Below are 70,053 nucleotides of genomic sequence, written 5' to 3'. Positions count from 1 at the left end.
AGACTCAGGTTCTGTTCCCCCTAAGCACCAGGCTGTAGAGTCAGTCTCACTCTTTTTCTGACCCCAATGACTCTTTAGATAGAAGAGAGGGTGTGCGAGAGAGAGCACATGAGCGTGACTGCATAGTATAGTGGTTAGAGCACTCGCCCGGGCGGTGGAAGACCCAAGATTCAGTTCTGCTCCAATGACACTTTAATTATTATGTAATTATAATTCAACCACACCCCTGTGGTTGCTTTGTGTGAACTCACTTGAGAGGCCCAATCTGGTCAGCAGCTTCTGAACCTGCGTACCGGATCAGGCCCCACACGTGAATAAGGCAGGCAAACCGCTATCTTCCCCAATCTGTGAATCACTTTGAGCTCTAAGCAGGAGAGAGGCATCCGGACACTTGGCGCTGGGCGCTGCGTGAGTTTAGGCATCATAGGGTTTGCTGGGGGAGTTCATCGCAGTGATGCTGAAACCAGGACTTGGGCACCTAAAATAGGAACTTTATTACCCCATCTTTAAAGTGGGAATGATGACACTTTATAAAATGCTTTGAGATCTGTGGATGAGACGTGCCATATAAGAGCTCTGTAGCTTGTAAGCTTGTCTCTCACCAACAGACGTTGGTCCAAGAAAGGATGTTACCTCACCCATCTTGCCTCTCGTATGTAAGAGCTAGGTGGTGGTGTTATCTACAGAGGAAGAGGGATTGTCTGTGCGGGAAAGTTTTACAAGTTAAACTGGTTTAATTGTACTAGAATACTTAAACTTGTACTGTGACACTCGTGTAAGTCCCATGGGGACCTCTGATTCTGGTGTATGAGTGCTTCCCTTTGGTTAACTTAACCCCCTTCCAAAGCAATATAAACTAACCCCAAACAAGGCCCTCTCACATCAACACCTGGAGCGCTTTGCTTGCATAATACTAATACCTCCCTCTTACTTAGTGCTTTTAACCCAGTCTCAAAGCACTTTACAAAGGAAGTCAGTATCATTATCCCCTATTTCTTTCCCAAAGTGACCCAGCAGGGCAGAGCCGGGAATAGAACTCAGGTGTCCTGAGTCCCAATGTCTCTCCACTAGGCTGCACAGCCATCTGTACCAGCAAAGCGCTCCTAGCATGGCTGCAGCGTATTCCAGCCAAACTGTGCTGGCCTATATCAGACGAGCGTCCACCCGGAGAGTTAGACCAGTAAAACTCTAGCACTTCAAACTCCCACCTGAGCTCATAGCAGTGTAACTAAGCTAAGTGTTGGTACTGGTACTAGCCACCCCCTACCCAGCAGGCCTTTCAGATCCCTCCCCTTTCTAGGCCTTGCTCACCCCTTCCCACAACCACTCTTGCTCTTCCAATGCTCCTGTCCGTGCTTCGTGTCAGCTGAGGGCAGGGGTGGCCCCGTAAGGAGGAGAAGCACTTAGGGTGGTAGGCGGAGAGTGGGGCTGCTTGGGCTAGAGACAGCTGTGCTATTTAGATTCATGGAGTTTAAAGCCAGAAGTGACCCCAGATCATCTAGTCTGATATCACAAGGCACCGACAACCACCCAGCAGTTGATGTTCCTTGTCTCGCTCTCTGTGTTTCAGGTTTTGCATGAAGCACGTCCCCACAGCCCTGCTCAAAGCAGCATCTCGTGACCTTTCCACTCCCCCAGGCTGCTCCACGTGGCACTGATGCATAGCCAGCCCTCTGGTGAGCCCTGAGCGCTCCCCCCGCCTTTGGCACGGAGATACGTACCCTCCCCTTGCCCACTCTGCCCAGAACGAAGCAGCCATGGCTGAGGCCGTCCATTACATCCACCTGCAGAACTTCAGCAAGTCCTTGCTGGAGACGCTGAACGGGCAGCGCCTGGGCGGGCACTTCTGCGACGTGACCGTGCACATCCACGAGGCCACCCTGCGGGCCCACCGGTGCGTGCTGGCCGCCGGCAGCCCCTTCTTCCACGACAAGCTGCTGCTGGGCTACTCGGAGATCGAGGTGCCCGCCGTGGTGCCCAGCCAGGTGGTGCAGCAGCTGGTGGAGTTCATGTACAGCGGCTCCCTGGTGGTGGCCCAGTCCGAGGCCTTGCAGATCCTGACGGCCGCCTCCATCCTCCAGATCAAGACGGTCATCGATGAGTGCACCCAGATCATCTCCCAGAGCCGCAGCCCCAAGCCGCCCGCCGCTGCCCCCTCTGTGCCCCTCGCCGTCCCCAGGCCGCTGACCGTTAAGCCCCAGGAACAAACCAAGGAGAGCCCAGGCACTGTCGGTCTCCCAGCCTCCCGGCCCGGCGAGATGGAGCCCCCCAGCACCGCCCAGCTGGAGGCCCCCAAGCTGCTGTGTGCCTCGGAGGTGCGCTACAAGCTCCGTGACCTGCTCTCCTCCCAGCAGAGGCAGCTGGGGGAGGCCAGGGAGAGGGCAGCGTCCGAGGGGGAACTGGCAGCCGCCGGCAGTGACGGGGAGGGACCCTATGGCGGGCTGCACCCAGCTGAGGCTCAGCCCAGCTGCCACAGCCGCAAGCAGCGCCAGCCGGTGCGGCTCCAGCTTTCCGATGCCTTGCCTGTCATCATCAAGGACGAGGAGGAGGAGGAGGAAGACGAGGAGGAGGAGGAGGGCGAGGGAAAGCTAAGCTGCTTTGGGGAATGTGGTGGGGGAGCCTTCCCCAGCTGCAGCGAGGCCAAAGACACCGGGGGCGGGAGCGGCAGTGGTGGGGCAGGCAGGAAGGACGGCGTCCAGCTAGACTACCCTGCCGTGGAGGGGCAGGATTTCTTCAGCGGGCAGGACGTCTTCTCTGAGTCCTTCATTCCAGCCTGGCAGAGCGAGGAGGGCAGCCAGGGGGCGGCCCGGGAGGGCGAGAAGTTCCGCACCGATTGCAGCCTGGAGGCCTCCAACATGAGGACGCTGGCTGGAGACTTCAAGCCAGCCCCGGCCAGCTTCCCGGCCCAGGCGCCCGAGCCCCGCGGCCTGGCGTTCGTCTCCTCCCTGGGCATCCAGCGGGAGCTGAAAGCCGAGGTGAGCGCCGCCGGACCCGGCACCACCACCACCACCAGCATCTTCCAGTTCCACCTGCCGCAGCCCGGCGTGGCCCAGAGCTTCTACAGCGTCCAGCAGGAGGCCGGCGCCGCCAACATGGTACAGCTCAGCCCCGGCGCCATGGTGACGGGCTCCCTGCACGGCGAGCAGGCCCAGCGCCCGGGGCCTTCCCGCTGCTCCGAGCCCTCCTACCAGTGCAGCCACTGCCAGAAGACCTTCAGCTCCCGCAAGAACTACACCAAGCACATGTTCATCCACTCAGGTGAGGGGGCGGGTGGGCATGGGGCGCTGGGGGCAGATACCCTTTGCTCCCGCCCCGGCTGGTATAAGCTGCAGGGTGAATTCTCTCACTGTGATTGACTGGAAGATCCTCAGCAGGGGTGGCACCGGAGGCTCAGACAATGAACAGCCTCCTGTTCTCCCGCTCTGGGTGGTGCTGGGGCACTCATGGAGAGTGACTGTGACGACCGCGTGGTTGACATCCCCAGGGTCGAACCAGGGGGCTCCTAAGCTGGGGTCATGTGGTGCAGTGTAGGAGAGCGTTCAGTCACTGTGTGCGCGGAAGAAGCAGAGGGCTTTTGCTATCTGATCTGGATCGCCCTGGTGACTCTCCACCACTCCGTCCCATTTGGATGAGGGTTTCTGCCCCAGGTTCTCACCTCTGGCCAGGGCTCTGCGCTGTCCCCTCCTGGAGAGTCTGCCCCAGCAGTGAGACGATCCCCACCTCCATCCCCTATGGCTGAGAGCCAGTCTGCCCTTGGCCAGAGCACACTGGCCACCTCTCCTTCACCCCAGCTGGGGTCACACACAGCTGTTTAGAAAGGGGCTCTCCCCTCCCTTCTCCAGGACAGCAGGCCTTTGGGATTGGGGTGCCCAGTGTGAGTGAAGGGTCTCCCCAGAGCTGTAGAGAGAGGGACCCATCTGCTCCCAGGGAGGAAATCCACCTATATACAGAGGCCAGTTTCCAATGGATGGTCCGTTTCTTCCCCAGAAGCTGTCAGCTAGGAAGCTGGGATTTGAGGGGTGGGAGGCAGTGTGTCAGGACTGGGGATGAGCCCTAGGAAGCCAGGACGGAGGCGGGGGGATCAAGGCTGGGGTGAGATGTGAGGGCTGGGACTCTGCCCTAGAAATCTGGGACCAAGGGGTGTCAGGTCCAGTGTTGCACCCTAGAAAGCCGGAATCGGGGTGTCGGGGCTGGGGCTGAGCCAGGGGTGTCTGGGAAGCTGATCCGCTGCAGATGACGGGGTCTGGACTCACTGACCCCTTAGCTCCCTTCCAGTCCTACGTCCTCCTGTGCTGCTGTCTTGCAGGCGAGAAGCCCCACCAGTGCAGCATCTGCTGGCGCTCCTTCTCGCTGCGGGACTACCTGCTGAAGCACATGGTGACGCACACGGGCGTGCGAGCCTTCCAGTGCTCCATCTGCTGCAAGCGCTTCACCCAGAAAAGCTCCCTCAACGTCCACATGCGCACGCACCGCCCCGAGCGCTTCCAGTGCTGTATCTGCAACAAGTACTTCTCCCACCGCACCCTGCTTGAGCGCCACGTGGCCACCCACACCGCTTGGAAAGCCGGCGAGCCCGACGTGGCCGGGGGCGCCTGGAAGGAGAAGCCTGACCCGGGAGAGGGCGCCAGCGTCGCCGCCTGGAAAGGGGACCCAGCCACCGAGGGCGCCATGGTGGCGTGGAAAGGGGACCCGGGCGGGGAAGGCACCATGGTGGCATGGAAAGGGGACCCAGGCGGGGAAGGCACCATCACGGCCTGGAAGGGGGACTCTGGTGCAGAGGGGGCTCTCCCCACCCAGCCTGCGTGGAAAGGGGACCCTGCTGGAGATGGCACCATGCCAGCCCACACAGCCTAAGAGAGGGGCCCGGCTGGAGTGGGCACAGGTAAAGAGGGGACCAAAGTGAGCCCATCTCAGCCCAGCCAGCCTGGAAAGGGTCCCAGGCCTAGCACAACCCGTGTGCCCTGGAAAGAGAAGTCGTAGAGTAACCCACTCAGCTCAGAGAGGCATCTGGGGTACCAGTTACTTTCCTGATGCCCCCCACCCCAGCCGGTACGACGTGCACTCAGGACCGACTGGCTTGGGCAAGTCCCGTTTTGATCTCCAAGGTGAGTTCTGTCTGTGGGCTCAACTCCCTTCTGAGCCTCCCAATGGGCCATGCCCTGTGAACGCTCCCTCTTCCCAGTCACAGCAGTTGGGAGCGGTACCGTCACCTCCAGCAGGCCATCTCTGAGCCAGGTGACATCCTGGGTAGAAACCAACGGAAATCCTAGCAGTGACCAAAGAGTCTGTTCGGCTCCCTGGGGAAGGGACAGAAAGGAACTGCACAGCTGTGGAGCCCCTAAACCTTCCTTTGTGAGCAGCTGTTCCTCCATCTTCAGGCGTTCAGAGGTGGATCAGAGTTCTAGCTACTCCCTGCCTACAGAATCCCTCACTTGCCATCGGCGTTCTCCAGCAGCCCTTGTCATTGCAAAGAGGAACTTCCCGACGTCTGCCTGAGTCTGCGGACAGCCTGAAACAGGCCCTGGGAGAGGCGCATACTACCCCTTTGGTCATTAACCCTGAAACCTAACAATGACCGTTTAAATGTTGGCATCACTAACTGCTGCTCTCCCAGTAGTTTTAGCAGCAACAACCAGCTAACGTACTTGTCCCACAATGCCGAACAATTCCCCAGTTCTCAAATCTCCCCGCTCACTCCCCCATCGCCCCCTGAGAACGTGTATAAGATAGGGTTTGAAGAGCAGTGGGGCACAGAAAATTTAAGAGCAGAGTAACTAGAGTTCAATATAAAATAAATAACACACTGACAAGGCACTGATTGCGCTGATGAAGGGGTTGCCGGCAGCCGGTGAACCCTTCCTTCCGTCTAAAAATATTGCACCCATAAGTCACACCTGAGAACACTTAAATGGAAGGAGATTAGAGAGCAGAAGTTGGTGACATTTTTTAACCGAACCTTTTTTCAATGTCAAATGCAGATTTGGCAATGCCAAACAGTTTCATAAATTCGTGTCGATTTTGCCAAATGGTTTTGAGGGGAAAAAAATTAAAAATAACATTCTGAAGAAATCAAAATGTTTCGTTTGGACTTTTCTGGGGGGAAAGTCCTTTTGGTTTTTCAATTTGAAACTCCTTGAATTTTATTTTTTAAAAATAAAAATGCTCAAAACAAAACCTATCCCTTTTTTTGGTTCAAAATGACTTGTTTCAAAATTTCCTTTTATTTTAAAAAAGGTCGCATGTTTAAAAATGCTCATAATCAAGCCAAAATATTTAGATATTTTGTTTCAAAATGACTTTGTGTTTAGAAATGTCCTTTAATTTTACTTTTTCAAAGTAAATAAAGGTTTAAAATACTCAAAATCAAAATGTTTCAACCCCAAATGAATTTTTTTTACTTTGATTTGCTGAAAATTTTCCTTTTCAGTCCAACCTGAAATGATTTTTTTTTCCCAATTTTTAAAATCGCCAAGGAACCAAAAGACCTGTTCTTAGTCCCACAAGATTAAAGAGTCACTTTCTTCTGTTTTCCCAGTGCCCATTCATTCATGCATTCTCCTGCTGGTGAAGCATAGAGTGAACATATTGGATCACCCATTTCCAAAGAGCCCAGCCAGTGTTGTGGCCTGCTCTATATTAAGGCTGAGGCGGGCAAGGTTGGAAGCCATGACCCTCCTCCAGCATGTGTGAGGCTCATCATGAGGTCTTCCCCATCCAGCTTTTGTTGGATCATGCATAAACCTGGTGGGCTGGTATTGACTCCAATGTACTGAGCATATGGCCAAGCCACCTGAGTCACTTGGGAAGACATTAGAGGCCGGCTGGGCTCAACACTTGACATCTTCGTTCATAATGTGATAAAACCATCATATGCCTTCAATACCCAGCATCCCCTCTGCAGTAATCAGCAGTTCTGTGGCTGATCCATTTCAGTTCCTGTTGTGTTGTTCATGCTGCTCCAGGCAGAGAGACCCTGGCCGGACCTGAACTTTTCTCAGCTCCTGGGGCAAAGATCTCACACACCTATGTTCTCCCTCAGTCACTACAAGAGGACATTGACCGGGACACAACAGTTTAGGCTGCTGCTGATTGGGATCTGGGAATGAGTCCCCTCTACCATGGAAACCCTGGGAGAACCCCCACTTAGCATCACAGAGGTCAAGGCCAGAAGGGACTGTTAGATCATCTGTCTAACCTTCTCTGTAGCTAGGCTTGGCAGAATTCCATTTTAATTTTTTTATAATTTCGATGGATAATATCAATGTTTATTTTAAGCATTTTTTTTTCAATTTTTATCAATTTACATTTTTACAGGTGCACAAAATTATGGGTTTTAAGTGGTTTTTTTCCCTTGATTTTTATCAATTTAAGTTTTCGTAGTTGCTGGAAATTGGGGGGCAGAGACAATCATTATTTAATGACCATAGACATTGAGATTAAAAGGTAAAGCTTTTTAACCATGAAGACGCAAATTGTCACCATCATATGTCAAATGTACAACTAAATAGCGTTAAGTCAAACTTAGGAAGTTCTCAAGCAGCATTTGTCTTACTTTGCCTAGCTGTGAATTTCAGTTATTATCGATGGAAATATTTTAGCTTCAGTTTGTGGTTGTCTGGTGAAATAGATGTTCATCAACGTTGACTGATAAAAATTGAATCCTTCCAAGCCTACGTATAGCATCAGCCACAGCCACCACCCAGAACCCTGCTCACTATACCTGAGAGCCAGAGAGTCACTTTCTGATCCTTGTGTGGGCCTAGCTAGTAGCAAATTCTGGGGGAAAGAGGAAGTGCCCAGCCATGGGGACTGGAGAGGCCCCACCAGTTCAGGGGCAGGAGATTGGAGTCAGCTGCGGAGAAGGAATGGAGGGACATAATCAGGTGTGGGACATAATCAGGGCTTATTGAGCTCACTGCTGTCTCTGGCCGTGCGCCATACTGAGGTACAGCTGAGCTTTTTCCATGACTTTGGGTATGTCTTTGCTACACCATTAACCCTGGTGATTAGCACCCAGGTTAAGCTAGCCCAGGAGCGAGCATCCTCACAGCAAAGCCCCGTACCCATGTTACTATTCTTCATGCACACTCTAGGACTCTTTCCCCATCAGTTGTGGAAGAACTCATCTGTCCTTCAGGGAAAGGCGTTGGAGGAGATCAGTGCTCAAGTGATGGAGAATCCATCACCATCCTTGGGAAATTGTTCCAGTGGTTAATTACTGTCACTGTCAAAAATGTATTTCGAGTCTGAGTTTGTCTAGTTTCAACTTCTAGCCATTGGATCGTGTTAGACCTTCCTCTGCTGGATTGAAGAGCCCGTTATTAAATATTTGTTCCCCAGGTAGGTACTTATAGATGAGATAAAGGCACCCCTGAATCTTCTCTTTGTAAAGCTAATTAGCTTGAGCTCTTTGAGTCTGTCATTGTAGGGCGTTTTTTCTAATCTTTTAATCAGTTGTGCGACTCGTCTCTGAACCCTCCAATTGATCAACATACTTGCTGAGGACTGACGGTGAATTGTAATGAAGACCGCCCCTCTCGGTGTCCCATATACCCCACTTGAGATCAGGGGAGGTGTTTCTGTTAACAGGCTCTAGATTTTAGCATTGGGCGTGGACCTGGAGATGAGGTGTCCTCCAGCTCCATTGGAGCCCACGTCTACTGGGTTTGTCTATGCTGGAGGGAGGGGTGTGAGTGCCCCACTTCATGGGACCCCAGTTGGTTCAGGGAGTTAAAAGTATGAGCCTGGAGTTGGCTGCGGATATGGAGCGTTCAGCTAACTGCAGCACTCTGCATGCAGGGGGTTTTCCCAGCAGCAGGGAATGACCCTGCAACCTGCAGGGTTCTGATTGATTCCTTCACGTCCATCCTCTACTCTCCCAAATCACACATGTGCTTCCTCCGCAGCAGGTCTGGACATGCCACAACCTTTGCTGTGGGGCTGAAGAGAGTCAGGATGGTTGAATGGCAGGATCTGAGCTCACGTTGCCAGTCAGAGCAGTCTAGACTCTGAGAGGGGGCTCAGTGGTCGCAAGTCATACACTTTAAGGCCAGAAGGGACCACTGTGATCATCTAGTCACAGAATCTCACCCACCCACTCCTGTAACAGACCCCTAACCTCTGGCGAGTTACCAAAGTCCCCAGATCATGATTTAAAAACTTCAAGTTACAGAAAATCCACCATTTATACTAGTTTAACCCTGAAAGTGACCCGTGCCCCATGCTACAGAGGAAGGTGAAACCCCCCCAGGGTCTCTGCCAATCTGACCTCGGGGGAAATTCCTTCCCAACCCCAAATACGCTGATCAGTTGGACCTAGAGCATGTGGGCAAGACCCACCAGCCAGACACTTGGGAATGAATTCTCTGTAGTAAGTCAGAGCCCAACCCATCTAGTGCCCCATCTCTGGCCATTGGAGATATTTGCTGCTCTCATTTGCATTTGGGCCAGATGTCTTAGGCAATCTCATCACACTACCCCCGCATAAACTTCTCAAGCTTGAAGCCAGTTATGTTTTCACCCCTCACCGCTCCCCTTGGGAGGCTGTTTCAGAACTTCATTCCTCTGATAGAAACCATCTAATTTCAAGCCTAAATGGGTTGTTGGCCAGTCTATAGCCATTTGTTCTTGTTCCAGCATTGGCACTTGACTTGAATACTTGACTTGACTTGGCACTTGACTTGACTTGACTTGACTCCTCTCCCTTCCTGGTGTTTATCCCTCTGATGTAATTATAGAGAGCAATCAGATCTCCCCTCAGAAATGCGTTTGGTTATGCTAAACAAGTCAAGCTCCTTAAGTCTCCTGTCCTAAAGTAGGTTCTCCATTCCTCAGATCATCCTCTGCACCTGCTCTAGTTTGAATTCATCTTTCTGAAACGTGGCAGACCAAAACCGCACACAATATTCCAGGTGAGGTCTCACCAGTGCCCTGTATAATGGTACTAACACTTCCCTACTTCTACTGGAAATATCTCACCTGATGCATCCTAGAATTGCATTACCCTTTTTCAGCAATTTAAACCAATTAGGCTTTGCAATGCTGAGCACAGCAATACCTAAATACGTCTAAAACGCTGCATTTAAGTGGCTTAGGCACCCTTAAGCCCTTGTCTACACACAAAAGTAGTACCTCTTATGCAGAGTGTTCCTATGCTTTCCTTATGCCTGGACATCCTGTGACTGACTCAGTTATGGGAGTGTCATTTTCATGACATATCGCTGAAGAGTTGCTTTCATAGTGGCAGTGCAAATCTCCTCTTCAGGGCTGGTGTAATGAAAGCAGTATAAAGGTTCTTGTACCCACACCAGAAGGGGAATAAGCTATAATGGCATAATGAACCTTTAGACCAGTATAATTGCACGCACATGCAATTGTACAGGGATCGCTATTTCAGTTTTTAAAAATCCCTCCCCCTACCCCCCACCCAACTGACATAATTTTTACTAGTGGGACAAGGTACTAGAGGTAATACCTTTGATTAAACCAACTTCTGTTGGTGAGAGAGACAAGCTTTCGAGCTTAGGGCAGGTCTACACTACAGGGTTAACTCGACCTAAGTTACACAACTCCGGCTATGTCATCTAGCTTAGGTCAACTGACTGCGGTGTCTACACTGCACTGGGTCAATGGGAGAAACTCTCCTGTCGACATACTTTACACTTCTTGTTCTGGTGGAGTACCGGAGTCGACTAGACCCACTAAATCAACCTCTGGTGGATCAGTTGCCACAGTGTTGATCCTCAGTAAGTGTAGACATACCCTTTCACAGAGCTGTTTAGATCGTCAGCTCTTTCACCAACGTCCCATAAAAGCTATTACATCACCCACCTTGTTTCTCTCGTATTCTGGGGCCAACACAGCTACAACAATACTGCAGACAATATTTTTTACTAGCACAAATTCTGGCTGTAGGCCTGGTTCAAGCCATGTGGGCACTTTAGAAAATTTTATCCCGTTAGGGCTCGGTTGAAAAATTCCCAAATTGCTTTTTTGACAGAATTATTTTCTCCCTGTGGAAAGAGTCAGATTTCCTCAACAATTTTTGGTTGTGGGTTATTTTTTGTGGGGTTTTCTTTGGTTGTTTTTTTTTTGTGTTGTATTTTTGTTTTGTTGCTGGAAAATGTTTCAGTTTTTGGGCAAAAATCTTTCAACAAAAACCTTCACAATGCTCCACTGGAGAACAAAATTCCATTTTTCAACTGGACCAGACATTCTGATATTGGTTTAAATGAGGCTTATTTGGGGTTAGTTTAATTCAGTTAGGAATCAGCCTAACCTAAACTTAATGATTAAAGGAGTAGAAAACTGGTTGTGTAGTAATAGACTCATGGAGCTTAATCTGTTTAGTTTAACAAAGAGAAGGTTAAGGGGTGACAGTTATCCCAGTCTTTAAGTACCTGCATGGGGAACAAATATTTGACAATGGGTTCTTCAGTCTAGCAGACAAGGTCTAAGAAGATCGAGTGGCTGGCAGCTGAACAAATTCAGACAGGAAATTTTTAACAGGGAGGGGAATTAATCATTGGAACAATTTACCAGGAGTTGATATAGGTTGTCCATCAGTGCAATTATTAACTCAAAATTGAATGTTTAGTTTGTTTTGTTTTTTAATCGATCTAGATCAACAGAATGATTTGGGGTACAGTCTCTGGCCTGTGTCATACAGGAGGTCAGAATAGCTGATCACAGTGGTCCATTGTGGCTTTGGAATCTTTGACTCTATAAGCTGCAATAAGATGCTCTGAAACTGGCTTTGCCCTGGTTTAAAAATCAGCCTTTTAGTTTATTCCTAGATTTGGGGGCCAGAAGTGACCACTGTGATCATCCAGTCTGACCTCCAGTGTAACACAGGCCAGAGAACTGCCCCCAAATAATTCCTGTTTGAACTCGAGCAGATCTTGAAGAAAAACGTCCACTCTTGATATTAAAATGGCCACCATGACCGCTGGTGGGAACTTCCCGGGGCCCATTATAACCAGCACTGGGAGTGTAACTGCAACTGAAGTTATGCAACTCAGAGTAGTCTAGTAAATAAAGCACTGGATGCTGGTGGTTAGGAAAGGGAGGGGATGGACTAGAACAGCGGTCCCCAACCTTTTTGGCACCAGGGACCGGTTTCGTAGAAAAAAAAAATTCCGCGGACCTGTGGGATGGTTTTGGGATGATTCAAGCGCATTACATTTATTTTTGTACTTTTATTTCTATTATTATTGTAATATATAATGAAATAATTATACAACTGACCATAATGCAGAATTAGTGGGAACCCTGCCCCCTCTCTAACCCCCACCCACTGTCTGCCCCCCCGACTGCCCTCCCCCATCAGAATCCCTGACCCATCCTGCTCCTTGTCCCCTCACCATCCCCCAGAGACCCCCACCACCCTGGGACCCCACCCCTGCTCCCTGTCCCCTGACTGCCCCAACCCCTATCCCCCCCCCCGCTGAGTCCTGACAGACCCCCCCAGAACACCCACAATCCACCCCCCCCATTCCCTGCCCCCTGACCGCCCCCCCAACCTCCGCCCCCTCTCTGTGCCCTGACTGTCCCCAGGACTCCCTGCCCCTTAGCCAACCCCGCTTGCCCCAGCCTCTTACCCCCGGCTCCCTCCTCACCCGGAGCCTCAGCGCCTCGCCTGACAGCTGCAGCGTGCCTCCGGCGGGGCCTGAGCTCCGTCCCGCTCAGAGCCGCATGGTGAGGGGGTGGGGCTGGGAGCTCCACGCCGAGCGGAGGGAGCTGAGCTCAGCCCGGAGCTCGCAGCCCCGCCCCCTGACCACGTGGCTCTGAGCGGGGTGGGGCTCAGGGGCCCCGCCGGAGACACACCGCTTGATGTGCTACGGGTCGGTTCGCGGCCCGGTTCCTAACAGGCCGCGAACCAGTACCGGTCCGTGGCCCGGGGGTTGGGGACCCCTGGACTAGATGACCTCTCAAGGTCCCTTCCAGCCCGACATTTCTGTGATTCTGTGGGAGTGGTGTGTTGGCAGCAGGAGGTTTTGAATGGGAAGCAAAGATCGTAAAACTTCACAGACAGTAAGGTTACGTCTACGCCACAAATAAAGACCCAGTGCAGCCTTGGGTCAACTGACTCGGGATCACAGGGATCACGCTACTTGGCTAAAAGGAGCAGTGTAGACATTCAGGCTCAAGCTGGAATCTGGGCTCTGAAACCTGGGGAGCAGAGTATGTCTCAGATCCCAGGCTCCAGCCCAAGATTGAATGTCTACACTGCTATTTTTAGCCCCATAGCACAAGCCTGGCTCAGTTGACCTTGTCTCTGAGACTTGCTGGCACATTTTTATTTTTGTTTGTTTGTTTGTTTTGTGTGGTGTAGACATTCAGTTATTCAATTATGACCTGAACATTTAGGGTAAGAATTCCCAGCACAGAGTTATGCTCAACCAAGCACAGAACAGAACCCTCACTTTCAGTCAAACCAGCTGGAATGTTGAATGTTAACAGCTCGTGAACCTCAGGCCAAGAGTAATTGCCGATAATGGCCAATACGTTTGAATCATGAATGCATTTGAGAAAAACTGTCACGTGCTCATAGATTAAAGCTGGAGGGACCCATTTTGATCATCTAGAGAACCTCACCCAGTAATTCCTGCACTGTGCCTAACCATTTGGCAGGGTATATCATTTAGAAAAAGACATCCAATTCTGATGGGAAGTCTACAAATCCCTTGGTAATCCGTTCCATGGGCTCAGGACCATCGCCTTGAAAAACTTGCATCGTCTTTCCAGTTTGAATTTTTCTAGCTTCCATCCTCCAGCCACTGGATTGCCTTAGGCCATTGTCTGCCAGGCTAAAGTTTCAAAGGAGGAGACTACACTGATTTACCCCAGCTGAGAATATGGCCCTAAATGCATCAGTAGTGTCTTGACACTGCGTTTGTACATGGACAATTGGCAAATGGAAAAAGGCAAAATTCACTGAGCCCATTATGTGCTCCAAACCTTTTGCCCAGCTCTGTTCTTGTTAGCCATGAGTAAGCTGGATTCCACTGTGGCTTATGCCTCATCAGTACAACCATGAGCTGTCACAACTGGTGATACTTTAAAAGCATTACAAAAAAAAATCTTTAAGCAGATCTTAGCTGAAGTTGTTGATAACCACACACATTCAAATTAGAAATAAGGCACAATTTTTTTCACAGTGAGGGTAATTGCCCACTGGAGCAAACTACCCCGGGAAGTGATGGATTCTCCATCTCTTGAGATTTGCAAATCCAGACTGATTCATAGCTGCTAAGGTGAGAAGGAACCACTGTGACCATCTAGTTTAACCTCCTGCATAGCACTGGCCAGAGAACTGCCCCCAAATAATTGGATGTTTTTCTAAAAGATCCGCTCTAAGAATTATTTTGGGGCCATTCTCTGGCCTGTGTTATACAGGAGGTCAGATTAGATCATCACAATGGTCCCTTCTTGCCTTCGAATCTTTTAGTTTTTGTTTGAACTGGAGCTGATCTCTTAGAAAAGCACCCAGTCTTGATTTAAAAATTGCCAGTGATGGAGAATCAACCACAGCCCTTGGTAAATTGTTCCACTGATGAATTACACTCACTATTGAAAACATGTACACCTTATTTCCCATCTGAAGTTGTCTAGCTTCAACTTCCAACTATTGGATCTTGTTCAACCTTGTCTTCTGGGTAAGTATTGACAGGGATCAAGTCATCCCTCAACTGTCTCTTGGTTAAGCGAAATAGATTGAGCTCCTTGACTCATGTTTTCCAATCCTTTAGTCATTCTCATGGCTCTTCTTTGAACCCTCTCCAGTTTATAAAGATGCTCTTTGAATGGTTGGCATGAGAATGGGACACAGTCGTCCAACAAGAATCACACCAGTGCCAAATACTGAGTAAATGAATTTCTTTACTCCTACTCAAATTTCCTTATTTATACGTCCCAAGATGTCTTTCTGGATGATGCTTTAGCCGAACACAAGTTATTGGAATTAATGCATGGGTAACAGGGTGAAATTCTCTGGCCTGTGTTATGTAGGCGGTCTGGCTGGCTGACCTAAGGGTTCTCTCTGGCCTTAAAACCATCTGTGAATCTGTGACCCTTACCTGGTGCAGTCATTTACCTGAGACCAAAGTGTGCAGAATAAACACTTTGGGAATATTTTACATTCCCCTTGCACAAGGAAACATGTGGCTAAGAAGAGTCGGCCCCATGGAGACCAATCATGGTGGAACTTCCCCAGGGCTATTATAACTGGAGTGTAACTGCAATTTCAGACAAGAAACTTTTAATAGCTCCTGATATAGCTAATTTGCTGGCTGCGTCTCTGGGAAGCCCCAAAGGCCTCGCTCATCCCCTTGATGTTTATTTACGCTTCCCATCATGAGATGGCTGGAGACGACTCATGTTTTAATAAATCCCGGTGCAAGCGGCTGCAATCTTGCATCATCGTTCCTGGTGTGCCAGTGGGCCGTTCCCCCCACGGGGAAACTTTTCTGCGCAGACAGAGAAGTTTGATGCTATGCCAAAGAGATGATGAAATCCAAATGCTCTCCATTCCAAATGTCTATTCTCAGAAAACTGGAGCTGGGGCTTGGGTCAAGGTAAGTTTAGGCTGCATTATTGTGAATCGAAGATGTGTATGACAGGACCAGGTGGGAGTGACTCGGTGGAAAAAATATAGGTTGAGTCAGCTAGGTTTTCAAGCCAGCTCTTCAGCTGGTGTAAATCAGTTTAGTGTCTTTCGCTTCAATGGCGCTATGGCTGATTTACCCCAGCTGGGATCTGGCCCCATAGAGTGGTGGCCGATTTACACTACCCTGGGCACCTCATAAGCGTTAATGAATTTATCCCACAACAAGCAGGCAGGAAGGATGGGGAAAGTGAGTCATAGGTTGATCGAGTCCTGAGTTGACACAGGGAGAGTGTGGAAGAGCTGGGAACTGAATCCACCTCTCCAGGCCTAGTGTTGTGTCTTAACCAGCAAGAAGCTTCCTCATGTTTGCAGTGAATCCAGCAGATCTCGAGAGGCATTTTCATAGCTGGCCCTCTGTTCAGTGTATTCTGTGGCCTGCCTTACAGCAGGTGCTGCTGGTGAGTCGGGATGGTCAGAAACTGGGAATTCCGTCCTGCAGGAAATCTGACATTTCTATTTTCCACATTCCAAACTGAACAAAAAGCCAAAATTTTAAGATTTCCCATGGCCGAAAAATTCAGAAGTATTTCAATTCAGAACCATCATGGTGACAGCGGTGAATCATTTCAGTACAGTAAAAACATTTCATTTCGGTGTCAATTCATTTTGTTTTGACGTTTATATTATAGTAAAGCATTAAATATAATAGATTGGATAAACTATGTGTATATATAATATTAAAATATGAATTGTAATAGAATAGCAAAGTTTAAATGAAAGGAAGGGAAGCAATACTGACAAAAATATTTGTATATATAAATATAAGATTAAAATCAATATTTTAATATACGTTGAAATTAAATTAATGAGGCACAACCAACAGTGGCCAATTACCCACTGGGCCAACAGGGCCCATGCCCAGGGACCCCAGCCAATTGGGGGCACCAGAAAAATGGGCACCCCAGCGCCATGACCCCCTCCACCCACCCAGTGCTCCTGCTGGGGAGCAGGGTTGGGGTGTGGGGGCCTGCTCCACTCTGCTCACCCAGCACTCCAGGAGTCCAAGTTCATGTACCTGGTAAGTAGTCACGGTGTAACAATCACCCTGATGTCTAATGGCCCTGGCCTGCTCTAGGAGTCTTTACTATTCCACAGTTGAAGCTGGAACAAGCACACAGGGGCTGAAAGACACCTCCCCAAATATTCAGTAAGTGGCTGGTGGTGCATAGGTCCCCTGCTTCTATGAGGTCCCATCTGCAAGCTTTCTGCCACGGGGAATTCTTGTGCTGAAGCAGCATTTTATGGGTCCCCCTCCCCAATCTGCTCTTCTGATTAGAGATGGTATTGTGTCAAACATGGCCTCCTACTCAGGTCTGTGGATGTTTAAAAGCAAAATGTTACTGACCCAAAGTCCAATAGAAACAGTCCCAGGATTTTCCTAAATTCCAGTAGAAACAAGCTAAATAAATCCTCCCATGGGCTATTGCAGGAGAAGTTTTCATTGCTCAGCTCAAAAACAATGCAGAAAATAAACAGGAGTGCCAGGCTGGGGGGGAAGGCAGGGGAGAGCAAGCCCCCATGCCCCATTTCCCCAGCAGGAGTGCCAGGGGAACTGCTGGTGGAAGGGGTGGGGAGGGGTCCCCCACTTGCTCTGGCCCCAGGCCCCACAAACCCCTAATCCTCCCCTGCCAAAATCTCCCTTGCTGCAGATTAAGCCCATTACTTCTCGTCCTGCCCTTGGTGAACATGGAGAGCAATTGATCCCCATCCTGTTTATCACAGGTGCTTGTTGTTTTTCTGCTTTGGGTGTGATCTAGGTAGGACATTCAGCAGCTCACTGCTGCGGTGATGTGCTGGCTATCAAATCTAGATATACATTTGTAATCGTTGCTACCCACCCAAGCCATACGAAAGAAGATGACCTCATGCCAGCATTTGTATGTGCTCCCTATTCCCCCCTTCTCTATATACCAGAGTCCCCCATTCCTCCTTCCTGTTTTCTGCTCTTCCCACAAATCAGTAGGGTTCTGCCTAGAACATTCCCTGAAGTTTAGGAATTGAGCCAATGTGGCACTCAGAAGGCGTCGCATTCCAGACAGACAATGCCATCGATTTGCGTGTAAGACCTTGCTTGGCTTGGCCAACGAGACGCCAAGCAGTGAGGTGTTCGTCACAAAGATGCCAGGAGAGCTTTTGTTAAAGAAATACGTCATTTTTAAATTACCGGGTTGCTAGCACCTAGATGGGAGCTGTCCACACACAAAGAGAGGGAGACAGGCCCTTCCCTGAAGAGTTTACAGTCTAAATAAAAGATGAGAATGGAAATAGGGGAACAGAAAGAACCCAAGTCTCATAAGCCAACACAATCCTGGGAGACATAAACAGTGGACTATCAAGCAGGAGTAGAGAGGGTACTTTGCCTCTGTATTTGGCACTGGTGTGACCACTGCTGGAATCCTGTGTCTAGTTCTGGTGCCCAAATTGGGCAGAGAAGAGCCACAAGATGGACTAAAGGGTTAGGAAAACTGACATAGTAATAGACTCCAGAAACGTGATCTAGTTAGCTTAACGAAGAGAAGGTTGAGGAGTGACTTGATCCCTGTCTGTAAGTATCTACATGGGGAACAAACATTTAATAACCGTCTCTTCAATCTAGCAGAAGATCTAACATGATCCCATGGGTGGAAGTTGAAGATAGGCAAATTCGGACTGGAAATAAGGTGTAAATCGGGTTCTCAAACTAGGGGTCCGGACCTCTCGGCGTCACAAGGTTATTACATGGGGGGTTGTGAGCTGTCAGCCTCCACCCCAAGCCCTGCTTTGCCTCCAGCATTTATAATGGTGTTAAATATATAAACAAGTGTTTTTAATTTATAGGGGGGGGGTCACACTCGGAGGCTTGCTGTGTGAAAGGGGTCACCAGTACAATAGTTTGAGAACCACGTGTGTAAATGTTTAACAGTGAGAGTAATTAACCATTAGAACAATTTACCAGGGGTCATGGTGGAATCTCCGGTACTGACAATGTTTAAATCAAGATTGAATGTTTTGTGTTGGGTTTGTTTTTTTAATTGATCTAGTTCCACAGAATTATTTGGGGGCAGGTCTCTGGCCTGGGTTAGACAGGCGGTCGGACTGGATGACTACAGTGGTCCCTTCTGGGCTTGGAGTCTATGAATCTCTAATGCCCAATCTACAGTCTATGTGTCAGACCTTACTGCCTTATCCCTCCGCAACACAGAAACCAGAGTCTGCTCCTGGCCTCAGCAGGCAGCTCTCTGTTTCTCTCAGCAGCCCCTGTGCTGTGCATTGGCATACGAACTCACAAGGAGAGTTGCTCTGAAATAGTCTGTTGAATTTTTTTAATGGAATTTTTTTTTCAGAAAAAAAATTTGTTTCAGAAAGCTGCCGCCTTTCATCAAAAAAAAACCCTACACCCCAAATATTCCAACTTTGAAATGCCAGCCCAGTGCCTCCTGGGAGTTGTAGTTCAGTTATCTCAATTCCCCATTCTTCTCCATGAGTCTGGCTCTTCAGTGGACTACATCTCCCATGATGCATCCACAGGTCCCTTTCTCCAAGACAGGAGATCATGATGTATCATGGGAGATGTAGTCCAACCAGGGAGCCTGGTCTTAGAGGAGAATAGGAGCATGAGGCACCTAAATTACAACTCCCATAAGGCACTATTGTAGCTCAGAAGAGTAGACTGTCATGCATCATGGGAGATGTAGTCCTACCAAGGAGGCCAGCCTATAGAGAAGAATGGGAGAATGAGGCTCTTGAACTACACATCCCATGAGAACCTGTGGCAACATTTCCAAATAGAAATATTTCCAATTTTAAATTTTTGCCAAAAAGCTCAAATTCAGCACAAAAAACCACAAAACATTTGCCACCAGCTCTACTCACCAACCACTCCCACCCTTGCATGCATTAGTGACTGCCGCATTCAAGGTGGCCAAAGCTCACAGTAGCAGCTTGCAGGCTTCTTGCTAATACCATGAGCGAAGAAATGGCCACCAACTAGCCCTCAGGCCCATTTATCCCCATTTGGTCCTTTAGCTTCCATAGCTCTTCTGCCTCCCTATTGTTCAGCCCCTGATGTATTTATGGAGAGCAATAAGTTCTCCGTAAACCCTTTGGGGTAAGGACTGTCTCTTGCTGTATGGCTGTACAGCACCTGGCACAACGGAGGCCCAATCTGGACAGAGGCGTCTAGACACTGTGCCATCCTATCAATGAGGCATAATGAGATCCAATGGCTGGGAGAAGAAGCCAGACAAATTCCAACTAAAATAAGGCACACATCTTTAACAGTGAGGGTAGCGAACCTTTGGGGGCAAATTCTCTGGTCGGTGCTATCCAGGTGAGATGAGATGATCACAAAGGTTTTCTGTCAACTTAGCTCCTGCCTTTCAGGGAGGCAGATCACCAGCGCCTGGTGGCAGAGCTAGTATCTATACTGAAGGATAAATAAATTTAAATTTGTGGGGTTCTCAGATACTGCAGTAAAGGGGGGCAACGAAGTACCCCATCACTGTTGCATTTGAAAGCCACAGCATTTTTTCTGAATTCATAGATTTTAAGGCTGAAAGGGACCATCAGATCATCTAGCCTGAGCTCCTGGAAATCACAGGCCATTAAATTTCACTATGGCACCCCAGCATTGGGTCCAATAACTCCTGCTTGACTAAAGTATATCTTCCAGAAAAGCATCCAGTCTTGATTTGAATCAGCGCCCTGCTCAAAAGCAGCTGCCCAAAACAGAACCTGGACAAGACAGAGAGGACTTTGGCAGGAAGAGGGTGAGTTCCCAATAAATAGTTCTTTCGCCATTGGCGTTCTGTACCATAGTCCACTTTACCCAGTCAAATGCCTGTTAGTGTCCAGGGAAATAAGCCTGGAGCTATGGGAGAAAGAATATTGAGGAACAGAGAACCACTCTTGGGTAAACCCAGTTTGAGCTTAATGCACAAAAGAAGTTTTCACTTTAGACAAGTGAAGACATACACTTTACCAGAGAAGATTCATTGAATCATAGAAGATTAGGGTTGGAAGATATCTTTAAAGATCTCTGAATTCTCCAAACCAAGGACACATCTTCACTAGGACAAAATAAAATATGTTCTTAATTTAACTAATGGAAGTTCACGAGGATTTTACATCATGGTAGTTAATCTGAGTTAAGAACACATCTTTTTTCCCTAGTGCAGACACAGCTTTAGTAGCTAAGTGCTTGAGAAAAAGGGCAGATAGGCGTGAAGGTTGCAGACAACTTTAGGTGCATCCCTGCGATATGTAACAGAGTTTAAATTAGAGCTGTGTGAATAACTCATTTTTTGGTTTACTGTCAGTTCCAAAAACTAACAAATTTTTAAAATCATTCAGGGTTGACCAGAAACAATTTTTTTAATTTCAACAAAAACATTAAAAAAAGTTTGACCCAAAATGAAACATTTTGTTTTGATTTTGAGCCTTTTAAAAAACAATAAATAAAAGTCAAGGAAATTTCTAAACAAAAAGTCATTTTGAATCAAAACACTTTATTTAAAAAATGTTGAAACAAAACACTTTTATTCTGAATTTTTAGAGGCTTTTTTTTTGCCGGAGGGGGGGGAGTGGGTGGGTTATGTTTTTACCAAAACAAAATCAAACCAAATTCCTAAAATGTTTCAGTCAACCAGACTGCCAAAAAATAAATCTCATCCAAAAAACTTCACCTCGCTCTAGTTGAAACTTTCGCTCCCCTTGAGATTCTGACATTTGCGGAGTTTATTTGGGGCATTTAACCAGCTCATGAGATTTATTCTGAAGCTATTCCGCTATAGGAGCTCTGTACCATAGTCCACTTTACCCAGTCAAATGCCTTTTAGTATCTGGGGAAATAAGCCAGAAGCTATAGGAGAAAGGATACTGAGGAACAGAGAACCACTCTTGAATAAACTCAGCTTGAGCTTAATGTACAAAAGAAGTTTTCACTTTACCCAATCTACCTGCTGTTGAATTGTAAAAATCACCCTTTAATAATCATTGGCTGAGACCAGGAATGATCACTGGGTTCTTCAACCTCTCCTCCACCTCCCCCCACCCCCCCCAAATCAAAGAAATATTAGCTAGGGATATTTACATTCCCCTCTATAAATTCTGGATTCCAGCTGCCTCAGTACCGAATCCCCCTCACTGAGCCATGCACTCAGGTACACACACAGGGCGAGGAGGGGAAAAAACAAGATAAGCAACTCCCAGACTTCAATGCAGAGAATTACATCCCCAAAATGCATCTGTTGTAGCAGGCTCTTCAGCTCTCTCACTCCACTTCACTCCGCTTTGCCCAGAGTACACTCCAGGGACGGGATGGGAGCCCAGGAGCTCTGTACGTCCTCCAGCAGCATCCGTGCTGCTCAGACCTCCCCAGAGAGAAACATTCAGACTCTGTTTCACAGGAAGCAGTAATGAAACCTCCCCTCGATTTTCCATGCGTCTGAGGCGTAGAACTAGAGCCTGATCCAGAATCTGTTGACTTCAAATGGGTGACTGGTGATTGACTGCAGCGGGTTTTGGATGAGGAGAGAGCTGGATTTCTACCCTCTTCATAGAGCAGTTTCTTGCCGGCTGGCTATGGCTTTCCCTGAAGGATTCTTTGTCTGCCATCAGCAAGTGTTTTGGTCAGTCCTCCACCCTTAGATATTGGGGTCAGAGAGAGCCCTGTTGCTCTTACCTGCACAAACAGGTGTCTCTTTCAGAGCCCAACAATTTCACCAGCGTGTTTTCAGCAACGCATTTGCCCAGTGCATCATTTCCCAGGACTCAGAAGATTCAGGCTGGTCTGCCGTGGGTTCCACTCATCCACCCATCACACAGCTGGCTTTGGTCAGTACCTTTGGTGCATTATTGTCTCCCTGATCTCTAGTCCACCTTGCTGGACCCAGACCTGTGCAGGGAAACCCCCCTCCCCCCCCCACACACACCACACACACATTCTAGGGCAGGGATAGCCAATAGGCAGATCGTGGGCCAAATCCAGACCACCAGACACTTTTGAACGGACCCTGAAATCTCTTAATTTACTTCACCGTTATTATTGATTTTTTTATTATTTTCTCTGGAGTCTGGACCTTGACCAAGAAATCTGGACCATGATGAAAAACAAATGGCCTACCCCTGTTCTAGGGGAACTAGGCCTCCGCTCCCCCTGCCCCCCACGTGGCCTTGGGGGGAAACTGCAGAGAGAAGCCAGCCAGCAGGGGGCAGAGGCAGCCAAAGCCAGGATTTCTGGTTCTTCAGAGAACAATCTACAGCTTTGACCAGCCTGTCTCTGCCCTGTGCTGATCAGCTGTTTGCTCCACGCCTCCCCCTCCCTTCTCACAGTCTCTTCACCTCATCTTCACTCCACACCTGCCCCCCCTTCCCCTTTACTCCACACCTGCCCCTCCTTCCCTTCCCTTTAGCTGATCCCCTCCAACCTCCCTCTCAAAAAATCACGGAAGACCCGCCCCACACATACACCCCTTGCGGGTTGTTTTTATTACACACCCACACACACACACACCCTGGTTGGTTGTTTTTATTCTACACACACACACCTTGCTGGTTGTTTTTATTACACACACACACACACCTTGTAGGCTTCTTTCTTGTAAATTTTGCAAACTTCAATTAGCAGTGCAAACAGATGCCCATCGTGAGACACACAATGGCAGCCAGGGAGTCCAAGTGCCTCCTACCCCCTGCCTGAACAAAACCTGTTTATCACTTTCTGGTGTCCACTCTTAACTAACGCCCCTTAAGAACCTCAGTATAGAGACAGAACTCCTTAAATCTCATCCATCTCACAAGGCTTAAGATGACCAGTGGATCACTGGCTCTTGGCAGAGACCTCACACGCCACCCTTTGGCGCGCTATTAGGTAGACGATAGACCCAGGGGATGCCCGGAAACCCCACGTGCCCCCTTATGCCCTCTGGCTGTTTGCCTCACAGGATCTCTGGGTCACACCTCTCTTCTCTGGGTCGCACCCCTCTTCTTCCAGTAAGGGCAGCCACTGGATCTTAATAAGCTGCCATTCAGCTTGTCCATTTTTTGCCTGGACAGTGTATCGGAGCTCACATTTGCTTTGCCCTTAATATGTACAGTTTCCTTAGGGGATTCTTGAAGTGCGATGCACCAGCCTTCCCGTTCTTTGCTCTGCTGGTGCAGTATTCCCCACCCCCACCGCCTCTCCCGTCTGTTCAGATCATCAGCTGTTCGGGGCAGCTCTCCTGCTACTCAGTGTCTGTGTCGCACACTGGAGCCCCATTCTCAGCTGGCCAGTGGGCACTTCCTTAATAATCTAATTAATTTTAAAAAAGGCCTCTCCTCCACGTAAATCCGGCTTAAGCCTTCAGAGTAAGACTTGGGCAGGGCGACGGCATTAGGCTGCTGCCTCTCAGCAGGCAGGTGGAATTTTGCCCGCTGCCCTCAGCACCGTCTCGGAGCCAGTGGTGCAGGGACGGACTTTCCTAGGATCGTAGATCCCAAGGCCAGAAGAGACCACGGGGATCATCTAGTCTGACTTCCTGCATAGCACAGGGCAGAGAACTGCCCCCAAGGAATCCCTGTTTGAAGTAGCGTGGATCTTTTGGGGGGCTGGGGAGAGGGGAACCATCCAATCTTGATTTTAAAATGGCCAGCAAGGGAGAATCCTCCACCACCCTTGCTCCCATTGTTCAGCACCCTCGTGGTTAAAATGATATTTCTAGTCTGAATTGGTCTGGCTTCAACTTCCAGCCATTGGATTGGGCTGGACCTTAGAGCCCATTATCAAACATTTGCTCCCTATGGAGATACCTAGAGACTGTGACCAAGTCGTCCCTCAACCTTCTCCGTGTTAAGCTCAACAGACTGAGCTCCTGGGGTCTCTTGCTATGAGGCAGATTTTAGGATCCTTTAATCATTGCGGAGGTTAAGGCTAGGTTTACACTGGGGGCGGGGGGGTTCGACCTAAGATATGCAACTTCAGCTATGCATATCTTAGGTCGGCGTCTCTTAGGTCAATTTACCTGGCCGTGAGGACCGCGGCGAATCAACCGCTGCCGCTCCCCCAATTCCGCTTCCGCTTCTCGCCGCAGTGGAGTTCCGGAGTCGACGGCAGAGTAGTGTAGACGTACCCTAAGATTTTGTCACAGTTATTTTTAGTAACTTCCCAGACACAAGGGCAAGAAACACAAATTCCTGGAAGCCTGAAACCTGTCTGAGACTTTTACTAAAGATAACGGTGGGGGGGAGGGGTTGGCAGCCTGAGTCCCACCATGTGTGTGTGTCTGTGGGGGGGGGGGGGGGGGGAAGCGCACAGGTCCCTCCAAGACCAGGATGCAAGAGGGAGAGCTCTGGCCCCGGCTGCTGAAGGGGGGAAGGAAGGGACGGCCCTGGCCCCAGTCAGTAGCGAGGTGGGACAGCCACGGCCACTATGGGGGGACGGACAGGGGACAGCTCCAGGCCCATCCGCTGACTGCTCTGGCCACAGCCGCTAACAACCCCAGCCACTGACCACCTTGGCTGTGGGGCGGGAGGCAGCGCCAGCCCCCCACCACTGCCGCCGGGTGGGGTTGAAGCCAAAGAAGTCACAGACGTCCATTAAAATACCACAGACTCTGACACCTCCATGAATAAATCGTATCCTTGAATCATTCTCATGGCTCTTCTCTAAGCCCTCTCCAGTTCACCAACATCCTTCTTGAATGGTGGGCACCAGAACTGGATGGACCAGTGAGCGACAGGTGAAGTCGAATTTCTTGGGTTTATTTTTCCTCTAGGTTAGTGATTTCTCCCCGAGCGGAGTCTCTGCTGGGTGTAACCACACCCCCTCCTCCCCCCGCATACACTTTTCTCCCATGGTTTCCACTCTGTCAGCAACTAAGGTACCAACGAGTGCAGCACAGATCCACAGCAGACATGTCCACTATGATTAAACTCCCTGCTCTGGGTTTCTCTTTGCTGAGACACGTGGAATACATTATGAATTCAAAAGGAATCTATCCCCCAGGTGGACAAAGTGTCTCTTTCCCTTCCCCTGCCCCCCAGGGACTCTCTGAGGTGTTACAAGCACTGAGCTCCCCCATATCCATGGTCACCATCCCACGTGGACTCTCCAAGGTGTCACAAGCGCTGAGCTCCTCCGTGTCCACGGTCACCATCCCATGTGGACTGTCCGAGGTGTCACAAGCGCTGAGCTCCCGTCTCCGCGGTCACCATCCCACGTGGATCCTCCAAGATCTAATGAGCATTGATCTCCCACAGAAGCCCTTTGTCCACGTGTCCCCTGTGGATTCTCCCAGGTGTAATAAGCCCTGAGCTCACCTGTGTCTGAGGCGTAATTAACATTGCATTCCCACGGGAACCCTTTGCCCACATGCCCGGCGTGTCCTTACTCCCAGCGTGGGTCTCTAACAAGGCACGAGCAATGCACCAAACCCTCCCTTCCATCCCTCCCCCGGCAGGCTGCTCATAGCGGGTTGGCCGCGTGGGTCCCGTGGTGTAAGATGAGCGCCGAGCTCTGGCTGAAGCTTTTCCCGCACTGGGTGCACTTGTAGGGGCGCTCGCCGGTGTGGATGCGCTGGTGGCGGATGAGGTGGGAGCTGCGGCTGAAGCTCTTGGCGCACTGCGGGCAGCGGTAGGGCTTCTCGCCGGTGTGGATGCGCTGGTGCTCCAGCAGGCGGGAGCTCTCGCAGAAGCGCTTGCCGCACTGGGCGCACTGGAAGGGCTTCTGGCCGGTGTGGAGGCGCTGGTGCTGGATGAGGTTGGAGCTCCAGGAGAAGCGCTTGCCGCACTGCGGGCAGTGGTAGGGCTTCTCGCCCGTGTGCATGCGCTGGTGCTGCAGCAGGTTGGAGTTCTGGGTGAAGCTCTTGGCGCAGGCCCCACACTTGTAGGGCTTCTCCCCCGTGTGGGTGCCCAGGTGGCGCATCAGGTGGGAGCTCTGGCTGAAGCCCTTGCCGCACTCCGTGCACTTGTAGGGCTTCCCCGGTGACGGGCGGGGGGCCGGGGCGCCAGCGTAAGGAGGGGCCTGGCCCGGCTGGTCCTCTGCCTCGCTCCCCCAGGCCTGGCCGAGCCGCTCCACCGGGGAGTTTTCCTCCTGGCCCCCGGCCTCAGCCTCATCCCTCCAGGCTGGGCCCAGACACTCCACTTCAGAGTCCCCCTGCTGCCCCCCGGCCTCGGCCCCCCAGGCTAGTTCTGGGTCCGGGCCCCGGGGATCGTTCCCGGTGGAGCCTCTCGTGGACATCCTGTGTGGCTGTGCGGCCTCTTGCCAGAGATCTCCCACCTCAGGCTCACTCCTGCCACCTGTGGAGACAAGAGAGGGGTGAGTCACTCCCCGGGCCGAAGGAGATGGCAGGGGCTGCTCATTGCAGCTGGCTGGGAATTTCTCATGGGGACGATATTTCAACGGCCAACGCGCTTTCCTCCTGTGAGGAAGGGGGAATTTCTGTAACATTCCAACGATTCCAATGCGTGGTGCTTTGCATAACCAGCCCCCGGGTTAAAGATCCGCTCTTGGGGCAGAGCCGGACAAAGGCTGAAATTAACCCATATCAATGGAGGCTCCGCAAAGACGGCGGGAACCCCAGGGACAGAGCAACTGATGCTTCTCCTCAGGAATCTCTGGCGGGCTGCACGTGGGAACGCAGCATGGGTCTGCAGGAGCTGGATAAGGAGATGAGACTCAAAGAGCTTGGCTAGTTTAGCCTCAGTGAAAGAAGGCTGAGGGAAGCTATGATGCTCTTTATCAGTAGAGGAGAACCCCGTTTATCCAGTCTAATTGGGATCAGGCCCAGATCAGATCATCAAAACGTTGGATAAACCGGAGAAAGAGAAAATAGGATGCTGCAGCACCATCTAGTGGCCATAGGAGAGATCACCTACTTCTGGCCCTGCAGTCCTGGTTGTTCGGTAAATGCAGCAAGCCGGTTAGGGAGGGTTGGATAAACAGAGTTCTACTGTACATCAGAGGGATAAACACCAGGGAGGGAGAGGAATTACTTAAGTTAAGCACCAGTGTGGACACAAGGACAAATGGATATAAACCGGCCAGCAACAAGTTTAGGCTAGAAATTAGATGAAGGTTTCTAGCCATCGGAGTGAAGTTCTGGAGGAGTGGGGGCCAAAAATCCTAACTGGCTTCCAGGCTGAGCTGGATAAGTTTACAGAAGGGATGATATGGTGACACTGCCTCCAATGGCATGTAGCCGATCTGTGACTGCTCGCAGCAAATATCTCCACCGGCCGGTGATGGGACGCTGCACGGGGAGGGCTCTGAGTTACTACAGAGAATCCGCCCCCAGGTGTCTGGCTGGTGGGTGTTGCCCACATGCTCAGGGTCCAACTGATCACCATATTTGGGGGGCAGGAAGGAATTTTTCCCTGGGTCAGATCAGCAAAGGCCATGGGAGGTTTTTGTCTCTGCAGCATGGGGCACTTGCAGGTTTAAACTAGTGTTAATGGTGGAGTCTCTAACTTGAAGTCTTCATGATTTGAGGACTTCCGTAACTCAGCAAGAGGTTAGGGGTCTGTTACAGGAATGGGTGGGTGAGGTTCTGTGGCCTGCAACAGGCAGGAGGGCAGACTAGATCATGATGGTCCCTTCAGGCCTTATGGTCTACGAAAGGCATCAGGTGGCTGGAATACGGGTGGCTTTGGGAGAGAGTCAGCAGCTCTGGGACTACCAGGGAGATGGAGAGAGATTGAGAAAGGGATTTCACAGCAGGGTGGTTGGGAGGACCACTGGCTTAGCCAGAAAGGACTACAGCTTAACTTTTAGTTCTCTATCCTACGACTTCCTGATGCTGGGTTCCAGTTAATAAACCCTGCTCTGCTTTGCAAACACTGCCAGGCATCACTGCAAATACTCGCTGAGGTGGATGGGTCCCTGAAGGGTATACAAGTCTCTGACCAGGAGTCTAGCTCTGTTGGAGTCGTTGGGCAGAGCTCAGTGTGAAGAAGGAATGGTGGAGCTCAAAAGCTCAGTCTCAGAGGCGTTGATGCCGTGTAGCCTACATGAAGGAAGAGTGGGACCCCTTGGGGGTCCACCATACATATGGGGTTCTTCCCAGGGGCTGTTCAAAAGCTGGGGCGTAGCACGGATCCTGCAGATCCGTCAGCCTACTCCAAATCACATTCAGAATTTTCCAGGTGGAAATTTTAATTTTGCCAACTCTTTTCAATTTTCCATTGGGAAACGGAAACAGAAGATTTTGTTCCAGGTCAGTTTGACCCAAATTGAAATATTTTGGATTGCTCAACTGGCCTGAAACATTTAGTTGCAAATCAGTTCAGCTTTAAACAGCATTTCATGTTAAATGCATCTGTACAACAGGGCTAATAGCTCTTCCCTCCCTCATAGGATAAAAACATTAAGGACTGTGAAGCGCTTGGAGATCTACTGATGAAAAACAGCTAGGTATTATTATTATTTCCATATTGTGGTCCATTGCCTCATGGGAGTTGTGTTCCAGATCCCCATTCTCCCATATGGGCTGGGCTCCCTGACTGGACTACATCTCCCATGATGCAACATAGTCTCCCCCTCAGTGAGGCATGTGGTGCATCATGGGAGATGCAGTCTGGCCAGGCACCCTGGCCCATAAGCAAGAAGGGAGGCATGAGGCACATGAACTACAATTCCCATGATGCACCATGATGAAAGTTTAATACTGCACTAACTCAAAACAAGGTTTGGTAAAATTCAATTTTGAATATGTATTATTTTAATGGATTATATCAATGCTTATTTTTCAGATTTTTTTCTTGTTTTTATCGATTTGAATTTTCACAGTTGCATAAAATTATGGGGTTTAAGTCTTTTTTATTTTTATCAATTTAAATTTTCACAGTTGTGGGAAATTGGATCAGACAATGGAGGAGGGTCAGACAATAATTATTTTATGACAGTAGATGTTGAGATTCAAAAAGTTAAAGCTTGATAATCGTTAAAACACAAATGGTCAATGTCCGATCAAAATGAGCAAAAGTAAATATTCTTAAATCAGACTCTGATGAGCAGCATTTTTCTTACTTTGCTTATCTGTAAATTTAAATTTTTAGCAATGGAAACATTGTTTTAGGAGTTTGTATGTGTGCACAGTGAAATCAATGTTTACCAAGAAAAACCCTTCAAAGCCGACTGAAAACAAAGCATTTTGTGTCACCTCACTGCTCCCCAGTGAAGCATTTCCATTCAGGGATAGCAAAATATTCCACATCAAGCAAAAAAGCAGAAGTGTGTAGTGGCCTGGTTTGGTCTGGATACCCACCGACCCAGACGTGTTGCTATGCAGTTCGAGAAGGGAGGCTTTGCACTCAGAGCGGAAGGTGGTGAGGTTTGAGATGCTCCAGTGGAGAATCATACCACTCTCATTTTGGTCTGGAGCGGAGTCGAACCCATGTGCCCTGCCACAACGCCCCTTTAAAAGGAGGCAGGGTCAATTCCACCTGGGCCTTTTATCTCTCTGCAACCAGGCTGTCAGTCACGAGCTCTGGGATGTAAATCAGGCTCAGTCCATTTCCCCTTAAAGGGGCCGCTCACCCTGTGCCAGACCCAACAGCACCAAATATCGCAGTGGTTTCTCTTCATAGCAGTGCTGCCTAGTGGATAAAGCACAGCACACAGGTCAGCTGGGCTCTCTCTCCAGGTCTGCACTGGGTGACCTTGTGCATGCCACTTCCCCTGTCTGTGCAAAACGAGGACAATAGTACGGCCCATCTTTTGACATGTTGCGAAAAGGGCCAATTGACTTGTTCACAGGACCAATGGGATGAAGTGGGAATGTTCTGTGATATTTGCGTGACACCTATGACCGCCTCCATTTCTACTTTGCATTGCTACCCAGTGGGCGCGCAAGGGTGAGCGCTGCTCTTGGTAGGTGAACTCCGCCTGGCCTCGCCTGAGGACAACAGACTGAGAGGTGAGAAAAGTCGGCTTTTGGGGGAGGCTCATCTGCCCTCACTCGGGATAGTGAAACAGCCAGAGGAAGAGAGCCTGAAACGGAGTCCACAGGAGCCTGGCTGGCAGATTGCACTGGCATGGCCAGGACGGACAATTTCTTGATCAGCGTTGCTCAAACTGGGGGTCCTGAGCCAAAAGGGGGTCACAAGCCTATTGTAAGGGGGGGTCACAGCATTGCCCCCCTTGCTTCTCTGCTCTCCAGCCAACCAGCTCTGAAGGCAGCAGTGGCGGCTGGCCAGGTGCCCAGCTCTGAAGGCAGCGCCACCGCCAGCAGCAGCGTAGAAGTAAGGGTGGCCTGGTATGGGTGGGGTAGCTAGTCATTTTTGGGGCAGCTGTCACAGCCTGAAATATTTTTAAAGGTGTTTCCAGCAACAACAAAAAAAAAAAAGTATGAGAACCTCTGGTCTTGACCTTTGTGGCTCTGTGCTAACCTAAGGACTTCCCTGTGGTGGGTTGCAGGTGACCAATAAACCCAGCTCTGGTGTGAAAGGCTGCCTGGTGTTGATGCAAATACTGGACAATCAAAAGAAAGCAACTCAGCTGACCCAACGTTAAGCCGTGTCTGGGATTTTGTTTAGCCACTTTCAAAACGTGTGGCTTTTTAGGACCGATTCAGGATGCAACTCTTCCTTCTAAAGCCCAAACTGATCTCCTGCATTCCTCACCTGCACGGGTTCCCCTCAGGACCACCCTTTCCGTGGAGTCCTGGAGATGCGGGGCGCAGGGCCCTTCCCCTCGCCTCATCTGGAACAGCACGTCATGGGGGCAGGGGGCTGGGAATCCTGTTCACGGGGGAAGGGAACAGGATCAAAGGTCAAATGAGCACAACGAAGCCTGCTGCGTGATCTCGACTCGCCTCCTCTTTGTACTGGGTGTGGGCCAACTGGGTGCGGGGGGGAGAGGGGAGAATCCTTTCTGACCCTTGCAGGCGCCTGGCTGAAGCCCTAAAGCATGAGGTTGGATTAAAGTCACTGTTTTAAGGCAGAGTTGGGGGTGGTCTGAGCAGGTTGAGGGGAGGTGATGGGTGGGGGGGATCCCCACACAGAATCCCCAGTGCTGGATGGGTCAGTGGGGGGAAGGTATGGGGATGCCCCCAGGCAAGCAATATTGCTTCCCCCCAGAAAGAAAGGGATGAAGAGGGGGATTCCAGGGCCAGAAGGGACCACCCTGATGCCCATCTGGAGATTAGATGAGAATATCAGAGACACTCGGCTCCTAATACCCCAGGGAAATGGGGCCTTCCCCAGTTCCATCAGGGCCTGCCCATGATCCTGTATGGCTCCGCCTCCCCACACCGACCCTACTATGCCCATAACATGCATGGCACCACAGTGGGTTCACTCGCCCCCCAGACCCTCAATATTATCACCGAGTGCTCCCCAGCCACAGTGCTCACTCAGTCTGTGTGTGTAGGCAAGGATGCTAGCCCCCTTCTACAGAGAGGGAAACTGAGGCACAGTGGGGCACAGACACTTGCCCATGGCTACATGGCAGAGCCAGGAATGGAACCCTGGTCTCCTGCTCTAGCAACTAGGCAAGCTGCCCTCGGTATCTGCAGCGTTAGCACCAAGCCCAGCACTCGGGCCCTCGCAGAGCGGGGGTGGGGGGAGGAGCGCTTGGGTAGTACAGCAGGCTCAGAGGGCTGCTTATTAACTTTGATGAGAGGGAAACCAAAGCTCAGATGAAGAGGAGGGATAATGTGGTAAGTGGCAGTGAAAGCTCTGCACAGACTCCCCAGACCTGGCTGGGACAGTGCGGAGGGGAGACGGGGGGATCCCCAAATAGACTCCCCAGGACTGCCTGGGTCGAGGAGGCGGGGGAGGGGATGGGTGGATCCCAGCAAAGACTCTCCGGAGCTGGCAGGGACGGAGGGGGGGAGGAATGGGAGGATCCCCACACAGACTCCGTGAGGCTGGCTGGGGCAGTGGTGGGGGAGATGGGGGGGATCCCCGCACAGACTCCCTGGAGGGAGGGGGCTGGGGCGTGGGTGGGGGATCCCCGCACAGACTCCCCGGTGGGGGGAGCGGGGGATCCCCGCACAGACTCCCCGGTGGGGGGCTGGGGCATGGGTGGGGGAGGGGGATCACCGCACAGACTCCCCGGCGGGGGGGGCAGCGGGGGGGAGGGGGATCCCCGCACAGACTCCCCCGGGGGGGGGAGGGGGATCCCCGCACAGACTCCCGGGGGGGGGGCGGGGGGGCGGGGGGGAGGGGGATCCCCGCACAGACTCCCCGGCGGGGGGAGGGGGATCCCCGCACAGACTCCCCGGCGGGGGCGGGGGCAACGGGGGGGAGGGGGATCCCCGCACAGATTCCCGGGGGGGCGGGGGCAGCGGGGGGGAGGGGGATCCCCGCACAGACTCCCGGGGGGGGCGGGGGCAGCGGGGGGGAGGGGGATCCCCGCACAGACTCCCCGGGGGGGGCGGGGGCAGCGGGGGGGAGGGGGATCCCCGCACAGACTCCCCGGCGGGGGGAGGAGGATCCCCGCACAGACTCCCCGGGGGGGCAATGGGGAGACTCCCGCCCATCCCCCCTCATGCCGGGCTCCCCTCTCACCCCCCCCGGGCGCTGCTCCGCGCCGCCGCCGCCCCGGCCCCGCGCAGCCGGATGGCCCCGTCCTGGCCGGGCTGCCGCACCCGGAAGCTCCGGTCTCAGTTGCATCCTCCGGCCCCGCCCCCCGCACCGCTCTGTCCCGCGGCCGCCGCCTCGCTGGTTTTAACCCGCCCCTCGCCGGGGCGCTGGGCTTGCCAACCCTCCGGGAGTGGCCGGGAGCCTCCCGGCGGCTGCTGACACCGACCCGGGAGTCGCGGTTCCGGCGAACGGACCTAGACACGCTGGTAAAACCCTGAAGTGTGGACCAAGCCTGAGCGACTTCGGAGCCTAAGTCTGAGGCTCCTAAATCACCTAGGCCCTTGTGAAAAAATTACATTCCTGCATGTGCTTCTCCTTACGCCCTGAGTCCGTGCGACAGATCGATGGAAGAGCTGGGGAACGTGGGCTGCCGAGAGATTAGGGTGACCCGATGTTAAGGGGAAAATATCGGGCCCACCTCAGGGGGGAGGCGTTTTTTGGGGGTGTTTTTTACACTCACCCGTCTGGGAGTTCGGCAGCAATTCTGCAGAGAGCCCTTCAGTTGCAGACGGTCTTCGGTGGTGGGTAATAAACCTTGCCACCAAAGACAGATGCACCCGCCGCTGAAACACCGCCAAAGGCCGTCCGCAACTGAAGGACTCTCTGCCGAATTGCCGCCAGAGACCAGGAAACAAAATATCGGGACAAATGGCGTCCCGACCGTATTCTGGTCGGGACACGGGACAAACCCCTTAAAATCGGGACATCTGGTCACCCTATGAGAGATTGAAAGGGTTCCCTTGGGGAACCCCCTGCTTAACACTCTCCTTTGCTGTGCTGCCCACAGAAACCTTGACAATGCAGGGGCAGCTGGTGTGTTATGACCACTGCCTGTCATGCTACCCAATCCTGTCTCCATGGCGTGTCTCATCTTATCCTCCCAAGTTTCACTTTTTTTTCTGGTGGTTGTACCAGCCGTAGCCCAGGACTCCATTACGCTAGGTGCTGTACGTTATTTATTCGGAGTAGTACAGTAGCACTAGGAGGCCCAGGCATGAACTCCACTGCACCAGATGCTGTACAAACACAGAACCAAAAGCCGGCTCCAAAGAGCTACATGAATAGAAATAATGGCAAAGAGCCGTTTTGCTTTTGAATGTCAAGTGCTTTAATGTTTCTGCCATTATTTCTTCTGTGCATAATAAAGGTTTGAAAGCATCTTTATCGTAGGGTCGCTATGGCACAAGCAGGCCAGAGACACTCAACACAGCCTCTGGAATATGATAAAACGGCTTAATATTGCAAAGCCAAGGTTCTTAAAAACATTTAAAATTGGAGCTGGGCACAGAACGGATTTTTTCGGTTCGCTGATAATGCTGGAAAAAATAAATAAATAAATAAACAATGAATTGCAGAGTGACGCTAAAAGGAAATTTTTTGAAATTTGGATTGCAAAGTCAAAGCAAAAAGTTGTTTCAGATCAACATTTCAATTGACCCGAAATTAAACATTTTATTTCAACTCTACGCATTTTATAAAACAAAAACGGAAGGAAATTATGAGACAAAAAGTCACTTTGAATTTAAAAAAAAAACCACATATATACAATGTTTCACTTTGCAAGTGTCAAAAGAAAATCTATATTTTTGGGAAACCAGCACAAAGTCACCAAATATTTTGGTGCCAGCGAATCTATATTTGTGACCAATAATAATCCAGCAGAATAATTCTGCCCAGCTCCAATCTTAACACCTTCAAGCCTCTCCAACACAAAACTTTTCCCTCTGTTGTTCCATCTGCCAAACTGCATGAAAAGAAGTAAAAAAAGATGCAATCAAATCCCAGCCTAATGACCCTTCGTCAAACAGGGAGCCACTTTCACTGTTGCAGGGATATGACATGATCGTCGATGGGAGGAAATCATCCACAAGGCAGACTGTCCATTAAAATATGGTTATGAAAATAGTTCCACACGAAAGGATATATTTGTCTATTGTTTTTCTTTTTGCATTTTTTTTTGTTTTATTTTGTTTTTTTAAGAAAAGAACTAGAAAATACCATACTAAGGCGCTAGGTTGAAAGAGCACAGAGGAACATGATGTGGTTAACAGATAATAATGGCACTGTAGTTAGAGACTCTTGTGATTCTTACACACAAAGGGGCAGAGTTAAGGTTATCCAGAAAACCATAACTAGCATTTCCTGCTTCAATAGGCCATTGAGCTACTCGGGAATTGGCAAAGTACAACCCTATATTGTAATTTTAGCATTTCACGACTTGAAAGAACACTGGTAGAAAGGAGAGGTGGTGTTTCTGGTCAGCCTCGGGCAGGACATTTATATGCAGAGCTGGTGGGGAAAATGAGGAAGTTTTGCCACAGAAACTTTAGACAAAAATGGGAGGGGAAAGGGAGAGTTTTTGCTGAAATTTTCCACAGGAAATTTCAAGCTTTTGGCAAAAAAAAAACCCAAAAATCCCAAATACAAACTCTCTTGCCTGAAAACTGAAACATTTTCCCCAAAACTTGACATATTTTTGGCCAAATCACAAAATATTTAAAATTCTGAAATGCCATGATGGTGCCTCATAGGAGTTGTAGTTCAGGGACCTCATGCTCCTATTCTTCTCAGTCAGACTACATCTCCCATGATGCATAACAGTCTCTCCTCTTTCTAAAACACTGCAGTGCCTCATAGGAATTGCAGTTCAGGAGCCTCATGCTCCCATTCTTCTCCATATGCCATCCTCCTTGGTTCGACTACATCTCCCATGATGCATTCAGGTCACCCTGCAGATGACCTATCATAACGCCTCATGGCAGTCACATGCCCACATTGCATCATGGGAGATGTAATCTTGATGGTTAGCCTGGCCTACAGCATGAGGCAACCAAAGTGCAACTCCCATGATACACTGAAGTGGCTCAGGAACAGGAGATCAGGGAGAAATGGGTTTTTACCCACGAAAGCATATGCCCAAATGAATCTGTTAGTCTTTAAGGTGCCACTCCTCGTTATGTTTTTAGGGGAAATCATGGTGCATCATGGGAGATGCAGGCCAACCAAGAAGCTCAGCCTAGAGTGGAGAATGAGGGCATGAAGCAATTGCACTACAACTCCCATGAGGCAGTTCAGCAGTATTTCAGAATAGAAAAATTTCAGGTTTTGGCTGATGTTTTTCCGACAAAAAAAACTGAAACTTTCTGGAGGAACCAGACACATTTTATTGGCACAACCCCCCAATTTTCCAGCTGAAAAACAATTCATTAATAATGATACCTAGCACTTTTCATCAACAGATCTCAAAGCACTTTAGTATCATCACCTCCACTTTGCAAATGGGGAAAAAGAGGCACAGAAGGGGAAAGTGACTTGCAGCAGGGGAGAGCTAGGAATAGAACCCAGGTCTTGTGAGTGCCAGTCCAGGCCAGTGCCCTCCCCTTGAGGCCAGACTGCTCTAAAGAGAGCCCACCGTGTGATATCTGGCAACACTGGGTCTGTGACAGGGTGGGCATGGCTTCATTGCAGCCCCCAGAGCATGTGACGGACAACTAGGTCGGTGCAGCTGAGACTGGCCCTGCCTCCTCTTAAAGGGCCAGCACACTCTTTATTTGTATGGTCTCTACGCCACATGTGACTGGGTCCGTCACCGGGCGAATGGCCCCTTTAAAAGGCAGTGGGCGTGACCTCACCAGAGCCCCCAGAGCATGAGACCGACAACCAGGCTGGCACAGCTGATGCTGGCCCTGCCTCCTCTTAAAGGGACCAACACCCCCCTTTATTTGTAGGGTCTGTGCGCTGCGTGGCTTCTCTGGTGGGTGATGAGCCCTGATCGCTGACGGAAGCTCTTGCCGCACTCGCCGCACCGGTAGGGCTTTTCCCCCGTGTGGATCCGCCGGTGGATGGTCAGGTGGGAGCTGACGGAGAAGCCGCGGCCGCACTCGGCACAGCGGTATGGCCGCTCCCCGGTGTGGGTCCGCTGGTGGAGGTTGAGGGTGGAGCTCTGGCTGAACCGCTTCCCGCAGTGGTGGCACTGGTAGGGCTTCTCCCCCGTGTGGGTGCGCTGGTGCTTGGCCAGGTGGGAGCTGACGGCGAAGCTCCGCCCACACTCGGTGCACTTGTAGGGCTTCTCCCCAGTGTGGGTGCGCCGGTGCAGCACCAGGGTGGAGCTTTGGCTGAAGCTCTTCCCGCACTCGCCGCACCGGTAGGGCTTCTCCCCCGTGTGGATCCGCCGGTGGATGGTCAGGTGCGAGCTGACCGAGAAGCTCTTCCCGCAGTCGGGGCACTGGTAGAATCTCTCTGCTGCCGGGACCCGTGGCTGGGGCGGCGGCGGCAGCTGGGCAGGGCGCACACTTTGGCCAAAACTGCCCCCACACTGGGTGCACACGGTCTGGCTCCCTCCAGGCTGGGGGAGAGGCAGAGCCTGGACCCGCTGCAGGGCAGTGCTGCCCTCTTTGAGTTTCTTCAGGCCCTCGCTGTCGGCAGCCATTTTGCTCCATGGCTTTCCCGCTAGCCTGGCCTGGCTCTGACAGGTGGCTGCGTGGCCTGGGGCCTGGTAAACGTTCCCTTCGGATCTCATCCCTGGTAACGTCCCGTGGGACTGTGCTGTCTCGGGGCCTCCCTGCTGCAGGGCTGGGTTAATAATTCCACTATCTGCGAGGATAAAGAGAGAATCCAAACATGATTTTCCGGGCTGTTATCTCATCAGCACCTCTCTGTTCTGCTTCCTTGTTCCCCAGAATTTTAACTTTCTTTTTTTTTTTAAAAAAAAGTCTCTAGCTGCTATGGTTGTGAAGAAAACCAGGAAAATACAAATTGAGGACATAACTCACGCTGCCTGAGTCTGCTGAGAGCCTGAGCCTGTTGCTGTGTGAGGTGTGAGTCTGGGTGGGGGAGAAGAGATGGGGTGGGAAGCACTATGGGCTAGTGGCTAAAGCACTGAACTGGGGTTCAGGCCCCAGCTTTGCCACCAGCCTGAGGGGTGACCTTGGTAAATCACTTCATCTCTCCGTATCTCAGTGTCCCCATCTATAGCATAGGGATAAGGATACAGCTCTCTTGAGGGAAAGCGCAATACGACAGCCAGATATTATGAGCAATGCCATAGCAAAATTCTTCAGACAAACCCCTTTTTTCAGCGAAAAGCACAGGCCCAGGTCGCCTGAACGCCGTGTGAATTGGAGTCGAGTTTGGCAAATTGTTTCAGTCACTCAAAAAAAAAGGGGGGGGAGGGAACAAATCCAATCGTTTGGATTGTTTGGATCAAAATGACTTTTCATTTCCAAATTTCCTTTGCTTTTATTAAACAGTCATTTTAAAAACAGTAAAAAAATGCCTGAAATGCAAAGGAAACGCTTCGGTTTGCATCAAACACAACGTTTTGTCTGACCCAAAATTTTTGTTGCAGGATGACCCCTAAGGGTTTTTTTTCCCCCTGTTTTTCAGATCTGCCTCATAACCAAAAACATCAGTTATTAGCTCAGCCCTAGCCGCGGCATTTCTGACCCTTTTTTCTCATCACAGGTGTGGAGGCGATTGTCTCCTTCCCTCTCGCTTGGATTCAGGGGATGGGGGAACTGACACTCCAAATCGAAGGGGGAGACCCCAGAGTTAGAGCCAACCCGGGCACATCAGACTCGCCTGCCCAGCCCCGAATGTCAAGGGGGGTCCTTACCCCGAGAAAGAAGTGTCCCGTAGTTCTCCGGAACCATGTCCCTGTAGACGGGCCTTGGAGCAGGGTCCAGCAGAGCCCACTGGATCTCAGCAAAATACATTGGACCTGCCTCTAATGTCCCAGCACCCTAGAACGAGAAGGGTCTAAGCTTGGGGCAACCCAGCATCCAGCCCCATGCTTCCCAGCTCAGCCCTACTCCCTCAGTCCAGCCCCACATCCTCCAGCTCAGCCCTACACCCTCAGTCCAGCCCTCCTCAGCCCTGCCCCACATCCTCCGGCTCAGGCCTGCCCCCCTCAGTCCAGCCCCACATCCTCTGGCTCAGCCCTGCCCCTCTAACCCCAGCCCTACCCCCTCACTATGTGTTGTGTCTCTACAGCGCCTAGCACACCGGGGTCCTGGGCCATCACTGGGGTGCCTAGTGCTACCGTAATACCCCTAATAAACAATGTACAGCACCCGGCACAGCGGCGGTCTTGGCGTGTGCCGGGCTCTCCGAGCCACGACTGCGACCGCAAATAAGAAGGCGGAGCCCTAATCTTACCTAGAGCTTTGCGGAGCGCCTCAGCCCGCTGCGCAGAGGGGGAAACTGAGGCACGGAGAGGGCGGGGACCCGCGAGTCGCCAAGTGGAACCCAGGCGTCCTGCGCTGGCCGCGCCCCCCGGGGAGCCTCCAGCCCGGCTGCCGGGGGGACCTGCCCCGCCAGGCCGCCGCCGCCGCTTACCTGGGCCTGGTCCCGGTCAGGCAGCCCCAGCCGGCGCGGCGGAGGCCGGGGCCCGGGGCGGGGCGCTGCGCTGCGCACGCCGCTGACCCGGGAAGTTCAGCCCCCGCCGGGGTGAGCTGGGGCCGGAGCCGCGGGGAGCTGGGGCCGGAGCCGAGCGGCGCTGAGAGCCCCGGCACAGCGCCCCCGCCCCATCGGCGCCCAGCCCCGCCCCCAGAGCTTGGATGGCCCCTCCCGCCCCACAGCCGGACCCCGAGTCCCCCTCCCGCCCCACAGCCGGACCCCCCCCAGAGACCCCGGGCCCCCCTCCGGCCCCACATCCGGACACCCCCCCCCCCCGAGACCCTGAGTCTCCCTTGCGCCCCACAGCCGGACCCCACAGAGACCCTGAACCCCCTCCTGCCCCACAGCTGGACCCCCCCCCGAGACCCCAAGCCTCCCTCTCGTGCCACACATGGATCCCCACAGAGACCCTGAACCCCCTTCCTACCCCACACCTGGACCCCACAGAGACCCCACACACCCCTCCTGCCCCACACCTGGATCCCACAGAGACTCTGAGCCCTCCTCCTGCCCCACAGCTGGAACCCCCCACACCCAGCCCCCCAACGCACATCCCACCCCACACCCAGACCCCCCCAACACCTCTCCCGCCTAGGGTGACCAGACAGCAAGTGTGAAAAATCAGACAGAATGTGGAGGGTAATAGGCACCTATCTAAGAAAAAGCTCCAAATATCAGAACTGTCCCTATAAAATAGGAACATCTGGTTACCCTACTCCCGCCCCATTCCCAGACCCCCAACGCCCCTCCTGCCTGACACCCAGACCCCCAACGCCCCTCTCACCCCACATACAGACCCCCCCCGATGCCCCTCCTGCCTCACACCCAGACCCCAATGCCCCTATCACCCCACATACAGACCCCCATGCTCCTCCCACCCTGACCCCCGCAGAGACCCCCAACACTCCTTCCCCACACACAGACCCCAATGCCCCTCCCACCCTGCACACAGACCACCAATGCTCCTCGTGCCCCACACCCGGACTGCTTTGCCCCCTCCCGAACCCCACAGAGACCCTGAATTTCCCTCCTGTCCCAGACCCAGACCCTGTCGCCTCTCCCACTCCAACCCCCTCCACAGACCCTCAATGCCTCTCCTGCCCCAACCTCCACACACAGACCCCGAACACCCCTTCAGTCCCCCCCACACAGACCCCAAACACCCTTCCCGCCCCTACCAACACACACAGATCCTCAAAGCCCCTCCTGTCCCACCCCGCACACAGACCCCAAATGACCCTCCAGTCCTGCCCCACACACAGACCCCCCAACACCCCTCCAGTCCTGCCCCACACACAGTCCCCTGCATGCCCCTCAAACCACAGCCTACACATACCCCATCCACAGTTGTACCAATGGCCATGTCTACACTACAAGGCCTTGACTAATATAGGAAGGCTGGTGCAGCTACAGGCAGCATGGACCAATGGAGAGAGCGCTAGTTTGGGATGCAGAACACCTGGTTTCTCTTCCCATCTCTGGGTGACATTAAGCAAATCGGCGGGGGGGATATGTTACTCTGTGCCTCAGTTTCTCCATCTATGAAATGATAAAGATACTGCCCTCCTTGGTCAATTTTTCGGAGATCTACCCAGGAGCAGCGCAAGATAGTCCGCAGAAGAGAAGAATGAGGGGGGATTTGATAGCTGCTTTCAACTACCTGAAAGGGGGTTCCAAAGAGGATGGATCTAGACTGTTCTCAGTGGTGGCAGATGACAGAATAAGGAGTAATGGTCTCAAGTTGCAGTGGGGGAGGTTTAGGTTTCATATTAGGAAAAACTTTTTCACTAGGAGGGTGGTGAAGCACTGGAATGGGTTACCTAGGAGTTGATGAAATCTCCTTCCTTAGAGGTTTTTAAGGTCAGGCTTGACAAAGCCCTGGCTGAGATGATTTAGTTGGTGTTGGTCCTGCTTTGAGCAGTGGGTTGGACTAGATACCTCCTGAAGTCCCTTCCAACCCTGATATTCTATTATAAGAACTGGGGATTGTGCCTATGTTAGTAAAACCACCCCTTGAGTGAAACAGGCTATATTAGTAAAGCACAGGTTTGCTGGTGTCACTGCGTCTACACGAGAGCCTTTTCTGGCACAGATCTCTCAGTCAGCGATTGTATCCCTCCTGACACAGCTGTGCTGGCAGAAATCTGTAGCGTAACCATAGCTTGTGGCTACATCAGGGATTTTCCTAGTGTTGCCATGTCAGCAAAAAACACCCCCACGTCGGTAAAACATTAACCTGTAATAATACTTGGCTCTTATCTAGCACTTTTCGACAAAGGCTTTAATACATTTAGTCTCACAACAGCCCTGGGAGGTGGGGAAGTGCCATTAGCCCCAATGTACAGATGGGAAACTGAGGCACGGTGGGTATGTCTACATGGCAAAAAACAACCCGGCAGCAGCTCAGTGCCCAGGGCAACTGATTTTGACTAGTGTGGGGCTACAGTTAACAGTGAGGATGTTCCCACTCAGGCTGGAGCCCGGGGTCTGAAACCCAGCAAGGGGGGTGGCCTCAGAGCTTGGGTGAGAAAGTCAGCGCTGCTAGTTTTAGCCCTGCAACACAAGCCTGAGTTAGTCAACCCAGGCTCTGAGACTTGGTTTTCTTGGGGGGGAGGGTTTGCTGTGTAGATGCACCCAGAGAGACTAAGAGTTCATCTGGGCCACAATAAAACACCCGCAGCTGGGCCAAGACAGCTGGCTGAGGCTCGCGGGGCTGTTAAATTGCAGTTTAGACATTCAGGCTTAGGCCCAGGCTCTGGGACCCACCTCGCCTCGCAGGGGTCTCAGAGCCCGAATAGCTACACTGCAATTTCCCTGCCCCAATTTCTCAGCTGATTGCAGTGTAGATGTACCCACAGTCACGCTGGAAGTTTGTGGCATAGCAGGAAATTGAACTCACGCAGGGCCAGCTCCAGGTTTTCTGCTGCCCCAAGCAGCAAAAAAAAAAAAAAAAACCCACGGCAGCGCGATCACACCGCTCCACTCTTCGGCGGCAATTCAGCAGTGGGTCCTTTGCTCCAAGAGGGACTGAGGGACCCACCGCCAAAGACCCGGACGTGCTCCCCTATAGTGGCCGGAGGGCCACCCCTTGCTATTGGCCACTCCAAGCACCTGCTTCTTTAGCTGGTGCCTGGAGCCAGTCCTGAACTCACGGCGGTTTTCTAACCACTAATCTCTGCTTCTTTTATTCTTCTGCCTTTAGGCTTGGTCTATGCTAGAAAGGGTTTGGCAATACAGCGATTCCAACAGAGCTAACCTGGCAACCGCTCCTAGATAAGATGCAGATTCTGCAGAAATAGCTTTGTTCCCTGAACCAAATAAGCTCTGCCAGCAAAAGGGCTTTTTTTACTAATAAAACTGCATCTCCACTGGGGTTTTCGCTGGCAGGGCTAGAACCAGGAGAATAATCAATTTTTCTGGTTTGAAAAGGGGAAAAAATCATTTTAGGTCAGACCGAAAGTGAACATTTTTGAGATTTTGGGCAAATTCATTTTAAAAAAAATCATGGCTGATTGAATTATCGTTTTACTTGACCCGAATCAAAAAGTTTCCTTTTTGGTTTCACCATTTTTCAATGTTTTTGAATTTTTGAAAGATGAAAGTAAAGGCAATTTCAAAGCAAAAAGTTGTTTTGAACTGAAATGTCAGCATGTTTTGGTTAGAAAATGTCAAAACAAAAAGTTTTGATTTTTTCGATTGTTGTTGTATTTATTTTTATTTCTTCTTATTTTATTATTATTCCTTAACAATTGTTTATTTTATTTTAGGTATTTGTTTTAGGTATAATTAATTAGGTATTTATTTGTATTTCTTATAATTTTATTAATATTCCTTTATTATTATTAATAACAGTTATTTCTTTTAGTTTAGATATTTGAGGAATTTTTTGATGTTTTGAATAGTGTTTTTAGGGTTTTTTTTATTTCTGATCATTTTATTATTATTACTTTTTTATTACTTTATTATTAACATTTATTGCAGGTATTTGTTTTAGAGACTTTTTTAAAGAAATATTTGTAGGAGTTTTTTATTTCTTATTACCATTTTATTGTTATTACTTGATTATTTATTGTAATGCTTAACAATTATGTATTACAATTGTGATTGGGTATTTGTTTTAGATATTTGGGGGAATTCTTTTAATTTGTGTAGGTATTTATTTTGTATTTCTTATCATTTTATTATTATTCCTTTATTATTTTTAGTTATGTTATGTTAGGTATGTGTTTTAGGGTGGGTTGTTTTTATTTTTAGGTATTTCTTTTTTAAAAGAGCAATTCGGCAACAAATTGGATATGAATTAGCGAAATGTTCCGGAGTCACTAAATCTGCCTTTTTCGCTGGCAAAAATCCGTCGGTTTATCTAGGGATCTGATTCGTTTCCTGCTCCTCGCCAATATAGCGGTGCTGGCAGAACGCCACAGGGCAGGCCAGGCCTGCAGCACTGGGCATATGCTAGTCCACTGGATGAATAGATTCCAGCCCAATTTACATGTCAGCCATGCCCGGAACAGCTGTGTTTTTTCCCCACCTCTACTGCAGTCTTCTGGAGAGAGGTTGGGCAACTAGGTTGTTCTCCTTGTATCCAATATGTGAATTATTATTTGTTATCTGTACTAATGTAGCTCTGTACATTATTTATTAGGTTTATTACAGCAGTACCCAAAAGCCCCAGTCATGGCCCAGGGCCCCATTGTGCTAGAGGCTGTACGTTATTTATTAGCCGTTTTACGGTAGCATCTAGGAGCCAAAGTCAGTGCCCAGAACCCCGTTGTGCAAGGCACTGTACAAACAGACAGCTCCTGCCCCCAAGGAGTTTATAATCCACGTGTAAGACAAGAGTACAGCTGACTGGAAAAAAAATTGTCTAAACAGTTTTCCATTGGAAAATGCTGTTTTGACAAAACCAATTTTTCTTTATTTATACATTTATTTGGTGAAATGGTGACAAGATTTTATTTCAAAAAATGTTTGGGGCGGGGGAACGTTTCGACAATGTGGAACCATCCTGTGTCGACATTTTGCAAGACCAAAAGATTTGATTTTTCTTGCCTTAAAAGCTACTTTTTTGTTCTGAAATTTACTTTATTTTACGTAACAGCCTTTAAAAAAATTTTAAAGGGTCAAAATGCAAAAGAAACATTTAGACAGACCTGATTTTTTTTTTATTGGGGGGGAATTTAGTTGTGTGCAAAAATTGAAAAATGTGGCTAGTTGTTCCAATCAGGATGATCTTTCTCTCTTTCTGAAAAATTTGAAATTTTTTATGGGATGGCAAATCCATTTTTCAGCCAGCTGGAGACAAGAGATGGAGAGAGGCAGAGAGACGGGGGAGTTCATGGAAACAACAAGATAATATTGGTCAGTGTGACAAACAGGGTCTCAACACCGCAGCGGCCAAACTCTCGTCAAGTTTTTTAGAGGCTCCATGGCAAAGGAGAGTTTTCAGGAGGGATTTGAAAGTGACTAATGAGGCCTCCTCCCAAGGGGCAGGAGCCAAGGATTCTTCCTAATAATGGGGGAGGGGGGTCATGAAGCCCCTCCTCTTCTCTCGATGCCCTGCCCCCCAGCCACGCCAGAAGCTGGAGCCATGGAGCAGGGAGCCCGGCCCCTCCGCCTGCTCCCCGAACCCCCCACCCAAGGCAGGGCGATGGCTCCCCACAGCTCCTGACTTGGCTCTGGATTTTGGCCTGGCTGGGGGGGCGGGGCCTTGGGGGCTGAAGAGCCACAGCCAGGCCATGGTAAGAGCCACCCGGGTTGGGACACAGGCTGGGGGCTGCTCTCGCGCGCCTCCACCCCCCTGGCAGGTGGCGGGTCTGCAGTTCCCCACAGCTGCTTGGGCTCCCCAGGCTGCTCTTATCCGGGCCAGGCTCCAGCTTCCAGCCTGGCGGGGGGCAGAGCCTCTGGGAGAAGAGGAGAGGCAGGGGGCTGGGGCTGTGGTGAAAAGTGGGAGGGTCATGGCCCGTTGGACCCCCCCCCCATTCCGGTGCCCCTGCCAAGGGGCAAGATGGGAGAAAGCAGGAAGTACTTGTTCAAAAGTTTGACACCATAAAGCTTCTATCACTGTGTTTTCCAAACCTTTCATCGTTCTTCTGGCTCCTTGTTGACCCCTCTCCAATTTATCCACGTCCTTCCTGAACGGTGGGCCCCAGAACTGGACCCAGGATTCCAGCAGTGGTCACCCCAGTGCCAAATCCAGAGGGAAAATAACCTCCTGGCTCCTACTGAAATCTCCCCTGTTGGTGCATCCCAGGATTGCATTAGCCCTTTTGGCCACAGCCTCGCACTGGGAGATCATCATCAGCCGATTATCCACCCCCACATCTTTCTCAGAGTCACCGCTTCCCTGATAGAGTCCTGCCCCACTTAGGGATCTGGGGCAAAAATCAGTACTTGGGCCTACTAGTGAAGGCAGGGGGCTGGACTCGATGACCTTTCAGGGTCCCTTCCAGCTCTGTGAGATAGGTATAGCTCCATATAGTGCTGGCTTGTGTCCACCTCCCCAAGCAACAGGGATGCCGGGCGGGGGGGGGGCAAGTGGGGCAAGAGTTTTTCGGGGCCCCTGGAGCAGGGTCCTTCACTTGCTCCAGGGGCCTCGGAAAACTCTCACGGGGCCTGGGCCCCCAGAGCTGCTTCCGCTCCGGGTCTTCAGCGGCAATTCGGCGGCGGGGGGGGGGGGGGGTCCTTCCACTCCAGGACCCGCTGCTGAAGCACCCCAAAGACCCGCAGCGGGGGGTCCTTCCGCCTCGGGACCTGCCGCCGAAGTGCCAGGTCTTTGGCAGCAATTCGGCGGCGGGGGCCCCCTGAATCCTCTGGGCGGCCCTGCCAAGCAATCCACATTGCTGGGTGTCAGTGACCTGTCCTTTCCATTGACCTGAAATACTGCATGCAGTGCTGGGTGCCCCGTCGCAGAAAAGAGTCAGAAGAGGTGAAAAGAAGAGCAATAAAAAAATTTAGAGGGATGGAGCAGCTTCCGCACAAGGAGAGATTAAAAAGACGGGGGCTGTTCAGCTTGGAAGAGAGATGACTAAGTGGGGGACACAATGGAGGTCTATAAAATCATGACTGGTGTGGAGAAAGGGGCTAGGGAAGTGTTGTTTACCCCTTCATGTGACACAAGAACTAGGGAGGGTCACCTGATTAAATTAATAGCAGGTTTTAAACAAACGTAAGGAAATATTCACACAACAGACAGTCAACCTGTGGAACTCATTGTCACATGATGTTGTGAAGGCCAAAAGTTGGGTTCAAAAAAGAATTAGATAGGTTCATGGAGGACAGGTCCATGAGTGGCTAGCAGCCAAGATGGCCAGGCTCCAGGTGTCACTAAACCTCCAACTGCCAAAAGCTGGGACTAGATGGCAGGGCCAGGGGTCATTTGCATTTGCCCTGGTCTGTTCATTCCCTCTGAAGCATCTAGAACTGGCCACCGTCAAAGACAAGATATGGGGCTAGGTGGGCCATTGGTCTGACCCAGTATGGCCATTCATTCCTATGTTCTTATCTCGAAACCCTGCAAGCGTGCCAATCGTGTAGAGGCATCAGGACAGATTCCACTTCTTGCGACTCCCACACCACAACCCCCAAATCTCTTTTCCCAGTCACTGCTTCCCAGGAGAGAGCATCTCTAAGTATGGTCAACACTTTTTGTTCCTAAATGGAGACATTTACATTTAGCCACATTAAAGCACCTCTTGTTTGCTTGCACCCAGTTTATCCAATTGCTCTGAGTCAGTGACCTGACCTTTGCGTTATTTACCACTCCCCCGATTCTTGTGTCATCTGCAGACATTATCCAGGATGATTTTATGTCTTCGCCCAGGTCACTGACGAACATGTTTCACAGCACAGGGCCGAGAACCGATCCCTGCGGGCCCCCACTCACTGGAAATGCAGCCTCTTGATTCCCTGCTTACAGTTACATTTTGAGACCTATTAGCTGTGTTTTAATTCATTCAACGTGGGTCATGTTCATTTTATAGCGTTCTAGATTGTTTATGCAGAATGCCGTGCGGGGACCAAGCCAAACGCCTTGCCGAAGTCTACGTCGGTTACGTCACGGTTATCCCCCAAACCCGTAATCTCATCAAACAAAGAGATCAAGTTCGTCTCTCCCAGAGGCAGATTATGGGGGACGCATTTCTAGTTTTCGGTTTCAAACGGCGTTTTGTTTCGAAAATTTTATTTTTAAATGTTTGAAAATGCTCAAGAGCGAAACGACTTGACCCCACAGGAAGTCAAAAGGAAAAATGAATTTTTTTCCTCCTGACTTTTTGAGTCACTAAAAATTTCAGATATTTTTAAATTGAAATGTTCCCCCCCCATCTCCCCCCACTTTTGGGAATCAGCCGGGGACCGGAAGCTCCATGCTGGGCCCAGCTCTGCTTGGCCCCCAGGGGGATCCCGGCGCTACCTTTCGGCGCCTCCAGGGGCGCCCTGCGGAACCCAGGCGTCCGGGGGCTGGGGGGATGTCTGCCAGCCGTCTGGCGGGGGAAGGGTTAACAACCATCGAGCTGGCAGGCCGCTGCGGTGCAGAGCGGAGCCGGGGCTGGGGGAGGAGAGACCGAGAGATGGGCCCGGGCACCTTCCTGCGCTCAGCCCAGCGTGTGCACCGGCGGTGAGAGCGGGCGGGGGCGGCTGGGCTGCAGCTGGGGGGGGATGGTGGAGTCTGGGGGCTACAGCAGCTGGAGAGGGGGCAGGGAGCTGGGTGCTGCAGGAGGGGAGGGGGCTGAGGGTGAGACTTGCAGATGGGGGGCAGGGAGCTGGGATTTGCAGGATGGGGGTGAGAGCTGCAGCTGGGGAGGATGGGGGGCAGTGAGCTGGGATTTGCAGAATGGGGGGTGAGAGCTGCAGCTGGGGAGGATGGGGGCAGGGAGCTGGGATTTGCAGGATGGGGGTGAGAGCTGCAGCTGGGGAGGATGGGGGGCAGGGAGCTGGGATTTGCAGAATGGGGGGGTGAGAGCTGCAGCTGGGGAGGATGGGGGGCAGGGAGCTGGGATTTGCAGGATGGGGGGGTGAGAGCTGCAGCTGAGGAGGATGGGGGGCAGGGAGCTGGGTGCTGCAGCTGGGGAGGGGGCTGGGGTGAGAGCTGCAGCTGGGAAGGATGGGGGGGCTGGGACCTGAGTATGGGGGGAAGCGGGGCTGCAGGGATTGGGGTGAAACTGCTGCTGGGGGGCCGGTGGCTGAGGCTGAGAAGGGGCAGGAAGCTGCAGCTAGGGAGGGGCACTGGGGGGCTGGGATCTGGGGGAGATGGAGGTGGGAGCTGGTGGTGGGGAGGCTGGGATCTGGGGATGGGAAAAGGGGCTGCAGGGAGGGGGCTGGAACTGGGGAGGGGAGGAGGGAGCCGGATTTGGGAACTGGAGATGGTGGGGGGCTGGGATCTGGGGGTGGGCAGGAGAGGAGGATGGGGGAAAGGAGTCTGAGGGTGGAGGTGAGAGGGGACTGGGGCCAGCCAGCAGCTCTCAAAGCTCTTTACTGAGGAGCTCAGTATCATTATCCCCATTTTACAGATGGGGAAACTGACACACAGAGTGGGACTGTGACTGGACCCGGTCACCCAGTAGACCAGTAGCAAAGAACCCAAAGATCTCCTGAGTTCCAGCCCAGTGCTCTATCCATTAGCCCCCGCCGCTCCCCCCAAACAAGCGAAACACACAAATGGGAGCTGAGATTTTTTTTTAAAGTGTTTAAAATAAACTAATGAAAGCCGAGCTTCTCTCATAGTCTCCAGCAGAGCTAGGGAAGTGGTATTGCCGTTATACAAGGCACTGGTGAGCCCTCAGCTGGAATTCTGTGCGCAGTTCTGGTCCCCCACAGAAAGATGAATTCAAGCTGGAACAGGTGCAGAGAAGGGCAACTGCTAGGATGATCCAAGGAATGGAAAACACACCTTATAGGAGGAGATTTTATGAGCTTGGCTTGTTTAGCCTGGCCAAACGCAGGCTGAGGGGAGAACTGATCGCTCTCTATAAATACATCAGAGGGATAAACACCAGGGAGGGAGAGGAGTTATTTAAATCAAGCACCAATGTGGGCACAAGAACAAAGGGATGTAAACTGGCCATGACGAGGTTTAGGCTTGTAATTAGATGAAGGTTTCTAGCCATCGGAGGAGGGAAGTTCTGGAACAACCTTCCAAGGGGGGAACAGTGGGGGCAAAAAACCAAACTGGCTTCAAGACTGAACTTGATAAGTTTATAGAGGGGTCGTATCATGGGACTGCCTACAATGGCATGTAGCTGATCTGTGACTGCTAGTAGCAAATATCGCCATTGATGGGGCGCTAGATGGGTCGGGCTCTGACTTACTACAGAGAATTCTTTCCCAGGTATCTGGCTGGTGAGTCTTGCCCACATGCTCAAGGTCTAACTGATTTGTGTATTTGGGGTCAGGAAGGAAGTTTCCCCAGGGTCAGATTGGCAGAGACCCTGGGGGGGTTTTCACCTTCCTCTGCAGCATGGGGCACGGGTCACTTGCAGGTTCAAATTAGTGTAAATTGTGGCGTCTCTGTAACATGAAGTCTTTAAATCATGATCTGAGGACTTCATTAACTCAGCAAGAAGTTACGGGTCTGTTCCAGGAGTGGGTGGGTGAGGTTCTGTGGCCTGCAATGTGCAGGAGGTCAGACAGGAATGATCACGAGGGTCCTTTCTGGCCTTAACGTCTGTGAAACTCTGGGAGCTGTCAAACTAAGATGCTATTTTTTTTTTAATGGGATTAAAAGTTTGGTTGATAAAGGTAATAGTGTTGACGTAATAGACTTAGACTTCTGCAAAGCGTTTGACTTGGTGCTGCAGGACATTTTGATTAAAAAACTAGAACGATATAAATATCATGTGGCCCACATTAAATGGATTAAAAACTGGCTAACTGATAGGTCTCAAAAATGTAACTGTAAATGGAGAATCATCATTTGGGAGGGATGCGTGTCCAGGGGGTCCCGCAGGGATCGGTTCTCGGCCCTACGCTATTTAAGATCTTTATCAATGACGTGGAAGAAAACATTAAATCATCACGGATGAAGTTTGCAGATGACCCCAAAATTGCAGGAGTGGTAAATAATGAAGAGGACGGGTCACTGACAGTGTTCCCTCTAATTTTTACCACCCCTGTGTGGAATGAATTTTGTTATGTGCACCAATAGGGAAGTGATGTGTGACACATCACCTTCATATTGGCGCACATAACAAAATCCATGTGGCGGGGGTGGGTCTGAGGGGTTTGGCGTGTGGGAGGGGGCTCTGGGCTGGGGCAGAGGGTTGGGATGCGGGTGCAAGTGAGGGCTGTGCCTGGGCATGTGGGCTCTGTGGGGGCAGGGATGAAGGGTTTGGGGTGCAGGAGGGGGCTCTGGGATGGGGGGTGAGGCCAAGAAGTTCAGATTGTGGGAGGGGGCTCTGAGCTGGGGCAGGGATTTGGGGTGTGGGAGGCGGAGGGGATGATGGCTCTGGCTGGGGGTGCAGGCTCTGGGGTGGGGCCAGGGCTTTGGGGTGCAGGCTGCCCCAGGGCTAAGGCAGGAAGAAAGAACTGCCCCTAGCTCTCTCTCCCTGCAACAACATCTGGGCAGGGCGGGAGAGGCGCCTCTCCCTGCATGGCAGGTCCGGGCTGGGGCTGGGTTAGGGCCGGGGGACAGGGAACTTAGGTCACTGATATAGAGCAATCTGGATGGCTTGGTAAACTGGGCTCAAGCAAACAATATGCATTTTAGAACAGGTAAATTTAAATGTATCTGTCTAGGAATACAGAACGCAGGCCATACTTACAGGGTAGGGGACTCTACCCTGGGGAGCAGGGACTCTGAACAAGATTTGGGGGTTGTGGTGGTTAATCAGCTGAACATGCGCTCCCAGTGCGACGCTGTGGCCAAAAGAACTAATGTGATCCTGGTCAACGGGGGAATCTCAGAGGTTATTTCACCTCTGTATTTGGCTCGGGTGGGACCCACAGTATTATTGCCAGCAAGTTAAAGAAGTATGGGCAGGATGAATGGATGGTAAGGTGGATAGAAAACTGGCTAGATGGTCGGGCTCAACGGGTAGTGATCAATGGTTCCATGTCTAGTTGGCAGCCGGTATCAAGTGGAGTGCCCCAATTGTCGGTGCTGGGGCCGGTTTTGTTCAATATCTTCATTAACGATCTGGAGGATGGTGTGGACTGCACCCTTAGCAAGTTTTCAGATGACACTAAACTGGGAGGAGTGGTTGATACGCTGGAGGGTAGGGAAAGGATACAGAGGGACCTAGACAAATTAGAGGATTTGGCCAAAAGAAATATGATGAGGTTCAACATGGACAAGTGCAGAGTCCTGCACTTAAGATGGAAGAATCCCATGCACTGCTACAGACTAGGGACCGAATGGCTGGGCAGCAGTTCTGCAGAAAAAGACCTAGGGGTTACGGTGGACGAAAAGCTGAATATGAGTCAACAGTGTGCCCTTGTTGCCAAGAAGGCTAATGGCATTTTGGGTTGTATAAGTAGGGGCATTTCCAGCAGATCGAGGGATGTGATCATTCCCCTCTATTCAGCACTGGTGAGGCCTCATTTGGAGTACTGTGTCCAGTTTTGGGCCCCACTCTACAAGAAGGATGTGGATAAATTGGAGAGAGTCCAGCGGAGGGCAACAAAAATGATTAGGGGGCTGGAGCACATGACTTATGAGGAGAGGCTGAGGGAACTGGGATTGTTTAGCCTGCAGAAGAGAAGAATGAGGGGGGATTTGATAGCTGCTTTCAACTGCCTGAAAGGGGGTTCCAAAGAGGATGGATCTAGACTGTTCTCAGTGGTAGAAGATGACAGAACAAGGAGTAATGGTGTCAAGTTGCAGAGGGGGAGGTTTAGGTTGGACATTAGGAAAAACTTTTTCATTAGTAGGGCGGTGAAGAACTGGAATGGGTTACCTAGGGAGGTGATGGAATCTCCTTCCTTAGAGGTTTTTAAGGTCAGGCTTGACAAAGCCCTGTCTGGGATGATTTAGTTGGGTTTGGTCCTGCTTTGAGCAGGGGGTTGGACTAGATGACCTCCTGAGGTCCCTTCCAACCTGAGATTCTATGACCGCTGCTGGGATTCTGTGTCCAGTTCTGGAGCCTACAGTGAAGAAGGATGTTGACAAATTGGAGAGGGGTCAGAGAAGAGCCAGGAGAATGATTGAAGGATGAGAAAACCTGCCTCATCGTGATAGACTCAAAGAACTCAATCTATTTAGCTTAACAAAGTGAAGATTAAGGGGTGACTTCATCCCAGTCTATAAGTACCTAGAGGGGGAACAAGTATTTAAGGATGAGCTCTTCAGTCTAGCAGAGAAAGGTCTAACATGACCCAATGGCTGGGAGTTGAACCTACACAAATTCAGACTGTAAATAACATGCAAAATTTTAACAGCGATGGAAATTGGAACGACTTACTGAGGGGTCCTGGTGGATTTTCCATCACTGACCATTTTTACATCAAGAGCGGATGTTTTTCTAAGAGCTCTGCTCTAGTTCAAAGAGGAATTAATTCAGGGAAGTGCTATGGGCTGTCCAAGCTAGAGCTGGGCAGAAGTTTTAGCACAAAACTTTTTTTCCAGAAAAAAAAAAGTCAACTCACTGATACATTTTGCAAATTAGCTCGGGTCTCCCAAATTGTTCATTTTGGGGGAAATCAAAACCTTAAAAAAATCCAGAGAAAATCAAAGCATTTACAGTTGTTTTGGTTCAAAGTGGCTTTTTGTCCAAAAATTTCCTTCCCTTTTAGTGTTTTTTAATTCAAAATGATTTTAAAAGGGTCAAAATCATCTCCTCTGACTCAAGTATCAGAGGGGTAGCCGTGTTAGGCTGGTTCTGTAGAAGCAGCAAAGAATCCTGTGGCACCGTATAGACTAACAGACGTTTTGCAGCATGAGCTTTCGTGGGTGAATGCCCACTTCTTCGGATGCAAGACTCATAGATTCATAGAATCGTAGGCCTGGAAGGGACCTCGAGAGGTCATCTAGTCCAGTGCCCTGCACTCATGGCAGGACTAAGTATTATCTAGACCATCCCTGACAGGTGTTTGTCTAACCTGCTCTTAAAAATCCCCAGTGATGGAGATTCCATAACCTCCCTAGGCAATTTATTCCAGTGCTTAACCACCCTGACAGTTAGGAAGTTTTTCCTAATGTCCAACCTAAACCTCCCTTGCTGCAGTTTAAGCCCATTGCTTCTTGTCCTACCATCAGAAGCTAAGAAGAACAATTTTTCTCCCTCCTCCTTGTAACATCCTTTTATGTACTTGAAAACTGTTACCATGTCCCCTCTCAGTCTTCTCTTTTCCAGACAACAAACGCAATTTTTTCAGTCTTCCCTCACAGGTCATGTTTTCTAAACCTGAATCATTTTTGTTGCTTTTCTCTGGACTTTCTCCAATTTGTCCTCATCTCTCCTGAAATGTGGTGCCCAGAACTGGACACAATACTCCAGTGGAGGTCTAATCAGTGCGGAGTAGAGCGGAAGAATGACTTCTCGTGTCTTGCTCACAACACTCCTGCTAATGCAACACAACTGCTGCTAATAATATGACTTGACGCGAAACTTTTTGTCCAACTTTACAATTTTGAAAACTTTCATTTTTGCTCTGACCAGAAACTCTCTTTTTTTCCCACCCAACTTTTCAAAATTGCCAGTTAATCAAAAACTCCATTATTTGCCCCTGTTCTAGTCCCGTCTCATCCCCAAATAGTTCTAGATTGGCTGGATCCCTGAAGCAGAGAGCGTAGAACCGTCCCAGGAGCTGTCACGGAACACCTGAGCTTACCCTGATGCTTTCTCTCAGTAGGGTTTTCTATTGAGCTCCTGGGGATGTGACCACAGTCGGACCAGGAGGAAAGGACAACACCGGAGAGGAATCAGGTGAGCAGGAAGTTAGACCAGCTGTGAACCCTGCAGGGCGGCACGGGAGTCCCAGCAAAGCCGCCCAGAGCCCCTCTAGCAGGTAACTAGAGTTCAGTGACATTTTTTGAGTGGAATGTTTTTTTCAGCAAAAACTGCAGATTCGGTGAGGCCAAAAACGCTTCCCGAATTCATGTCCGAGTCACCAAATTGTTGGTCGCGGCGGAGAATAAACAACAAAAATTCCCCAAAAGTCCAGAGTTTCCTTATGACATTTTCTGTGTGAATTGCCGGCTGAAATGACTTTCCGGTTAGGATCTGCCTTCGATTTTATTTTTAAAAGGCAAATGCATTTTTATTTTTTTTTAAATCTTGAAATCGACTCAAAATGTTTTGGGTTGACTGGAAGATTTTACTTGACCCAAAACAATTATTGTTTCGACTTTTAGATTCACCAGCATTTACAAAAAAATCAACCCCAAAATGATGTGGTTTTCCCCAGTTTTTTTGGCACTGTCAGTCAACCAAAGAGTCGCCTATTCACACAGCTGATTGTCACGGTGGGAATGTGGGGGGTGCTGGTTCCCGTGCTGTCACCCACCCAAGCAATCCTCCCCCGTGGCGATCCATGTCTTACCAACCCCCACTGCCCCTTTCCCTGGAGGCGCTGATGCCGAAGCAGGCCTGGGCCCCTCCACTAGAGGAAGGCTGGGGGTGTCTCCTTCAGAGCCCCATTGCTGTCTTGGGGGCCTGCCTCTCAGTATCACCAATGGCAGCGCCATGGGGCCTGGGCATAAATGAGAATCAGTGTCAACAGCCTGGGTGAGGACGGTCAAGCCTAGTGGTCGGAGCTGGAGTCAGGAACCCCGGGTCAAGCCCAATACTGGAGACAGATACAGAAAAACCAGGCAAGGAGCAGGCCAGAGCAGGCCAGGAAGAAGGCTGAGAGGTGAGGCTGGGCCAGGAGCAGTCATAGTGGTGGGCATAAGCGTTAAACTGCCTCCCCCTCAGCCAGTCAGGCTGGCCAGCCACCAAGTAGTTCTGCTGGCACTCAGATGTACTCATGGGTCAGTATTCGTGATTCCAGGCTCAGCTGCTGGCCCTTGGTTCTATATTAATAATAATGCCCAGTGCTTTCCATCCATAGAATTCAAAGCCCTTGACGATGGAGCTCGGTAGTGTAATCCCCATTGTACACGTGGGGAAACTGAGGCACGGAGCGGGATGGTCGCCCAGGAGGCCAGAGCCGGGAATAGAAGCCAGGTGCCCTGAGTCCTGGTGCTCTATCCGCTAGGCCGCGCTGCCTCTCCCCAGAAATGGGGCAGCAGGAGCAACTCACGGCTGGATTCTCTGTCCTCACAGGGAGCAGAGAAGAAGGAGGGGGGATCCCCGAAGCTGCCTGGGAGGAGCCAAAGGGAACAGTCCTAGTAGCGAAGCCGGGTTGCAGGCAGGCTCGTTGGAGGATTGGCTACGCACATAACCCCAGGCTGCTGGAGCCCCCTGCTGGCCACACTCATGGGTGAGAAGGCCAACACGTGCCCCTACTGCGGGAAAGGCTTCCGGCGCAGCTCCCACCTGACCCGGCACCTGGGAACCCACTCAGGCGGAGAGCAGCGCCCCTATGCCTGCAGCCACCGTGGCAAGGGCCCAGCCCTGACTCCGCCGCCGGCGGGCGAGCGCCCCTACTCCTGCACCCACTGCGGGAAAGCCTTTGGGCGCAGCGCCCACCTGGCCCGGCACCAGGAGACCCACTCTGGCGAACGCCCCTACAAATGCACCTACTGCGGTAAAGCCTTCGGGCGCAACGCCCACCTGACCCGGCACCACGGCACCCACACCGGCGAGCGCCCCTACCAGTGCGGTATCTGTGGCAGGGCCTTCACCCGCGATGCCCACCTGACCCGGCACCAGCTCGTCCACACCGGCGAGAAGCCCTTCCAGTGCGGCGTCTGCGGCAAAGCCTTCACCCGCAGCGCCCACCTGGCCCGGCACCAGGGCACCCACACGGGCGAGAAGCCTTTTGAGTGCGGGGTCTGCGGCAAAACCTTCACCCGCGACGCCCACCTGGCCCGGCACCGGGCCACTCACAGCGGCGAGCGCCCCTACAAGTGTGCCAACTGCGGGAAGGGCTTCGGAGCCACCTCCCACCTCCTCCGCCACCAGAGGACCCACCAGGAGTAGCTGCCCCGGCGTGGAATGCGGGAACCAAGGGGCAGTGGTCCCCACACCCCCAGCGCTCACTTCCATCATGGGAGGAGAGGGCAGGGGAATCAGGGGGCACCAGTTCCCGCGTTGCCACCCACTGGGGCGTCCCTCCCGCATGGGGAACTGAGGGGGTGCCAGCTGTCATGCCCACTCCTACTGGGGCACTCCTCACCCACGGGATGCCAGCTCCTAGGCCACTTCTGCCCAGAGTGTGCCTTCCTCGGGGGAGGGCATGGGAACCAAGGGGGCACCAGTTCACGTGCTGCCACCCTCTGCGGCGTTCCTGCCCTGGAGGGAGAGCTGGTGCCCCCGCTGACACACACTGACATGCTCCTACCCCCCTGGGCTGGGCGTGCGAATCGAGGGGGGCGGCGTTCCCCGTGCCCACATCCATGCGGCTGCAATGACCGGACAGGAGGATCTGGCCCGGAGTTGGGCTCCTGGCATCCTTGGGGCGTGGAAGATAACCTGGGCTGCCTGGGGAGCTCACGGAGTCACCGGCCCCGGGGCCAGTCTGCCCCGCGAAAGGACGACGATCCAGCCATATCTAAAACCTCGTCCGGACAGAGATTGACTGGAACGGCAGCCCCAGGTGGGCGCGCTGTTCCAAGGGAAAAGGAACTCTATCCCGGGACAATCGCTCTGCCCCCAAAGCGATGCCCCTGCCCAGCCCCAGTGGCAGGCCCAGATGCCTTCTGCTCTGCCAGGCCGGTCACAGGCGATAGTCCCCTCAGCCCTTGCCAGGCGTGGCCTCATCCCTTCCCAGCAGGGCGGGCCAGCCCCAGGGCACTGGCCCTCAAGGGAGCAGGCCAGCCTGGTCCAGGGAGTCCAGAATATCTCTGTTAGACAGCACTAGCCAGTGTGGAGTAGTTAGTCTGGAGCAGCCAGTCCGGGCCGCTTCCTTCAGTGTAGACATGGTGTGAGAGCGCACAGCGTACCAAGACAAGAGTGGGGAGGGGGAGGTGAGAAACCTCTTCTTGTGTGTGTGTGTGAGAGAGAGAGAGAAAAAAACCGTGTGTGTGACACCTCCTTGTGTCCCCCTTTGTGTGTGAGAAACTTCCTCGTGTGCATGTGTTTGTGTGAGAAACCTTGTGTGTCGTTGTGTGTGTGAGAAACCTCCTTGTGTGTCCCTGTGTGTGAGAGAAACTACCTCGTGTGCATGTGTTTGTGTGAGAAACCTTCTTGTGTGTCCTTGTGTGTGTGAGAGACACCTCCTTGTGTCCCCCTTTGTGTGTGAGAAACCTCCTCGTGTGCCTGTGTTTGTGTGAGAAACCTTCTTGTGTGTCCGTGTGTGTGTGAGAAACCTCTCGCGTATCAGAAACCTCCTTGTGTGTCTGTGTGTGAGAAACCTCTTCTTGTGTGTGTCTGTTTATGAGAAACCTTGTGTGTCCGTGTGTGTGTGAGAGAAACCTCATGTGTGTGAGAAACCTCCTTCTGTGTCCATGTGTGTGTGAGAAACTTCTTGTGTGCGTGTGAGAGAGAGAGAGAGAGAGAGAGAGAGAGAAACCTCACGTGTCCATGTGGATGTGAAACCTCATGTGGATGTCCGTCCATCCGTGTGCGTGAAATGTCATGTGTGAAACTTCCTCCCACGTGTCCATGTGAGTGTGTGTGTGAGAAACCTCCTTGTGTGTGTCTGTCCATGTGTGTGTGTGTGGAACGCTTTGCCAGAGGATGTTGTGAAGGCCAAGACTATAACAGGGTTAAAAAAAGAACTAGATAAGTTCATGAAGGACAGGTCCATCAATGGCTATTAGCCAGGATGGGGAGGGATGGTGTCTCTAGCCTCTGTTTGCCAGAAACCGGGGATGAGCGACAGGGGACGGATCACTGGATGATTCCCTGTTCTGTTCATTCCCTCTGGGGCTCCTGGCACTGGCCACTGTTGGCAGACAGGATACTGGGCTAGATGGGCCTTTGGTCTGACCCAGTCTGGCCGTTCTTATGTGTGTGTGAAACTTCCTCGTGTGTGTGTGAGAAACTTCCTGCCATGTGTGCAGGTGTGGGGGTGCGAAGCCTCCATGTGTGTGCATATGTATGTGAAGCTGCCTTGTGTGTGCGTGAAACCTCCTCCTGTGTGTGTGTATCTGAAACTTCCTCATGTGTGTGAAACTGTGTGTGTGAAATAGGGTTGCCAGTTTTGGCTGGACATATTCCTGGAGGTTCATCACATGTCATAATCTTTAATTAAAGATTGATCTTTAATTTCTGGAGACTCCAGAACAATCCTGGAGGGTTAGCAACCCTAGTGTGTGAGCGAGAGAAACCTCTTTGTGTGTGTCCATGTGTGTATGAGAGAGAGAAACCTCCTCCGGTGTTTGTGTCTGTCTGTCTGTGTAACCTGTGTGTGACAGAGAAAAAAGCCTCCTTGTATGTGTCCACGAGAGAGAGCTTGTGTGTATGAGAGAGAACCGTCCTCGTGTGCGTGTGGGTGAGAGAGAACCCTCGTGCACGTGTGTGTGAGAGAACCCTTGTACACGTGCATGTGAGACAGAACCCTTGTACATGTGTATGTGAGAGAAAACCCTCCTCATGCATGCACATGTGTGAGAGAACCCTCCTGGTGCCCACGCATGTGAGAACCCTCCTTATGCGCGTGCATGTGTGAGAGAACCCTCCTCGTGCATGCACGTGTGTTTGAGAACCTTCCTTGTGTGTGAGAGAACCCTCGTGCGCGTGTGTGAGAGAGAACCCTCCTTGTGTGTGTGTGTATGTGAGAGAGACAGATACAAACACAGACACACGCACACATGAGGGAGGAGGTTTTGTTCCCGCACCTCAGGGGAGGGGTGTGCTCACTGTGGGACCCAGCAGGTCTCTGTGGGGTTGTCAGAGGAGCACCGAGGCTGCTGGAGGATATTTCTGGCCTCTGCCCCATCTCTGCAAGGAGGCTGTGTGCACAGTGCATGTAAACCCGGGTCTGGGGGAGCCGGGCCTGTGCACTTGGTGTGTCCAAGCCTGCACTGGAGCATCCGTGTTGCATTGTAAACCTGAGTTTGCAAATGCTGGCCCCGGTCTCCCACCCAGTCTAGTGCGTCCACACTGCAGCGCGCGCCCCTTCTGCCTCAAGGCTGCGGCTTGAGCTGTGTCCACAATGCACAACGCCGGGGCTTGGACCTGGGTTGTAGCGGGACTCGGGCTGGGACCTGCCCCCCCAGCAGGGCCCTGGGCCCGGTGCGCTTGCTGAGCCAAGTCAGACCGACGTGTGTGTGGACGGCAGGGGGGGCCTGGTGCTCAAACCTGAGTCAGAGGCAGACTTAGTGCGCAGTGTAGACACACCCTGAAGGACCTGGCCATTTTCCCTCAGTCGAAATGGCTGCTCCCTCCCGTTTATTTGGAGGACTGGCAGGGGGGGATGAAGCCAGCCTGTGCTGTAGAGTTAGCCCCCACCCTGCAGTGACCCATTCAGGGAGCCTGGGGCAGGAAACTAGGGCAGGGGGATGTGGGAGTGGGGGCAGGAGAATGTGCGGGGATGGGGGGCAGAAAGGTTGAAGGGTCACAGGGATGTGGGCTATAGAGGGCAGGAGGGGGTTGTGGGGAAATGTGGAGAGCTGAGAGGTCACAGGGGCAGGTGGGGGCAGCAGGGAGGCTGGGGGCAGCCTGAAGGACAGGAGGGAGATCACAGGGGCAGGAGGAGGATGGGGGAGGCTGGAGGAAGGGGTAGGAGGAAAGGCTGGGGCAGGGCGTGAGGGGACATGGGGCAGGAGGAAGGCTGAGGCAGGGCTCAGGGGAATATGGGGGTGGGGGCTGGTGGTTGTGGGGGGTAGGGAGAGGATGGGGGCAGGAGGACATGGGAGGCAGTAGGATGGGGGGCGGGGAGCGCCGGGGGGGGGGTGCAGGAAGGAACGGCTGGAGGGCTGCAAAGGAAAAGACAGGGAAACCAGGGGCAGGCAGGGGGCAGATGGCGGAGAGGCCGGGCCGGGTGGGGAGAGAGGCAGCCCCCAGCTCTAGGGTGCAGGATGCATTGCAGGTGCCGATGGGTGTGAGAACCATTTCCCCAGCCAAGCTCAGAACCACAAGGTGGGTCCCATCCTCCCCCCCCCCAACCCTGCCCCCTAATTATTATTCTTTAACACATCTGATTTTTCAGCCAGGCACCGGAGCTTGGCCCCTCGGGTCAGGCAGTGTCTGCAGCTATGGGTCATGTTCCTGCAGCCAGCCACTTCTTCCTGGGGGCACAATTGTGGCCAGTCCCTGGCCTGCGGCTCAGCAAGGGGGCAGCTGGCACGCCCACAGGGCCACGCAGTGGGGTAGAACTGGCATCCCGAGTGGCTTGGCCGTGACCTCGCGGGACTGTCCCAGGCGATACCAGGCCCCATGGAGAGCTGCGTCCGCTGCATCTCGGGGCTGCCATGGTCTCCTCTCCGATGGAGGCTGCATGGGGGATACTGGGGTTTGCGCCCAGTCGCCGTCCGCTTGCTCCTTACAACCCGGCAGCCGCTCCACCGGGCACAGAGCAAGGAGGGGTTGATTGCTGAGGACAGGCTCCGTCACGCTGCCGTGTGGCAGGGACATGCTGGGGCAGGGTGGGGGGACGGGTGCCGGGTATTTTACCGTGTTCGTCTTCGGTAGATTGTATTGTTAGTGGCCCCACACCAGTGCCAGGGGCACGGCGGGCAGCTGGCTGAAATGGAGTGGCCTCCCAGGGCTCCCTCCTTTTCCCACCCCCACCTCCCGTTTTCCTGGCGCCGTGTTTTTCGGGGGTTATCCTCTATTTTCTAATCGTGCTAACGATGTCTCTCTCGATCTGAAATAAATGCTCTTTGCCCTACCCGCCTCGTAGCCCCATCATCTTTCCCACAGTCCCCAGGCCAGATGCCCTATGGGCATCGCTCGCCATAGCTCCTCCAGCAGAGCTGACGGCCGACACCTCCCCATGCTACAGCACCAGAGGTGCTGAGAAATCCAGCAGGCCGCCCGGAGCGGGAGATTTCCCTCAGGAGGAGGCGAGGTGCCGCAGATGCCGATGGATGGTGGCCTCTCCAGTCCAGTTTGGTGGCCATGGATTGGGGGGTGGGGGGATGAACACGCACTAGCCCGGCTGTCTCTTCTCACCCCTCCCCACTCCACAACTAGCCCATCTTGAAAGCAACACGCCGCTGGCTTGAGAGGGTTTGCATGTGGGTGGGGGCTGTCCAGGACTGGCGCAGGAGCAGCCTGGAAGAGCTACCAGGGAACATTTCACCTTCCCCCCACGCCCCTGCTAAGTGACTCTGGGTTGATGATGGAGCCCATCTGAGAGGGCTGGGCAGGTGGAGGGATAGCTTGGTGGTTTCAGCATTGGCCTGCTAAATCCAGGGTTGTGAGTTCAATCCTTGAGGGGGCTAGTTGGGGATTGGTCCCCCTTTGAGCAGGGGGTTGGACTAGATGATCTCCTGAGGTTCCTTCTAACTCTAATCTATCTATGAAAGCCAGGAAGCTGCCAGCAGAAACAGGCCGCAGTCACCCCGTGGGAGTTTGAGTTAGACTCCATGGCTGGGCCGGAACACCGAGAAAGAGGGATAGAGGCAGGAGCGGGGGGAAATAGCAACGAGGTCTGGGAGTGAGCAGACCGGGGTTGCTGGATAGAGGGTCCGTGGGCTGGACCCTGGAGTCATGTGTGGACCCATATTCCCCTGGCTGCTACTGGGAAAGAGGCCATAGTCTTAGGTTAGAGAGCAGCCTGGAAAGGCAGCCGGGTAGTTGGTCTGCAGAGATTTTGCTACCCTGGAAGGGGGAAAACACATAGTCCGGAGGGCCAAGCCAGGATGAGGGAGCAGCCAAGCCCCCAAATCTCAGCACAACATAGGACCCAGCAAGGCCAGGGACAAAGTCTGCAGGGCCCAGCTGCCCCTCCATGGGCAGGAGCGATCCCCAGCACGGCCAATCCCCCCGCAGCCTCAGCCCTGTGACCCGGCTACGGAGCAGTTCACAGGGCTCTTGGCTCAGGCTCTCGGCAGACTCAGGCAGCGTTGCTGCGTCAGTTACACTTGGTGCAGCTCCCCCCTCTCCCAGCGATGGGGCTGAGACTCTCTGCAGACTTAACGTTGCTGCATCGCTTACATGCAGGGCAGCTCCCCCTGCTCCCAGCAACAGGCTCTGGCTCTTGGCAGACTCAGGCAGCGTCGCTGGACTGCCCCACACCCAGAGCAACTCCCACTCTCCCAGCAACAGACTCGGGCTCTCGGCAGACCCAGGCAGCATCGATGTGTTGGTCAAACTTGGGAAGATTCCCCCGCACGCACACACACACACAGAGCGATGGGCTCAGGCTCTCTGCAGACCCAGGCAGTGCTGCTGCATTGGCTCACTTTTCGTAGGTTTCCTTCCCAGCCTTAACAAGAGGTAAAGACTGACACCCGCCCTCCGACTCAAAGAAAGCTGAGCCTCTGGAGAGCAATGGGGAGCCCTGCCCAACCTGCTCACCCGCCCCCTCCTGTGGCTTTGGGAAACCTTGAGATTATGTGTGTCAAGAGGCCTTGGGGATCAGCCGTCCGGGAGGGATGGTTTAGCAGGATCTGGGGTGGGGGGCTCTGGCAGAGGCAGGGAAATCACCCTGACCCCCTCCCCTGCCCCAGCAGCTGGGGACATAATTATAACCCACCCCTGCAGCCCATCAATTCAGCTCCTCACCCTTCCCTGGAAGCCTTTGTGGGCTTCACTCAGCTGCCCCCTGTTTGGCACCAGCTCCTGGTGCCCGGCTAGGGTCTCCCCAGGACCAGCTGGAGGGCCCCTCCCCCACCTCACTGCCCCAGGACAGGTTCTGCAGCACCCCAGCCCCCTGTCCAGCCTGGCCCTGGCCTCTCTGCCACCAGCTGCCATTGCAAGCTCCAGGCTGAGGCTCCGAGGCACCGGATATTTCCCCAAAGGCCTTTGCCCAGGGGAGCTCCTGCCCCAGTTCGAAGCCAGGAGGTGGGGGTGGGGGGGCATCTTTTCAGATGCCCCGAGATGAACCCCGGTGCTCGGTTACCTGTAGGACCCAGCCCAGCAGCCCAGCCTGGGGGCAGGGAGCTGGTGGAGCCGGATTGACCCTTGTAATCAGAGCCGTTGCCTGGACCCAGCACAGGGGATGTGCCAGGGTGGGGGGTGGGGGAGTTCCTTATGGCCCCAGGCGGGCGCTTCGCTCAGGATGGGGGTGGGTGTGAGCAACGGCAGATTAAAGCTCCCCCATCCCTGAGCCAAGCATAACTTGGAATCGGGCCCCTCATCTCCAACCGGCCTAGGCCAGCACCCATCTCGTAGGGCTGAGTCCCAGAACCCTGCTGGCCCCCAGTGACAAGACAGGGCCCCTGGGCTTTCTCAGCCTGGCCAGGTGATCACCCCAACTATATCAGGCCCAGGTGAGGGGACGGGGAGTGGGGCAGGAGAGAACGGACAGGTGAGCCAGGGGGGCTGAGGTGGCGGGGGGGTGGATTTGGAGGGCATGTGCCATCGAGTGGAGCTGGGGAGCAGGTGGGTTTGAGTCTGGGTGGGTTTGGAGAGGGGGGGGCAGCTGAGCTGGAACCTGGGCAGGCAGGGGCAGAGCTGGTCACACTGAGTGCGAAGTTGGGGGCGGGGGGGCAGCAGAAGTTATCTCAGCCCCATCCTCCCCAGCAGTATAGGCAATCCACCTCCCCAGCTCGGAGCAGTACGGGGGCCGTGACACACGCTCAGCAGTGCTGACTCTGTGCTTTTGCGGGGCCACAAGCCCCCTTCACCCACCCTGGCTTGCCTGGGGTGAGCCATGGGGGGAGGCCACGGACACTCATGTGATGGGGGGGCAAGAGCAGAGACGGACGGGGAGGAGTCATAGATTGACAGAGCTACGAGTAATCTATGCCTGGAGAGGGAGCAAAATGGTGCCTCCCTCGACATCCATCACCAGGGCGGGGGAGGGGAGCAGCATTGCTTTGGGGCATTTACCTCCAGGCCTTCTGCCAGCACTTGTTCATGCCCCATCCCCCAAGGGCCTCAGAGCTGAAACAAGAGCATCTGAGTCCCAGCCCCCGCTCTAACCACTAGATCCCATTCCCCTCCCAGAGCCAGGGAGAGAACCCAGGAGTCCTGGCTTCCAGCTCCTTCCCCATTCAAACCACTAGTTCAGTACCCGCCCTGCACCAAGTAAGTCGGGGCTCTGTGCTTGGCCAGGTCACCCCTCTATCTGTCCATCCCCTTATCTATCTATTTATCTATCTATCTATCTATGTGCAGTCTGTTTCAGAATCAAAGCCCACTCCCTCCCCACGGGTCTCCAGTTCACCTGGCTCCAGCAGCTCTGGGCGCCAGGTCCTTGTCTCTGGAGAAGGGAGGGGATTTCCGGGGTTAGAGAGATGCCCTCAGGAAGGAGACTCCCCGCCCCCCCAGCCTGCAGAGAAGGGATCCCTCCAATCCCCTGAGGCCTGGCGGGGCCCTCGGGCTGGGGGCACAGGGGATCCCTATGGGGGGCAGTTACTGCCCGTCACAGACCTTCCCCCCAATTTCCCCACACTGCAAGGCCCCGTGTCTCCAAGTGAGGTGAAACTTGGGGGTACGCAAGGCAAATCAGACTCCTGACAGGGGTCCAGTAGCCTGGAACGGTTGAGAGCCGCTGTCCTGAGCAAGGTGCTCAGAGGGCAGACGTGCAGCCGGGCCGGGTCTCAGCAGGGGCTTTCCCGGACAGTGGCAGGAAGCCCAGCCTGACAGGAACGGGACTGATTTCCACGGACTCCAGGGTAGGATTCTACCCCGGTAGCAGCCAGAGACCTGACCCCAAGAGTCAAGAGAACCCTAGTGAAGAGTCTGGATGCAGGCGAGCTGTGGGCACAGAGTGGGGGCAGCGGATGGAGTGGGACTGGCTTGCGCTCCCAGCTAGGATGCTGGGAGGCAGCTTTCGCTGATATTTTATGTTGGCCTTTTCTGTTAATAAATGAGCCCCTCCACAGCGGGGTGCTCTTTAATAAAGGGGAGGGATAGCTCAGTGGTTTGAGCATTGGCCTGCTAAACCCAGGGGTGTGAGTTCAATCCTTGTGGGGGCCCTTTAGGGAACTGGGGTAAAAATCTGTCTGGGGATTGGTCCTGCTTTGAGCAGGGGGGAGTTGGCCTAGATGACCTTCTGAGGTCCCTTCCGATTCTATGAAAGCCTTCTTGGATCTGTATATATGCCAAGTGAGGGGGAAATCGAGGCAGGGCTCACCTGCATCACCAGACCTGCCCACAAGGGGGCGCATGAAAGGGTGAGAGACCCAGAGACAAGGTTTCTGTGGTTCATTGCAGGCTTTCTGTCCAGAGCCATGGAAGATATTAGCTGTTACAAACAAGCCTCAACTGTCTGCAGTCACTGTGGCAGTGGCTAGTATTCTGAAAACATCCTCTCAATGTCCAGCAGCAGACAAAAAACCTAACAAACTGTTAGAAACCATTAGGAAAGGGATAGATGATAAGACAGAAAATGTCATAATGCCACTATATAAATCCATGGTATGACTATATCGTGTATACTGGTCAGGGATGCAACCCCCATGCTCTGAGTGTCCGTTGCCTCCGACTGCCAGAAGCAAGGCGTGGACAACAGGGGATGGATCACTCAATAATCACCCTATTCTCTTCAGCCACTGTCAGAAGGCAGGATACGGGCTGGAAGGATCATTGGTCTGACCCAGTCTGGCTGCTCATATATACTTTTGCAGAAGACACCAAGCAGAGGATTTTCACAAGGAACTTCAACAAATCAGACAAACAGGATTCCTCTCTTAGATTCATAGATTCCCAGGCCAGAAGAGACCATTGTGCTTCTCTAGTTCTGGATCTTCCAGAGGGTACATCAACCCATCTAGATATTTGCCTAGTTTTACAACAGGCCACATAAAAAGCCCTAGCGAAGTCAGGACAAAGTAACATTTTGTCTGACAAAGTGGGTATTCACCCACGAAAGCTTATGCTCCAATACGTCTGTTAGTCTATAAGGTGCCACAGGACTCTTTGTCCCTTTTAACATTTCATACAGACACTGTCAGTACTAGTGGGCTGTGAGACGTTTGTATTTTCATATCTGATTTTGGAAGCAAGTAGTTTTTAAGAGAGGTGAAACTTGGGGGTACACAAGACAAATCTAGGGTGACCAGATGTCCCCATTTTATAGGGACAGTCCTGATTTTTGGGTCTTTTTCTAGATAGGCTCCTATTACCCCCCTGTCCCAATTTTTTCACATTTGCTGTCTGGTCACCCTAGACAAATCAGCCTCCTGAAAGGGGTCCAGTAGCCGGGAAAGGTTGAGCACCACTGATCTAGTTCGATCCCCTGTATAAGACAGGCCTTAGAACCTCCCGCAGTGCGGTCTTCATCCAGTGCAAGGACTTGTGGTTGAAAGACATCCAGCCTTGAGTTAAAGATTTCAAGGGCTGGCGAATCCACCCCCTCCCTTTGTGTGACAGAGAAATGGCTTTTGCAGATAGACACATGATCCAAATGGACACTTGTAGGTGCTAGACCTCGGTATTGATGCAGAAATGGTTGTTCATACCATTATTATAATTTATTTCTGATGTTAGGCCATTCCGAACATGCCGGTGCCTTAATTTTAACAGATACCTACAATTATTTTTATACCAACAATGCTTGGAGGATATAAGTGTCATGGACTCACAGGTCATGCTCAGTCTTGACCTGTATGGTCCCTGGGGGGATCCCCCTTCAGTGTGACAGCCCTTCTTGGAGGTTCACTCTCTCTCTCGGGGGTTAAGCCCCTCTGGCTCCTAGGACTGCACCTCTCTGAGACTTAGCACACCTGTCTCTCGCCGTGGGCCCCCTCAGGGAGTCCACTCGCTCTGGACCCCTGGGGCCTCCACTCCCAGAGGGAATAATGCAACCCTGTTCTCTAGCCCGGAGCGACTCTCAGCCAGCGTAAAACAGGAGGGTTTATTGAGCGTCTGAACACAGCACAGGAAACTCTCAGGGCCTCAGGCCTGGCCTCCCTCTGCCCAGGACATCTAAGGCTCCCCTGCATCCATTTTAGCTCTGCCTGCTCTCTCTCCTCAGTTCCAAGACCCACCACTTTCCAGCTGGGCATCTGATATCACTTGCCCCCAAGCCCCGCCTCTGTCCTCTGTCTTCTCTCCAGGTAAACAGGGTCGCCTGGGCCTCCTCTCCTCTCAGCCGTCCTTTGTACCCCTCTGGCTGGAACCGGCTGGTCAGGTCACCAGGGTCCTCTCTTCACAGCCCATTGTCCTCCCACTGGCCAGAACCAGTTGTGACTCCCGAACTGGGCCTCCCAGTCACCAGTCTCTGGGGTATCCATTCTCCAGGCCATTGGGTGGGGGTCCAGTCCTCTGTAACAACCAACCCCCTCTCCCATCACCTCATTAAGCCAGTAACACCCAGGGAAACTGCATCCCACCCCCTCTGCATGAAAACCATTGAAAAAAAAAACAAGAAAAAAAAGGAAACCCCCCACTTCGTCACAATAACCACACAGGTTTTTCAGTTGCTTACTTAATTATATGAAATGTTCAAGCTAAGGTGATTCTTAAGAAATCTGCCTTCTTTCAACTTCTTTCAACCTTCCTGAGCCATAAAACCTCAGGGCATTAAATGCAGCCTTTATAACTTCTCCCTCGATCCAGCTTTTCTATACTGTTTTCTTACACTGTGTGGTTTGAAAGCTGTATAAAAGCATCCGTTATTGCAATCTGCGCTTTGTATAACATATTTAACGGATGATGTTGTAATTGCAAGTTGTAAGGTTTGTAATCTAGGGCAGAATGGTTGGGGGGAAAAAAAGGAAAAAAAGACCAGCAAGTTGGTTTTATCAAAACCCACACCACGGTTGCCTGTGATAAGCTATCAAGGTTTTATCTCAAGCAACAGCCTTTGCAAAATGTTTGTTTTAGAAAAGTCCTACCTTTAGAAGAATGTAAATATGCAGTAAGGAGTGATGCAGATGAATGCTACCAGAGCCATAAACTCGGTTGTAAAATAGTTTCATTTTACCCTCTTTGCAAGAAAAAGCCTTTTGTTTAAACTTATCCAGTTTAGTCTTCTGAGCAGGGCAGTGCAGGTGGTACGGACAGAGACGGAGGACAGGGTCATGTACGCATAGAGCAGTGGTCCCCGACCTTTTTGTGTCCAGTAGCACATTCATGTTTTCAGAAGAGTGTGGTGGGCACCAACAACTTTTCGAGGTTTATTTTGCATGTGTACATTAAATGATATGAAAAACATCATAGTTAATATTACACAATATATGAATCCATAAGCTAAAAAGGGTAATTTTACATGTAAAAGGTATTAAATTATTCATCACTCTTTCACCTTATCATGTGAATTTGCTCTTTTTTATCTACCTGTAAGAAAAATTAAGGAGTTTTTACAAAATAAATATCATAAACAGTTTTCATCTTATTTATTTTTAAAAAGTAAACCATTGTTGAACTGCTGGTCCAAAGATATTTGTTATTCTTACTTTAACATAGCTAGCCAGTTACTGTTAATTACAAATATTCTTTGTATTTTTACTTGTATCTGGATTTCAATAAACAAACAAACAAACATGAAAAAAAGTTAAACACAAGTTAATCATACGCGCTCATCAGCACTTAATGGAAAATAGGTATCATTAATTCACATGGTTTTTCTACTAAGGTCAGTGTGATTTTTGGCACTGCATCTCTTCAGCCAATTTTTTGTAGTTGAGAGAGTAGGATGATATTCCCGTTTGTAAGCAATCGTCAAGATGGGCATCTGTAAGCCGAGACTTGTATTTTGATTTTATGATGTTCATTGCTGAAAACAGAACTTTGCATAGATAAGTGGAACCGAAATAAGATTTTATTTTGTATGCTACATTTTTTAAGGCAGGAAACTTTTTTCGGTCAACCAGATTCCAAAAGTTTTCATCTGTTGCGCAGAATTTTAGAACAATATCATTTTGAAGGTCCAAAATCTCCAGTTCTACATCTTCTGTTCTTACTTGAATGAGACTCACAATTGATGTAGCCATTTCTGTTACTCTATTTGGCAAGTAAAAGGATTCACAAGAAAGGCAATGTAGGCGTGCGGACTCACCCCAGGGGCACCTCCTGCTGGTTACTTCCGGGAATTAGCTCTCCAGCTTCTGGAGCGCCCTCTTCAGGCCCATGTCTCGCCCCCCGGCATTACCCCCACAATTCTGGGTCTCTCCCTCCCAGGGGAAACCCCCACCCAGTATCGCCACTTCGCCTCAGAATATGGCTACTGCCAGCCACCATCTAGCCCCCACTCCCTGGGGCAGACTGCAGTGGACATACCACTCATCACTGGCAAAGGTGGGGTTGGACCTGCTGCCTTTGCCTACCCCGGGCTGCCCTCTGCAACCCCCAGTACCTGTTGCCTTCTACTAAGCCGCAGCCTGGGGCTTCCCAGGCTGGAGCTCCCCAGCTCCTCTGCCTTTCCCCAGCCCTGCTCCACTCAGGTACCTTGCCTTTAGCTCC

The 70,053-nt window shown here is 51.8% G+C and overlaps 3 protein-coding genes across 5 annotated transcripts in view; 2 read left to right on the top strand and 1 right to left on the bottom strand.

Annotated features, from left to right (window-relative positions):
* ZBTB45 (zinc finger and BTB domain containing 45) overlaps window positions 1-6,283 on the top strand; it is a 7,921-nt gene extending 1,638 nt beyond the window's left edge. For both annotated transcript variants that reach the window (XM_044989336.1, XM_044989337.1), the window contains exons 2-3: window positions 1,571-3,258; window positions 4,307-6,283. In XM_044989336.1, the coding sequence (XP_044845271.1) occupies window positions 1,758-3,258; window positions 4,307-4,854 (2,049 nt within the window). In that variant the 5' untranslated portion in view covers window positions 1,571-1,757 and the 3' untranslated portion in view covers window positions 4,855-6,283. The remainder of the gene's footprint in view (window positions 1-1,570; window positions 3,259-4,306) is intronic.
* A 19,088-nt stretch (window positions 6,284-25,371) lies between these two features.
* On the bottom strand, window positions 25,372-39,528 carry LOC123350675 (zinc finger protein 664-like). The gene is given in 4 exon segments (XM_044989352.1): window positions 25,372-26,591; window positions 36,924-37,804; window positions 38,826-38,952; window positions 39,368-39,528. Coding segments are annotated over 3 exon segments (1,482 nt in total). The 5' UTR covers window positions 38,926-38,952; window positions 39,368-39,528; the 3' UTR covers window positions 25,372-26,090.
* An 8,581-nt stretch (window positions 39,529-48,109) lies between these two features.
* LOC123350671 (zinc finger protein 391-like) lies at window positions 48,110-58,362 on the top strand. 2 transcript variants are annotated; one of them, XM_044989347.1, is made up of 3 exons: window positions 48,110-48,224; window positions 54,395-54,468; window positions 55,810-58,362. In XM_044989347.1, the coding sequence occupies exon 3, from the start codon at window positions 55,963-55,965 to the stop codon at window positions 56,626-56,628; it is 666 nt and encodes a 221-aa protein (XP_044845282.1). In that variant the 5' UTR covers window positions 48,110-48,224; window positions 54,395-54,468; window positions 55,810-55,962; the 3' UTR covers window positions 56,629-58,362. The 2 variants fall into 2 exon arrangements, with proteins under 2 accessions (XP_044845282.1, XP_044845281.1); XM_044989346.1 differs by having other exon boundaries at window positions 54,395-54,550.
* The last annotated feature ends 11,691 nt before the right edge of the window (window positions 58,363-70,053 follow it).

Source organism: Mauremys mutica, chromosome 15 (assembly GCF_020497125.1).
Source record: "Mauremys mutica isolate MM-2020 ecotype Southern chromosome 15, ASM2049712v1, whole genome shotgun sequence".
NCBI lineage: Eukaryota > Metazoa > Chordata > Testudines > Geoemydidae > Mauremys > Mauremys mutica.
This window is presented reverse-complemented; position numbering and strand designations above follow the sequence as displayed.

Excerpts from the sequence above, each read along its gene's own strand:
- LOC123350671 (XM_044989347.1), top strand. The coding sequence starts at position 55,963 with ATGGGTGAGAAGGCCAACACGTGCCCCTACTGCGGGAAAGGCTTCCGG.